This window comes from Lolium rigidum, chromosome 2 (assembly GCF_022539505.1).
Source record: "Lolium rigidum isolate FL_2022 chromosome 2, APGP_CSIRO_Lrig_0.1, whole genome shotgun sequence".
NCBI classification, from domain to species: Eukaryota; Viridiplantae; Streptophyta; class Magnoliopsida; order Poales; family Poaceae; genus Lolium; species Lolium rigidum.
Window position 1 is genome coordinate 253,802,957 of NC_061509.1, and position 70,734 is coordinate 253,873,690.

A 70,734-nucleotide genomic window follows, 5' to 3' on the forward strand; every position below is an offset into this window, starting at 1 on the left:
TTTTAACTTAGTTACAAAATTAATAAGGCTCATACTAAACTCAAACTATTTCGAGTTGTTCTCGAGAAGCTGACTAGCCCTGAGTACTTCTTGCAACCTAAGTACTCTATTTGCGTGTTAATGGAAGAATACACGGCTTCACCACTTTTGGAAAGTTGACTTCGATTCCCCACAAATGAACAACCAGGTCCTACACAAGCACATGCATGGACATCATCAGAACTCCAAACATAGAGACACAGAATCTTGATCAGGATTCGAAAATTGAAGATGCTATCATGCTTGGAACCCTCCCATACGGGTGTTTTTCAACATTAGTTCCATTTGACGAGATCATGTAATCCTAACAAAAGGGCATAGTCATCACTAGTGGAAAACGGGGCATTTGCACCAGTTTATAATGGCCATATTCACCGGATGGTCAACCAGTGCAACGCATTTCACCGGATGGCCAACGTGTCACGAACCGGTGCTAAAGGTACCGTACGAACCGGTGCTAATGCCGGCTAGTCCCCTGGACATCCAGACCGCACGAACCGGTGCTAATGACCCCTTTAGCATCGGTTCGTGCCAAATCCGGTGCTAAAACTCTTTGGAACAAAAAACCAAAGCTCTCTTTTCTACTAGTGCATAAAAAATTCGAAGATAAAAAGCTCCCTTCCGTTAACAGTGGGACACTTCCTCTGTCTACTTTTCAAGAAGTCAATTAGGGGAAAAAAACTTCTTTTAGTGTCACAACCAAGCAGAAGACCTTGGCTCTAGGCGCATTTGCACAGGTAATCTAGTATCGGCATTTCTTAATTTCCTTTCCCATCTGGGCTCTGCCCTTCACAGTTCACACGGTTCTTTCTCGTGTTATGTCCCCAGTACCAATAATGCAATAAGATGAAACAGTGATGTATCAGCTTCTGAATTTACCTCCATTTAGCCAGAGGACGAGGGGCTTGGTGGCCGGATCTACCTCGGCCTCGGCGAAGTAATAGAAGAGCGACCTCTTCTTCACGGCGTCCACCGCCACGTAGCCGGAGTACTGTGCGAAGCTGGCCGGCGGCTGCCCTGGCAACACGCTGATCTTGTCCTCAACCATTGTTGTGTGATTGTGTCACCTTTTCTCTTTCTTTTGCAACTCTATTTTATTTGCCAAGTATATATAGGATAATTAGATGAAGAGGAATAATAGTTGGTAAAATATTGTGTTCATCTGGATCTATGAGATAACACAACAGTTTAGCACTGGTGACCCTTAGACTGCAACCACCTATCGAGAATGGTCAATTTTCCTTTACAACTTGGTGCAGGGCCCTCCCCGCAGCCTTTAGGTCTCCCCACCCTATGCCATTTGAATTCTTACATGGGATTCAAGCGACTTGTGACATATATTTCAATCACTGGATTTGTTTTCCTACTTATTCTAGGCTATCTTATCTTGCCTCGTTCAATGCCCCCGACATGTTGTTAGCCCCATTCTACGGTCTCATCCAACTTCCATGGCTCGATAAAAGAAAAAGGTACCACTCAGTCACATATGTTCACCTCCACACCCTTCTCTCGTGTACATGTCGCTTCCCTTACTAACCCTAGCTCGCAACGGCCACCTTTCCCGCTCGGCGACTGCTTCTTCTCCAATCCTCCCTCCTAGGTCCGCCTTGCTGAACTTCCTAGTCATGTCACAGAACTGCATCCTTCACAGCTCCAGGTGTGGGCCCACCGTGGGCAGAAGCTACACATGGTGACGTCGAACTGGACGCCGACCACATGCGTAACAAAGGTATTCACATCTATTTCCTTTATTTTTTCCTTCGTTGTATGATTCCCAAGAAATTGGCATATGTATGTTTGATTCGTTGTCCAGTGTTTGCCTTACCAAAAATTTGTTCATCGCCAATTTGTGTAGCCTTGTTCAATCTCGATGGCTTGGTTTAATTTTCCATGCTTGTTAGGGCATGCACAATAATGAAATCTTAGGAGTGTCGTCGTAAGATAAACAATGAGGTAGAGAAAAGGGAAAGTTAAAAAAGATGCCTTCCTTTAATTAAGAGATGATCTCTTAGCAACAGTCTCTCTCACCATATATTTAGAGATGTTTAGTTATCAGAGATAAGATTAACAAATAACCCATTATATATTACGTATATTTTTATACGGAGTATTTTAATTACGTGGTAGGATTAAGATGAAATGGTCTCATCAACCATGCATATGCCCCTATGGCCTACTGTTTAATTTTACGGCAACAAAAACACCTGGCCGACCTGAATCCATTGCCATGATTTGCTCCCAGCCAAGACTAGATACGCGTTCTGCCATTTAAAGTTGGATGGATCATGTAGTGAACCAAGATTTTAATTAATCATTAATTGCATGATAAACACCTGACTTGTATCCTTATCCTATCCGGGTATGCATTAATGGCTAAAAGGAAAGAAAAAACATTCAAAATGTGTAGTTTGAAAAGATCCTAATCCTATCGGTATTTCCAACGGCTATATAGAAACATTCAATCACGACGCGGACGTTTGGGACTCGGGGTACGCGCGAGGTCGAAATCCAACGGCTATATAGAAAAATTAAATCACTGTAAATATATTCAAATCCTGGTAGGATTTTGACAATAAATGTAGCCGTATCGTATTTATGTTTCTTACCTTTTGTGTATCCAGATAAGTTTTCCTAATTAATAGGCATTTATGAAGTTCTAATTTTTCGAGAGGGCAGTACATACAGAGTTAATATGCACCAAAGTTTGAGGATTGTAATCTGGACACGTTCATAAAATATATTTGACATGTGCGAATTACAGAATTATATAAGCCTCATGTGCTGAGTGCTCATCCAACCATTCCATCAACTGAGCAAAATGTATTCCTTGTTACCATACAACAACCAATCTTCCAAATAACTTACAATCCCACACACTCGATTGTTTATGGAGGACGTTCTAGTTTTGATTGTTGGAGCAGGGCCAGCAGGTCTCGCGACAGCGGCATGTCTTAGTCAACTCTCCATCCCCTATGTCATCGTCGAGCGTGAGAATTGCAGCGCACCACTATGGCGTAAACACATGTATGACCGTCTCAAGCTACATCTTGCTAAGGAGTTCTGTGAGTTGCCACACATGTCTTACCCATTAGATACCCCAACATACATACCAAAAAGCACTTTTATCAAGTACTTAGATGACTACATTGAGTGTTTCCAAATCCAGCCGAGGTATCTCACTGTTGTTGAGTCATCCACATATGACATAGATAGGAAATATTGGTCTGTTGTAGCACGAGACATTGATAATTGCACAATAGTCAACTACATGGCTAAGTTTCTTGTTGTGGCAAGTGGTGAGAATAGTGCGAAGAATATTCCAGCGGTACCTGGACTAGAAAACTTTACGGGTGTGTCCATACACTCATCAAGTTACAAGTCAGGTATCACGTACTCTGGGAGAAACGTGTTGGTCGTCGGATCTGGCAACTCTGGGATGGAGATTGCATATGACCTTGCATCTCATGGTGCCAATACTTCTATAGTTATACGGAGTCCGGTATGTGTATTATATGTGATTTTCGCTACGTATCTTTTCATAATTTCACTCTTTTTATCACACATGTTGCAAGAGATGTGTGACCCATTTCATGGTTGCAGGTTCATGTAATGACGAAAGAAATAATCCGATTAGGAATGACACTTGTCCGTCGTCTTCCAATGAAGATGGTAGATGGTCTTGTTGTAATGATGGCAAATTTCAAATTTGGGGACCTATCTAGGTACGGAATCATGAGACCAAAAAAGGGTCCATTTGCCCTCAAGTCCGAAAATGGCCGATCTGCGGTGATCGATGTTGGCACCATTGATTTAATCAAGAAAGGCAATATTAAGGTGAGCATATTCTCGTTCATGACATAGATAGTATAAAAAAATCCATATGAAAAGTTATAATTTTTTGAATATGTTGTAGGTTCAGGGAGAGATTACTAAGATCAAAGGAAAAACGATTGAGTTTCAAGTTGGGAATGAAGGGTCTTTCGATGCAATTGTGTTTGCAACAGGCTACAAAAGCACAGCAAATATGTGGCTCAAGGTAATAGCATTATTGATATTTTAATTTCCCCAAGTAGATGCAACACTTGGTATATGTTCTAGAATGAGTAAGATATTTGTAAGTGCAGAATGGTGACGACTTGCTGAATACCGAGGGCTTGCCGAAGAAGGAATTCCCTGATCACTGGAAAGGTGAAACCATGCTCTATTGTGCTGGGTTTGCGAGGAGGGGATTGGCTGGTATTGCCATGGATGCCAAGAACATCGCCAATGACATTAAGCACAACATAGAATCTATGTCCGGCTAAGTTAGCTTTTGTGTTTCTTCTAGTAAGAGTAAGATTGTGTCAAGTGTTTGAATAAATTCTGGACCAGGCGAACGTTTTCTAGATGTTTTTATTTACTTATCCATATTAAATGATCTTGTGGATCAGCGTACTAATATATTGGGCTAGCAGCTGTTGTTCTAGGTGACAAATTATTCTCGTCGATTGACCCCGCAGGGGTTGTGCTTTTAAGGTGTTCTATATACCATAGACTATGGTCCATAGTGAATTGGTCCGGAACTGTACTTGAACATGCAAGTTGCATCCCAAATCTACTGAATTATCGTCTGTGCATTAGGTCTTGTCTTCAGAAGTTAAGTTGAGATTTTTTTTTCCGAACATAAGAAGTTAAGTTGAGATTGATGCCTGGTAGAGAATGCAAACTAGCACGAGCGTCTTCCGTCTGGTTCTATGAACCCTTGGTGCAGTGCAGTGCAGTTAAGTTGGTAGGTCGGTGTGTGCTCCTCCGGAGATGCTGACCTAACTTGCCATGAAGCACGACACCTAACTTCGTTGAGGTCAGTTCGCATGCCATGCAGAATATGCATCTGAAATTCAGAGTTGGCATGGTTTTGTGCCTTGTGAATCTCTCTCGCCAGTAGTCGTTTTTTTGTTTTGTTGCGAATTTCTCTCGCTAGAAGTCTGATCATTGGTCTTATAGTACATTCAGATCATGTTCTGGTACCAGGTTGACATCGAACTCTACGAGGAATTAAGAGAGGCTCCTGTCATCGGAGAGTCACTGCAGGTTAGGGTTGAGAAGCTGCCCGAATTAAGCTGGCGCCTTTTCATGTGGATTTCAAGAGCACACGTAAGCCGGAGGGTCAAGCTGCGGGCAACCGAGCCCTGATGATACCTTCAACTCCAGTATTTGCTTTATTTTGCACAGTGATGATGATACCTTCAACTCCAGTATTTGCTTTATTTTGCACAGTGATGATGATACCTTCAACTCAAATATTTGCCTTATTTTGCACAGTGAAAATAGACTTGCAAAGCTATATGGTGTTGTTATTTCTGTATTATGCCTTTTACGATCCCTTTGGAATAGTGGAATAATACATGATTTGCGATTTTTGTGGAGCTACACTTACTCCATTCTTTTCGCGGCCCGTCTTGATCTTTTTAGATGCCACAACAATAATAGATGCATGATTAGTTGAGTTGTGAATGCCTCCTTACTGCATAAAACACGTTGCATACATCATACAACACCTTTTTATTCGAGAATACACCATAGAGAGGTATATCAATCATATAGAAGGGTGCCAAGAAGGAAAAGTTGTACTGCCAACAAGAGGTGGTAGTCCTCTCAAAAAAAAAAAAGAGATGGCAGCTCCCACCTCACACGTACTCTCCCAACTGCCACAGGGTTACATTCGGTTCGGGAAATCCAAAATCTATGCCGCGGAAAAGCTTTGCCAGGCGCCATCTCTCCGACGGCACACCAAAATCCTCCACGACTACGGCACATGCCAACAAGTCCAGCTCAGTCGGGCGGATGAAAGTGAACACATCATCGGCGTACATGGATGTACAATGCTGGAAACCACTAGTAACCAGCTCGGTAAGCAGGACATCCACCGCGGCTCGCTCAAACATCAGTGGAGGATGTCCATAACCGCATCAAAGAGCAAAGGGGGGAGGGGGTCACCCTGCCTGAAGCCACGCCGATTGAAGATCAGGCCCCAGCCACACCATTAACCTGATAACAATCAGTTACAGTTCAGTTCTGAAACCCTCCTATGTTCCTAAGTAGCAAGCACGTCGGGCAGATAGCCCGGGTCTGCCATGAATTTTCCTCCTTGATGTACTTTAAGTTAAAATTTTCGAAATGGGACATCCCCAACCTCTGCATCAAGTGATGCATACGGCTTCTTTTATTAGACGTTTAACCAGCGAAAACAAGCAGTATCAGGTTCCCTTATTATAGTTCATGGATCACAAAGTGTCTCAACAAAAATTAACCATCTAAAAAAGAGTAACATGCAGCGCTTTTGCATCAACATGTCAATCATCGATCAGCACACCAGCCGCACCGGCTGTAGAAATCCCGTGCAGCCGTTGCCAGTTGGTTGCACCCAGTATCCACGCTTGGCGCTCCTCGTGCAGCTGGATATAAAACCACATATAGATCCAATGAGTAGCCAACGGGATAACTTGCAAAAATGATGGAAAGCTTTTTCTGTTAAAGATACAGAGTCATTACGCACATTCCAAACCGCTCAGAGCAAAGCACACACACCAACTCTAATGTTGACATTGTCTTTTCTTGCAATTCCATTTAATCAATTGCCAAACATATTCGTAATATTCGTATGTGGGGGTAAATTAAAAGCTAAAAAAACAATCCTCCATATCATCTTAGTAAAAGGACAAACTATAAACAAGTGTTGAATTGTCTCATGTTGATCACAAAAACAACATTTAGTATGACCTTACCAACATTTAACAAGTGTTAGAATCACTTTCTTATAAAGGAACCACATGAAGATCTTTATCTTAAGTGGAACTTTCATCTTCCAAATATATTTCTTAACGAATACAGAGCAGATACATAATTTTTCACATCAATTCAAAATATAGTGCACATTGAACGCATCCATGGGTACATGTTGTTCAAGTTAGTCTGTAGCTTAAACCATAGTCGTGTGGGTTGTGGTGAAAGCTGGGATCAGTACCCCAAGCTGCAGCGGCATCTCCAGTGCGGTGACCTATTTGAATTGTTTTAGTATGTTTGGATCGGCCTGCAGAAAAAGTTTGGGTTGTGGTCCGTTTAGATCGGGGTGCCTTAGCGGCCCGACGCCCGTTTCCCTCTCCCGTCCGCTATCAAGGATTGACGCTCTACCTCTAATGGTGATGGGACTTCAATGATGGTGGGACGTCGCCGGCTTGGCACGCGCGCCATGGATGATTCGCGTGCTTCCGATTGGTTTGCGCCCTCGGTGGCTCATGTTTCCCACCCTCAGCGACTCATGTTTCCTGCCTCGGCTGTAAAACACTGCGCGCCTGGCCGGCCGTCCCCGCTCAGGCCACGGTCTATAAAAATACCCTCTGGTGCGGCAAGGAACCCCACCCAATCGACACCGAATACCAAACCATCTATGCCTCGCCGGAAGATTGCGAACTGGACCGCCGTCGGGCAGATGTGCCTAGCATGTTTCCCGTCAAGGCCCGACGAGGAGGTCGACATGGTGGCCATGGAGTTGGCCCGCCAACACACGGAGGACAAGGTGGCCGCCTTCGAACGTGAAGGTGAGGTGGCACAGCAGGCGCTGACGGAGGTGGTCGAGGAGGCGGTGCAACATGCGCGTTGGCTCCGGCGGAGGAGGCAGTGGCCAAGGAGGCCGTCGCGGCCCTGCGTGAGATTCGCCACGAGGCGACCATGGCGACTTTGGAGTCGGTGGCGCGCGAGGCCACCACCATCGTTGTGCACGAGCTTCGACGCACCACCGCGGAGCGCAGGGATGCAGCGAAGGCGGCGTCAGAGGTGGCGGCGATCGCCGCCGCCGCCAACGTCGTGCGCGAGCAACGGGTCCAAGTGATAACGCACAGGGAGGCGGCAGTGCGCGAGAAGGCCAACCGCACTGCCGACGATGCAACGGAGGAAGACCACGTGGCGGAGGCAGCGGCCGTTGCTACGGCTTTGCATACATACACAATTAAAAGGGACAATGAATTAGAGGAAATAACAAACATATTGCCTCCCTTCATGATGTAGAGTCTACATAGAGCACAACAAAGTTACTACCTATGTATTCTACTATTTTGATAGAACAATAGAATGTTGTTTCAGATAAACGGCAGGGAACAAATGGGCAATTTCCTGAAACCACATCGTAAGCCTAACACATGGTGGATTTTATGTCGTGTGCAAGACAATACAAAGAACTGTACTAAACACTGTTACACCCTCCTCGAAAAAAAAACACTGTTACACTGACAGAACAAAATCTGATGCACTATCAATCAATTCTCCAGAGGATTCACAACTATTTGTATGCTACTGATTATGCACTCACCAACATGAGAGAAATTATTACATGGACTAGTCAAGATGATCATATTCGTCAGTTGATCATATGGCAAAAGTGTGCAATTTACCACCATCTACATGTACAGAGTACTAACAATATGGTTACAGAGTACCCAAAAAATGAATCTTGTTACTAATCAAACTGTACAAGTAGAATTTTGAGTTGCAAGATACTGATCATCAATTGGTACTTTAATCAATTAGTACATTCAAAGCTATTCTCCATAAACGAAACAGATAGGGCTAGGAGTACTTTCCCTTTTTAGGTGAGTAGGAGATCTGATTGAGTTTATCTTCTAAAACTTTTGGAGATCGCACACATATACCTTCCGTCTAGCTACCTGATCGGTCGGCTAAGAACATTCTAGCAGATCCCTTATATCCGCGGATTCCTCAAAATAACCGGCGGTTTACGGTTTTGACCGAAAAAAGGGATATGACCAAACACCGTATAACAGCGCGAACCTTAAATTGTTTTTACGGTGCTCAGTATCCTTGGCCTCCCAATCCGCAGATAAGTAGTTTGTAAGGGCTAACCGAACACGAACTCTATCATGTACACTGTGCAAGGCGTTGGCGCGGAGGAATTATCAGCGTAGTTGCTTCCCGCTTCCCCGCGGCCGCCGCAGATCTCCTTGCCCCTCGCCCTCCGGCCTCGTTGTGTCCCCCTAGCGCCGCCATAGCAGCTCCGAATCCACAGGTGGTCGCTGTCCAGGTCGCATCGCTCCAATCAACCCCGCCCGCACCTCCGGCCTCTCAATCCACAACCCTCACCGCCGCCGGCCAGCTCACATCCGCCCCCTTGGCCACCTCCTGCAGCAATTCCCTCAAACGGAAGTGACGAGGGGTAACCTCGGTAATGCCCATGAATCATGGACTTGGTTTTTAGGGAGAAGGAGACGGTGGAGATTCCGGGAGCGATAGTAGGCACACGACGTACGTAGGTTCACGTCCCCTCGGTGGAGGATCGATACGTCCTGCTAGCAATCCAATATAGTGTTACATGGAGACGCCGTAGGTGGATTTGTGTCTATCTTGTCGCCTATATCTTTTCATATGTCTAAGATGTGCCCCTGTCTGGCTTTATATGTGCAACCAGGTTAGGGTTTAAAAGAGTCCTAGTTGACTACGCATTCGAATTATTCAAATTCTCTCCTTTCCAAAGCTCCACAAGGCGGGCAAAAAGAGTATTAGGACAACAAGCAATATTGCTTTCATTTATTTGGAGTTTGGACCTTCTAAGAGTCCTCTTTCTTGTACTCAAATTTGATATTACATGTGGGTCCAGCTTGCTGAGTCCTTGTGTTGGTCCACCTCCATAATAGGCCGCACCGAGTAAACTAATAATGGGTACCCGAAAGGGTATGCCCATGACAGCAAGCGATAGGGCACCCACGTCATCCTTGTCGATACTAGAGCTGCTCCTGATGCGTCGATGATCCCACCGGGAGGCGCGTCCAAGGATGCTGCCGCACCGTGCATCAGGAAGAAGCCGACCTTGAAGACACCGCCTAAGAAGGCGCCCATGGTGGCTCTTACTGTCCCGCCATGTTCGCTCTGGCCTCCGACTCCGCCTTCCTAGTGTTCGTCTAATCGCCAACAAGGTATGAAATCTCCCATTTTGGCTGTTAAAACTATTGTATTGTCAGAATTTGTCGAAACATTGCAAAAACCCGTGTTTATGTTTTTGTTGACTGCCAAAACCCACCGGCGGGCAGCGGCCTTGTCAACACCGTAGAGCCGGGAAGAGCCTAGAGCTGCGGCTGGCTGAGACCCCTCCGAGCGACGGCCTGCAATGCTCTTCTGGTCACACGCGGCGTTGCGGAGTGCAAGGGCGTGCCACCCGACCTATACCCGGTCGGAAGGTGATGGGGATGCCTCGCTTAGTTTCCTGCGAGGGCATACATGTAAACATTAAATACGAGCCTCGATCGGCTCTCAGGTTATCCCGTGAATCGGCTCAAAGAGCCGATCCACCCATGATTCGTACGGGGTGCACGAATACTTGGTGGTCCTGCTTGATCAAGATGAAGCTAATGAGATCTACGACGATTTAGGATTTTCACCGCATAATCGGATCATCCTACTCCAGGTTGGGCCTCGCGGCCACGCACGGTGCTCGTAAGCCGATCCTAAACAAGGCCTAAAAACCAACATGAAGTTGATCCTCGGAACATCCCGTTTAGGACTTGCGAACGCCACCCTACGTGACACTCGGATCCTCCCCCTTTGTAAGGCCTAACTATTGCGGATATTAAACTAATCCTTGTAGAACAAGGAGCAATCGTAACGGATCAGATCTACTAAATAATGATCAAGCGGGGTGCCGCCCCCACACCTGAGATAGGCGTGAGGGCGGCTAGATATGCAAGGGTTGCACTACGTAAGCATGCTTAAACGAAGAACAAAGCTAACCCTAACACATCTAATGATAACTACGTTGCTCGCCATCAAAAGCGCTTCAGTACGAGCAACGCATGAACAACGTGGAGCTTGTGCTGCCTAGATCGCAAGATGCGATCTAGGCAGCATGTCGCTTACCTGATAGAAACCCTCGAGACGAAGGAGTTGGCGATGCGCCGAGATTGGTTTGTTTTGGGGTTGAACGTGAGTTGTTGTTTATTCCATAAACCCTAGGTACATATTTATAGTCCAGCAGACTTTCTAATGTGGGCGTGCACTAAACCGTGCACGAGATAAACTCTAACTTCTAAATCGATACACAATCTATTATACTAAGATACACGGGCTAACTAGCCCAAATTCTCCGTGCAAGGCCGCTTCATAGATCTTCCATATGTAATCTTCCAAGCCCATCTTGATCGCGGCCCACCTCCTCGATTTAGCCAAAATCTGGTGATAACACATGCCCCCTGGTTTTGGTAATGATAATTTCAAAACCACTCGTTTTTCCCTCGGAGGGGTCGTGTCACGGCAGAGCGGAACCGTCGCAAAGCATGCCTCATCATGACGACTTGCCTTCCCAACTTCTCTGCACGATTTGACAGTTTTGGCACCATGTCCTCGAGAACTGCCCGGAAATTAAAAACCCCCACCTCCTTTTACTTAGTCGCATCGAACAGTTCTCCTCTTTACCCCTTCCGCAGTAGCACTCCAAAAAATCCTCCCCTGCAACCATGTCCTCTTCCTCTTCCTCTTCTTCTTCGTCGGATCTTTCCCACGTGTCCTCTCCCATCCGAGAGTCGACGCCCTCGTGGGGTACGCAAGCGGCGTACGACATCCTCGCCCCAACGAAGTGGGATAAAGAGGACCATGACTCCTCCGTCGGGTCCGAGGATGACAAATCCCACACCGACGGGGAGAGCGACCTCCGCTTCCTTGCCGACGAGGAAGTGGTGGAGGAGAGCGAAGACGACCGCCTCTCCCGGGCGGACTTCACCACCTCCGAGGAGGTGAAGGAGGAGGAAGAGGAGGAGGAGGATGAAGACAGCTCCTCCGACGAGCCGCCGGCCAAACGCCGCCACCTCCGGCCCGGGAACTTCAGCCGACGTCGACAGCGGACGACGCCGACGAAGAGGATGAAGACGACGAGGGTCCTGTCGGCGGCCGCCGGGAGCGAGTGATGACGAGCCGGCAGGGAGCAGCGCGCAGCGGTGGCGACGACGGCGACGACGACGACGAGGGCGGCAGCGGCCCCTAGATAGGGTCTTAGCATAGGGCTAGCGAGAGCGGACGGGGCAATGTATCCCCCGGTATTCCCTTTTGAGAGCAATCAGCTCTTCTATGTAAGAAATCTGGCTTATCAATGAAGAAATTCCCCAACTCAATTTTGCCGATTCCCTTTATGATAATTTAGCCGATTGTCTTTCGTTCTGATTCTGCCGATTGCCAAACTGGACAATGCCCAACAAGCCGATGGCATCGCATCGGTCTCTCACGATAGATTTCGAGATAGATCCACCCACACCCAAACTCCTTGCCAAACAAGGCCAAGCCTTAATCGCGCAAATCCGCAGATCTCTCAAGATGGCATGTTGAACTTAGCGGCAAAACTCCCGAAATAATGTCGGTCTCTTTTAAACTATCCCCTCCGAATTCTGCTCGCTCAGCTCCGGCAGCTTCCTTCTACAATCACTGTCTTTTGAACGAGCCGTCACGAAGAGTGCCCACTTCGACGGAGTTGGTTAAACCTCGAGGGCGAGCTGCCCCCCGAGTCTCAGCCAAGGCGAGGATAAAGAATGGATCATCACCGTTGAGATTTCGGGGCGGGCTCAACCTTGTCCAAGAGAGCTATCCTGCAGGGCCACCAGCCGATCACCTCCCTTCCGTCGAGGGTCCATACAGCCGATCCAGCAGGCTTATGATAATTTTGCAACATAAGCACCATTCTTCAGGTAACTTGTGGTGCAGAGTTTAGCCGATTCCAACGAAATCGGCTCCCCGGAGCAGAGAACCTTCAAGGTGAGCTGCCCCCCGGGCCTTAGTCGGGTGCGAATAGCAGCGAGCTGATCACGTCGATCATCCTTGGTTTCCAACTCGCAACGCCGTATCAACCGATTCAACAAAATCGGCTCTTTAAAGTGAGGGAATTTCAGGGCGAGCCGCCCTCCCCCGAGCTTCTTCAGTCCAAACCTTGCGCCTTGCTGATCAGATCAGCTCATCATCTTTGGCAGGCTGAAGCAACTTCCGGTGAGAACGTCTTTACATTTCTGACGCCCTCCAGATTCTGGGCGCAATATCTCTTGGAGGGAACTAGCCCCCTGCTCTTAAGTCGATGTCTGTGCATCGGCTATGCTTGAAAATTTTCGAATTTTTTTTCGGCCGACTTGTGTATCGGCCCCCATATTCCAATACCCATCAACAGAAGATGAGATGCTTCCGTTGCATATCCTCGTATTTTATCTACCTGGGTGCCCCCCGAGCCGATTCTGTCAAGAGAATTGATGGTATCGGCTCGTTGGATAACATGTTGAACCCAGTGCAGAATGGTGGGTGAGGATCTTCACGGCCGATCATCGGAATCGGCCTCCACGTTGTTTGCTCGGTGAAGGTTTTGTAATGCTCCTTCATAGACCCTTGGGGCCGATCACAAGGATCAGCCTCGCCAACTTGCACATCGCTTGGCTTCAACTACATGGTCAGGCCGGTGGATAAAACTAGCTTAACCCTTCCCTTTGTCACATCGATGCGCTCGCAGTCGTCCAATTTGATGCCTCGAGAGGGGTTCTTGGCCTGCTGCTTCCCATGCGTTCATGCCAGCCGTTGAGACTTCAGCCGAGTCGTCGGCTTGGACGACCTCTACCTCATCACCATCCCATTGTATTATGCATTGGTGCATCGTGGAGGGAATGCAGCAGTTGGCGTGGATCCAATCTCTTCCCAGCAAAACAAAGCATAACTCGCTCGTGCTATCAACGATAAAGAACGCCGTAGGGATGGTTTTTCTTCCTACGGTCAGATCCACGTTCAGAACTCCTTGTGCCTCAGACGCTTGGCCGTTGAAGTCGCTCAACGTTACGTTGGTCTTGATTAGATCCGAACTCGAGCGTCCCAGCCGACGTAGCATAGAGTACGGCATGATGTTAACTGCCGCTCCGGTGTCCACCAGCATCCTGTTTACAGAGCCTCCCATCGATATACCCTCGTAAGTACGGGGCCTTCGGATGCTCGTAGCTCCCGTCTCGTGGCTTCTCAAAGATAACCGGCCGTGGGCCGCAGATCAAGTTGTGCCACGGATGTCTCATCTAATCCTCGGAGCACCGAACTCCGAAGGGAGGATAAACACCATATTTGTGCCAGCCCGATGTTTCATCATCGGCTTTTCTCTGTTCGGGGCGCCACTCTTTTCTTTGTGGCTGACCTTCCTCGTCCGGGGTTCGCAGAATTTTGGCGGCCGGATCAGGCCGTGCCTTCCTTAGCGTGCGCAGTATAATCTTTCGGTTTCTTCCAACCCACGCGGACACCTGGACTCTTTGCTTCGGGAACGGCCGAGCCCATCAGGGCACCATCTGGGCTGATGATATTTGTATTCTTCACCACCGTCCTCTAGCTCCTCGAGATCTTCCATCTGAGGGGACTCAGCACGCTTGTTCCGATGCGGGAAAGGCCCTAGCCGGCTGAACACGTACACGTTAGCGGCACCCTTCTTCCTTTGTTTGCATTCTGGCGCGTCCTCGATTGTTGGCAATCGGCTCATCCCCGAGTCCCGAAGCAATGTTTGAAGAACGGGCAGTCCCGGTGCTTATCCATGTCACTCTGCCCCCTTGGCCTCCCTTCGGCGCGACGATCGTACCCGTTGTTGCTTCTGCCATGTTGGCGGTGCCTTCCGATCTCGGCATCAGACCGGAAATTCCTTTCATCGTCCGCGTCGTAGTGCCGACGTCGGTCGTGGTGTTGCCCGTATTTGTTGAGAGGGTGCTTGGAGCGTGGGCGCTGATACCGCATGCTTCTTATTCCTCCCTTGCCGTGTACCGCCCGTCTTCACCTCGGGGTTGGTCGCGCGGATCGGCTCCCTCTTCATCCTTGCCACGGGAGTGGCTGCTTTCTGTTTCCTCTTTGTCATGGCGGCTTGCAGATCCTGCCATATTGACACCAAAGGAAAACTTTGGTTGATCTATGGGGTGGCTGAGATCCACCGTGTCGACACCGGGCCCCGGACGTGGGTTTCTACCGAGCTTGATATCGTGCGGCCGGGTCTTCTCCGCGGAGCCGATGAGTTCGGTCCCAAGGGTTGCCTTGATCCCGTCATGTTTCCTTCCGAGCTCCTTGGGCAGATCCCCATGCTTCGGAGACCCGGTGCGCTCCTCCGATGGGGTGGAGAGATCTATCCCATCGAGTGCGCCTTCGGGCGTGGAACCCCTCCCCCTGACGCCATGGGAGCGGGTTCGGTGGGAAGAGCCGAAGAGTTCGGCTTCAAGGATGGCTTTGATCTCATCGCACGTGACTGGCGTGCCGCCCGCCATCTCAGATGTAGATGGCGATGCGGTTGGTGTTGACGTTGGTCCCACCGGGCGTGCCGAATGTGTTGGATCGCCAAAACCCACCGGCGGGCAGCGGCCTTGTCAACACCGTAGAGCCGGGAAGAGCCTAGAGCTGCGGCTGGCCGAGACCCCTCCGAGCGACGGCCCGCAATGCTCTTCTGGTCACACGCGGCGCTGCGGAGTGCAAGGGCGTGCCACCTGACCTATACCTGGTCGGGAAGGTGATGGGGATGCCTCGCTTAGTTTCTGCGGGGCATACATGTAAACATTAAATACGAGCCTCGATCGGCTCTCGAGGTTATCCCGTGAATCGGCTCAAAGAGCCGATCCACCCATGATTCGTACGGGGTGCACGAATACTTGGTGGTCCTGCTTGATCAAGATGAAGCTAATGAGATCTACGACGATTTAGGGTTTTCACCGCATAATCGGATCATCCTACTCCGAGTTGGGCCTCGCGGCCACGCACGGTGCTCGTAAGCCGATCCTAAACAAGGCCTAAAAACCAACATGAAGTTGATCCTCGGAACATCCCGTTTAGGACTTGCGAACGCCACCCTACGTGCCACTGGATCCTCCCCCTTTGTAAGGCCTAACTATTGCGAGATATTAAACTAATCCTTGTAGAACAAGGAGCAATCGTAACGGATCGGATCTACTAAATAATGATCAAGCGGGGTGCCGCCCCCACACCTGAGATAGGCGTGAGGGCGGCTAGATATGCAAGGGTTGCACTACGTAAGCATGCTTAAACGAAGAACAAAGCTAACCCTAACACATCTAATGATAACTACGTTGCTCGCCATCAAAAGCGCTTCGAGTACGAGCAACGCATGAACAACGTGGGGCTTGTGCTGCCTAGATCGCAAGATGCGATCTAGGCAGCATGTCGCTTACCCGATAGAAACCCTCGAGACGAAGGAGTTGGCGATGCGCCGAGATTGGTTTGTTTTGGGGTTGAACGTGAGTTGTTGTTTATTCCATAAACCCTAGGTACATATTTATAGTCCAGCGGACTTTCTAATGTGGGCGTGCACTAAACCGTGCACGAGATAAACTCTAACTTCTAAATCGATACACAATCTATTATACTAAGATACACGGGCTAACTAGCCCAAATTCTCCGTGCAAGGCCGCTTCATAGATCTTCCATATGTAATCTTCCAAGCCCATCTTGATCGCGGCCCACCTCCTGATTTAGCCAAAATCTGGTGATAACAGTTTTACATTTGAGGTTTCGTGAGGGTTTTGGCAAACCAGACCCCGCAAAAGAAGACGGTATAACAACAACCGAATCTGTGTCCACCTATACCCTGCCATGCTTGCCTATATTATCCTGTAATTCAATATGGTGATGATACTCTGGTGGTGATGAAAACAAATTCTAGTCAACTGATTTTTCTAAAGTCCTTGCTCAATATCTTTGTTGATTCCACTGGTTTGAAAGTAAACTATCACAGGTCTAGCATGATTCCAATCAATATGGATGAGGAAAGACTTCTACATTTCACAAGAACTTTAAAGTGCAAGAAAGGAAATTTCACATTCACATATTTAGGACTTCCCTTGGGAATCACCAAGCCCTCCATTGAGCACTTCTTGCCAATGGTTACCAGAGTGGAAAGAAGAATTTGTGGTATTGCAGATTTTTTGAATTGTCGAGGGAAACTGCAAATGGTTAAATCTGTTCTGGCATCTCTTCCAATTTTCTTCATGGGTTGCTTGGATTTTTGAGTCAGAATAACTGATCAAGTTGTTAAACATGAGATATTGCTTATGGAGGAAAAAAATGCTGAAGTGCAAGCTAAAGGACCAGCCCTTGTCGCCTGGAAAAAGATTTGCAAGCCTAAGAATCAAGGAGGTCTGGGTGTCCTTAATTTGAGGATACAAAATAAAGCTATGTTGATGAAGAACCTGCGCAAATTCTATAACAACCTTGATATCCCTTGGGTGCAACTGGTAAGAAACACATACTACAACTCTAGTAATCTTCCTGGTAAAAGCGTGGAAGGCTCTTTTTGGTGGAAGGCACATATAAAGCTTATTGATAATTATAAAGCCATTGCCAGATGTAATTTGGGGTTTGGGAAAATAACTAGGTTCTGGTCTGACCTTTGGTTTGATGAATTCTTGTGTCACAAATTGGCACACTTGCTCTCTTTTGCCAAGAGAACTGATTTGACTACTTTTGATGTGCTAAATTCTGAATATCTTGAGATTTGTTTCCTCCCCCTTTGTCCCAGGAGGTTTTCTTGGAATATGGAAAATTTGAAGAAATTTGCAATGATGCTTGTCTCATTATAGAAGCAGAAAATCAGGATTCTTGGAGTTATATTTGGGGTTCTGACTCCTTCTCTACAAAGCAGGCACATATGAAATTCCTTTTTTTAATCGAACCACAAACTCTTTTTCTGGCTTCTGCTCCAAGATAGACTGAACACAAGAAATCTCTTAGGTCGAAAGAACTTTTCCCTACCTTCTTATTTATGTGCAACCAATAATTGCAATGAGGAGGAGACTTTGATCCATCTGTTCTGGAAATGCCCTTTTGCACAACAATGTTGGGATTACATTTGTCCTTAGAGATCTCAAAATCTATCTCTTTTGGAGGTTTTTCATATATCAAGGATAGACTCAAGCTGCCTTTCTTCATGGAAATTTCAATCCTTGCTTTTTGGGCAATCTGGATGGTGCGCAATAATAAGATCTTCACATTTTGTATGGAAAAACAACTAGATCTAAGAATGTATAGTGGGCAATCTAGATGATGCATGCAATTCTTGTATGGGCACTGAAACTTCACATTTTGTTCCTTTGCATCAATGATAGCACGTGTAGTTCTAAGAAAAGGTCTTCCAAGTATTATATGCCATGAGATTTGACTCTCCATGTACATGCTAGTAAAATCAACGCCAACCAAGATTTTTATCGCCAATTAATTGCATGTTGAGAAACCTTACTCATATCCTTATCCTTTGGAAATTGAATCGAGGCTATAATCAAAGGAAAGAAAAGTGTTTAAAAATATCTATTTTGAGAAGATTCTGATCCCATTAGGATTTCCAACGGTCAGATAGAAAGAACGGAATGGTACAAGAAAGTCCTAACATGTCATCATTAGAATTTATGGTCATGATGATAATAAACATTCAATAAAGTATAGCCTAAATATACATGAATCCTATTTTGTTTCATACCAATTATGTGCATAATTAACATTTCCCAAAAAACTTGGCATTATAATGATCTAAATTTGGGAGATGATAGTACATACAAAATCAATATGCACCAAAGTTTACGAAAGTTAATATGTGCAAGACTTTACATTTCATAATCTGGCAATATCCCTAAAATAGACCACACCTTGAAAATTACAAGTATATATGAGCCTCATGTGTGAGAGATCGATCATCCAAACATTCCATGATCAAGTGGGAGAATATATATCTCAAGTTACCACAAAGCAATAGCCTACCTCCGTAAAACGCACACCTTCACAAACTCGATTGTTGTTGAGATGGAGGAGGCCATAGTTATGATTGTTGGCGCAGGTCCAGCGGGCCTTGCGACGGCAGCCTGTCTTAGCAAATTCTCCATCCCCTATGTCCTTGTTGAGCGTGAGAATTGCAGCGCACCAGTATGGCGCAAGCACACATATGATCGTCTCAAACTACATCTTGCTAAGGAGTTTTGTGAGTTGCCACACATGTCTTACCCAATAGATGCCCCAACATACATACCGAAAAATGCTTTTGTGAGATACTTGGATGGCTACATTGAATGTTTTAATATTCAACCAAGATATCTCACTGTTGTTGAGTCATCCACCTATGACATGGATGAAAAATGTTGGACCGTTATAGCGCGTGACATGGCAAAATCAACAATAGTCCATTACATGGCAAAATTTCTTGTTGTGGCAAGTGGTGCAAATAGTGCAGAGAATATTCCAATGGTATCTGGACTAGAAAGCTTTCCAGGTGTGATCATGCACTCATCAAGTTACAAGTCAGGTGTCGTCTACTCTGGAAGGAACATGTTGGTCGTTGGATCTGGCAATTCCGGGATGGAGATTGCTTACGACCTTGCGTCTCATGGTGCCAATACTTCTATAGTTATACGGAGTCCGGTATGTGTACCATGTGTGACTTTCACTAGATTTTTTTTTTTTTTGATTATTCATTTTGTCTCCTGTGATGCAAAAGATGTTTGACCTATTTTGTGGACGCAGATTCATGTAATGACAAAAGAATTAATCCGTTTAGGGATGTCATTGGTTCATCATTTCCCACTAATGATGGTAGATGTTCTCATTGTAATGATGGCCAATTTCATATTCGGGGACCTATCTAGCTATGGTATCAAAAGGCCAAAAAAGGGTCCATTTGTCCTCAAGTCGGAAACCGGCCGATCTCCGGTGATTGATGTTGGCACAGTTGGTTTAATCAAGAAAGGAAATATTAAGGTGATCATATTGTCGATCATGCCATAGATAATTTAAGTAAATTAATTCCATGTGCCTTACTATGAATTGGTATGTTGTAGGTTCGGGAAAGGATTACTGAGATCAAAGGCAAAATTATTGAATTTCAAGGTGGGGACAAAGGCTCCTTCGATGGAATCGTGTTTGCAACAGGATACAAAAGCACAGCAAACATGTGGCTTAAGGTAATAGCAATATTGAGATCTGAATGTATCCAAGTGTAATTTCGATTGATGCAACACTTATTATAGGTTATAACATGATGAGTAAGATAATTATAAGTGCAGAATGGCGAGGACATGTTGAATAGCGAGGGATTGCCAAAGAATGAATTCCCTAATCACTGGAAAGGTGGAAACACGCTCTATTGTGCTGGCTTAGGAAGGATGGGATTAGCTGGTATTTCCATGGATGCCAAGAACATCGCCAAGGACATTAAATGTAAGATAGACTCTATGTCTATCTAAGTTTGCTCTTGTATTTGTTCTAGTAGGAGAAGAGCATTATCTTCTACTAGGTGAAGAGCGTTACATGTTGATATTCTTAATAAAACATCAAAATGAGGTCCGATCAGATGATGTACAAATTTAGGTCATATGAGGCTATGTGATAGAGCAAACACTGTACACCCTCGCGTTTGATTTTCTTCTATTGCGTGAGATTTACTAGTTCCATTGGCGATTCATGGGCGAATTTTGGAACCATGGCAACACAGTAGGCATTGCCATTTAAATTACCAACCATCGTGTTTAGCTTATGCAAATTAATGGTCCTTCAGAAAAGCTATGCAAAAAAGTTGTGCAGTTCAAGCATAGAGAAGGTTGCCAGCAACCTGATGCTCATGATCCTGCACCAGGTTAACATCGGACTCTCTGAGGATGTGAGGCCAAGAGAGGCTCAAGCCATCGGGTAGTCGCTAAATTAGTTAGCACAGGTGAGCAGGTTGCCAGCAACCCAGTCCTTGGTAATACCTCCAACTCCAACAGTTGCTTGTTCTTGTAAAGTGAAAATATACTGGCAAAGCTAAACGTTGTTGTATCATTCCATTTTTTTGTACTGGAAGTTATACGGTTTTGTATTGTTTCCTTTTTGGCTGACAGACAGGCAATACTTGTAAAGTTGTACTTATCGTATTGTTATTGTTCTTTTTTTATATTATTGTGTTTATCTACTATTTCCACATGTTCTAGGCAAACAGGGATCAATTTCGGCATGTCTGGTCAAATTCTAGCTTTGCCACAAGTAGACTAAAGCAAAGTGTAGCTAAAAGAATATCAGAACTGCACCACAGCCAATAAAAATGACAGATAAAATCTTTGTCTACAACTGTAGCAACTAACAAAATGTCGGACTAAAGAATTATGACACACTTCGCCATAAAGTTGTACACATCTTGATTTTAGAGCCGAGGCAATGGTTCTGGGCGCCAAGATTAGTTGAGTTGTCAATAGACCCCTACTGCATAAAATGTTACATGCATCATACATCTCCTAAACCTGACAACATTCACTTACAGTTCAATAAACATAAAGCACTACCAAATTTCCCCAACAAGCTAGCACTCAATGGCAGACAGACATCAAATCTACATGAAAATTCCTCCACGACATGATTTAAGCTTACTGCTAAATACATACTAGATAAATTGCTGCCACATCATTTGCAGATCAGAGTGGGCATCCATGGGCAACAAAATCATCACCATGTTCAAATTAGTCAGCAGAAGCAACAAGAGCTGTGCGAGCAGTTGTGAAAGTTGATATCAGTGCCCCAAGCTGCAGTTTGTCATTGCAGGCGAAGGTTAGTCGATACCTGCACAGGAAAGAACAGAGAGTGGTATCAGTAACATTCTGACGTTTTATTATCCTACTTTCACCAGCAGATCAAGACTCAATACTTGGCAAATATTACCATTCAAGAAGAAATGCAAAAGAAAATTTTGTTCATCATACTTTTCTCAGCAAAATCATAGCTCAAACACATGGGGAGTATTTCTGAGGATCATTTTGGCCTTTAGGTCACTATCTAGTATCTACTACCTCTGGACGTTTTTAATCGACGCAATCCAACCTATGTTTCTGAACGATGCTAGCTGAAAACGACATCTACTTGCGTCCATTAAATCCGGACGGAGGGAGTAGTATTCTATAAGTAATTGCCTTGAAGTTAATTAAAGTCAAGAGGCATCACAATGCCCGCCTAAGACACATTACAGTTACTCAGCAGCAGTAACCACATATGTAAACTAGAATGACTATCCTGGACAACATAATATGCATAAATCCTCAAAACACATATGGCAATTTGACTTCCAAGTGAGAATACTGTTACATTTAGCTGTCAATCTGAACAGAGTCATCAGCAAAACACAACTAACTGATGATAACAGAATTAAAATTCAACTTCAAAAGTATAAACAGGACATACTCAATATCTGCCAAATCATTAATCAACTTTACTCGTACATCGGATGGCATTTTTATTTTGAACACAAACCTGCAAGAAATTAATTGAAATAATTAAAAGGAGGATTAGAAGGATTTAGAGAATAGGGAAGTTCAGAAGGAACAAAAGGCAGACAGGAGCACTTACATAGTGACCTCCCGTATGATATCAATCAAGGCAAGACCTTTTCTCATCTTCATATCAGATATATCTGAAAAGATTAGGAGACAGATTGCATTAGACACACACTTAGACAATAATTCATGAATGATAGTAATGGTATGGTTACATTTATAGCTTGATGAAAATGGTTCGTTCAGTAACCAAAATGCTATCTGCTCGATATCTTTAGGCATGGGGTTTCCCGTGCAAAGGTAGACAGCTTCTTCTGTTATTTGCTGGGATGCCATGTGTGTTGACTGTGCATAAGAAGGCAATGTATGTGTCAAACCAAAGGCACATCAGCTCATTAGAAAGAAAAATGGATATCAGGACAGAAGACTTATAGTTCTGTAAAGTACTTGAGATTACTCAGACGTAACCTGCAATATATTCAAAGCCTTCCTCATGTCACCATTACTTAACCGCACCAGGGCTGTCAAACCACCCTCATCTACATCAAGCCTGCAAGGATAAGATAAATTAAGTGCTTTCATATACAAAAAATACTGACTTAGTCCCGACATAGTAAAGAAAGTCAATCATAGAAACTGAGGAACATAACAACAGTTCTAGAATACTAAGAGAATCTTACAAGAAAACAAGTGCTTACCCCTCAGACTTTATTATATGTTGAAGACGCTCAGTAACATGAGAGCCATCAAGTGGGGCAAATCTAAACCTAGTGCACCTAGATTGTAGTGCTGGGATGATTTTATTCACATGATTGCATATGAGTGCAAACCTTGTGCTCCTTGTATACTTCTCAATAACTGCAAGGAGCAGAGTGAATAGATTTGATGAAAATAATAATAGAATATGGGTCAAAAAGAAAAAAAAATTGAACAGCAGAAAGAACCTCTCCGCAGTGCAAATTGTGCATCCTTAGTCATGGCATCTGCTTCATCCAACAGGACCAATTTAACAGCAGGCTTCGCTCTACATAAATTAACAGCATTATTAAGAAGTGATAAAACAATATCATATTTGCTTGATACTGCAATAGACTTTCATTCTTCAACAGTTCATTCAACTATGCTGCGCCCCAAACGCATGCACATAAGCTTAAACTCTAGGCAAGTAGTATTTAATTCAGATGATGATTGCATACTACAAGATTACTTATAAGAAGATACAACCTCATTTTAAAACCACGGATTCCTTTCTCAGCATGCAACTGCAGCTCCACATTAGAACAAGTATAGAGCTCACGAAAATAGCAAAATATCAACTAAGCTTTGGCACTATACAGGGAAATGGACACCCCCGCCAGTCCCACACACGGAACAAAGAAACGAAAGATTATTCACAATTTTTGCAAAAAATGTAAATCTGAATCTTAGGAGTCATAGTGCATACCCAAAAGAGAGGCTGTGTGCACTAGCGAAGTCCTGTATCTGCTGCCTTACAACACCAATCCCACGTTCATCTGACGCATTGAGCTCCAGAATCATGTTGCCATACTGTGACCCATAAATCTTCCTCGCGACAGCCAGTATCGTCGACGTCTTTCCAGTGCCAGGTGGACCGTAGAGCAACAGATGTGGAAGCCTGTTCTCATCTGTAAGCCTATCAACTACAATAAATAAAATGAAAAAAAAAAAGCATTAGATTATCTCAACGAGTCAAGGTCTGGAAATTACAGAACCATGCGTTATGGGTAGATAAGAAAAAAAAATGTCAAGTTAGTACTAGGTAATAATAATGAGATGTTACAGCTAAACAGCCCCAAAATTTAGTGACAGGCTGACTGTTCACATATAGCTAGATTTTGGGGCGGAATGCCATGTGACAACAAATAAACACGAAATCACTTGGGAAACCGGTTCTCACTTGAAATCACAGGTAGCATTAACCATGCACATCACAAATTGCTAGTCACTAAAGGAAACAGTGTCGAGCCTACCCTGAAGCATCAAATAAATATTAAATGGCCGGCTGCTATAGTGGAGAAGCCCAAATCCCTAACCATATGGAACAACAGGATTTCATCAAATCGGTTAGTAAAGCCATAGCGCATGACTATTTCACGCCGACCACAAAACCAATGTTCTAAATAGGGGAACATAATCCCTCCCGCGAACACTGAAACGCGGCACCGAGTCACCCAACTAAGCAGAGCAGTTCGCAGTCGAGAAGAGGCGGTGCCCGGAGGAAATGGGGCAGCGGGGCACTTACTGGTGTCGACGATGTCGCGGTGGGCGGCGACGTCGGCGAGGGACTGGGGGCGGTACTTCTCGACCCAGGGCGAGGACTTGACGGCGGAGGCGGGGAGCGGGCCCTTGCCCTTGAAGGCCGGGGGCGCGTCGATGTCCATCGGGGCGGCGGCGGTGGCGCCCGCCATGGCGGAGGAAACCCTAGAGTTTTGGGGAGGGAATTGGGGGGAATGATTGGCGCCAATTCCAAAGCTTGGCGAGATCCCTCGGCCGCACTCGGAAGTCGGAATGGTGGTGGACTGGTGCGGGGCGCCGCTCGAAGAGGAGGGTTAGCTCAAGTCCAGTCCTGGGCCTGGGCCTGGGCCGAAGCCTATGTGCGCAAATGTCTGTCAATGGGTTTCGTTAGATGGACTTCGGTGACTTTGGCGAGTGCAAGACGTGTGTGTTCACTTCAAACAAGGTGATCTTCTTCGGGAGTAATGTTTTGGCACATGGGAGCGTATGCTCCCTTTATTTTGAACTACATGTTAGACACATTTTAAAATGTTAAAAAAATTGGAACAAAAATTTCGCACGTACATCTTCATGTGCTACGCGCTCACAAAGTCGTTTCATGAAAAATCAACATGTCATGTGGCGTGTGTAAAAAAGACAAAATTCTATGCTAAAACAAAGACTTGTCACAAGATAAATTTTCTCTTTTTCGCTTAGACTACAAAAAATATCATTTTTTCGTGAAACTTGACGAATACACATATATTATGGAGATGTATATGTAAATTTTTTTGTCAAATTTTTTTAACACTTGGAAATATGTTTTTATGGTAGAGGGATCATACGCACCCGGGAGCCGAATTGAGTTTCTGATCTTCTTCCCCATAGTAATGTTGCTCTAATGCTCAACGTCATTGAAGAGGTGGCTCGGTCCTCTCGATGCTCTTCATATCCCAAGATTTAGTTTCTCGATGTGTCGCCAATGCGTGTCGTCTTGTGTGGTGGCCGAGGTGAGGTGGATATTGTGGAGCGATAATGTTGTTTCAAAGGTGGTGAATATGTCGTTCGTGAATATGTCGTTCTTCACCGACATCATCGGTGGAGTGCGGTGGATTTGGGTCAACGACAGCACGAGGGGATGTTCATCGTCTCTGAAATCCTCTCCGGTGATGGTGCTTCTTCAGATTTGGCAATGGTGAAGACTCTCGACATCCCTCCCGTCAGTACTTGAAGGAATACAAACCGACGTGCGATTTCACAATACAAGCTATCTAGGGTTTACCTAACATAAGCAGTTTAGCTTATCTTTAAGCGAGTGAACAAGAACCCAAGAAATGTCGTAATACATAGTGATACAGCCCAACCCTACTATCATGACCATGCTAATCACCAAGGTGAACTATATTCTCTTGACGGGTCTAGTTCCTACCTGTTGGAATGGTATATTACTTTATACTCCATCCTATGACAATGATGATAGGTCCACATCGCCAAACATGGAAGCCATGGGAGCTCGAGGACTCAAGCACGACAAGGCAGAATCATGAAAAAGAAGGAGCAATAAGAGGAAATTGGAGGGGAAGTAGTACTACCCCCAAGAGCAGTGTTGTCGCCCGAGTAGTACTACCGCCCAAGTCTCAGGGGCAATATTACCAACCTACTACCCTACCACTACCACCCTAGGGTCTGGTGCTATCGGTACACCACCCGGTACGAGGCCAACATGTTCCACCAAAAAGACTATTTGCAGTCCTCTCGGGTTTTTCGCACAAGGCTGTTTAGCGAGAAGGTTGAAAATACAGTGGAGAACCTGATTTTAAAAATCAAAGTATGGTACTATTTAATTGTTCCAAAAAAATTAAAATAATTCAAGCACTTACTGCGCAAATTTTCGAAAGAAATACGACCATATCTTACCTACACAAAAAAGTGAACCTTTTGTTATACTCTGAATAGTACACATCTACTCCTTATATTGTGAACAGTACAAATTGTCATTTTTCTATAGATTATATACTGATATATGTTAGCTTCAAACTTGACATGTACATACTTGCATACATTCTCCGCACACATGATTTATGGCACATTTTTTTTAATTAATTTTAATATTTTCCATTTTATTGTTCAAACGAGTTTTGGCGCACCCGAGAGCCAAAAATTTGCATACGTCTCAAATAGCCCCGCCTTCACGTACTGTATCCCCAATCCAGCTGTAAAATATGATTTTTTAAAGAATTATTGCGATGCTTTTGTTCATAACAAAATTACGTTATCCCTATGTCAGTCTACTAGAAATTTACAATCCGGCTACAGTTGGGGTTATGTCGTGGCTGTTGGATCTTGATCCAACAATATAGATTGGTCGACCATTATGGAAAATTATGAAAAGAGAAGAAAATGATTTTATAAATCACTTTCTAAAATCATAGCAAATCTCTAGGCTTTAGTTAGGTGCATTAAACATTTATGAAAAAATATAATCAATAAATTAATAAATATATAGGGACTAAGAAATATGTTTCTGTCCCATTGATAAATCATTTTAAGTTTCTAAAAAACCTTATGGTTTATTATTAAATGCACAATGATTTAATAAATTCATGTATTATTTGTTTAAGATGGAACTATGCAATATTGACCCAACGTAGATGATCTCTATCTTCACAGGTTTTCTAGCGAAGTCATTTTTTTCTCTCTCAATATTTAGAAATCTAGAAGTTCAAAAACATTGATGAATATTCAAAACTGCTAAATATGGATATAGTTTTGTTTGATACTCCAATGTGTGAATTTGGTGTGTGACACTTGAGCATTTATTCGTCCGAGCTGACCTAGGTTAGGGATTGAACTAGTTTCAACCCAAGAAAGAAGCTACTCCCTCCGATCCATAGTAAGTATCAGAATTTTAATTCAAATTATCTTAAGTTTGAAATAAAACTCCCAACACTTATTATGTATCGAAGGGAGTATTACCAAAACCACGATGAGACATGGCACATGCAGCTAACGACGGGATCCACCTAACAGAGTGCTTTGTCTATATTATGTTAGAACGGGTAGTAAGAAGGTGAGCCGATCACTAAATATGGCAAACTAGAATTCACTGAAAATAGTAATTATATTAAGTGAAACTACTTGAAAGCGTACGAACACGTGGTTCTGTCATCCTAAAGAAAAAGCATGTGGTGGTCAGTCCCTAAAGAAAATCTGGTTTCACATTCGAGCTGCGTGTCGTTTGGCAACTTGAGCAGATGAGCTTTTCTTTAAGTGAGTCAACATTAAGCAAAGAAATGCCGATACAGAGGTGACAAGAATCTAGAATACCTGGGGTCTTTTGCTTTCCTGTGCCACGTGTACGGTATCTACAGCGCACTTGCACCCACAAGTTCATCAACTAGCGCAGAAAGGCGTTTTAGTCGACGAAAAACGACCGAAAGAGGAGATGGACAACGCCAGGATCTATCTCTGAATATTGGAGAAAAGATAGGATGAGATTCCCATCTGGTCATATCGTGTTTCTTTCTTTCAGCGTTCCCGTCCCGTTCTTCACTAATTTTGGTCAGTTAACTAGTCGCACAAAGGAAAGCTAGGCTTGATCGGTGTTAACATATTGTACTTTCACTAATCCTTTATTCTCTAATCTGTGATTACTTTTGCGCTTTCAAGCTAGGCAAATATTTGTCTGTTTAATAGACTCGCCGCATGTTTGTAACGCGGGGTTTTGCTCCAAATTTCTGTTGGGCTGGCCCTGAATTGGACGACGTTCTCTTGTATAATGCTCTCGGTATTCATGTCAACTTCAAACGCTTGTAATATTGTTGTAAGTGAAAATAAGTAGACTTTTTTTTGAGCAGACAGTTTGATCTAAATAATAAACAGACGGGTCATGCATTGCAGTTGCAGGGCCAAATTGATATGCATATCTTGGCATTTCTCAGTGTCATCTAAGACTGCAAGAGCTGATGCAAAATGCAAGAGAACTGTTCTTTATTTATATCACAGCAGCCAACTCCAGTTACATCGAATAATATCATCTATAGTTTCTGACGGCCTAAGGGCATACTGCAACAAAACCCTGCTATGCTAATGATATTCACCTCCATTAGCAACGATCCGATCCGACAGAGCTCAGCGTCGGCTGCGGCGGCTGACGGCCGGGAACCACAGGTCCTGGAAGCACGACTGGTAGGAGACGAGCAGCAGCACGAGTGCCAGCGCCAGCGCCACGCCCCACGGCGACGACCCGGCGCCGCCGCTGTCCCGCCGCTGCTGCTCGTACCACGGCGGGTGCTCCCCCGATACCACCATCGGCGACACGAGCAGCGATGGCGAGGACGAGGACCGCCAGCTCCGCCCTGAGGCGGTCCAGTACTGCGCCGCGAGCAGGAGGACGAGCGGGGACAGGACGACGGCGACCCGGAGCTGGTCGAACAGGCCCTCCACCGCCGACTCGCAGTGCGAGTAGAGCGACGCGGCGCCGAGGAGCGACGCCGTGGCCAGGAACAGGCAGAGGTGGAGCGACGTCGCCGGCGACTGCGACGAGGCGGGCTGCTGCCGCGAGAATGAGTAGCCGTTGCCGTATGCGCCGTAGCGGTCGCCGTAGTAGTAGCCCGCGCCGCCGCTCGCCATGCTCGATCGTGTGTCGCGTCACATGAATTCTCAAGAAACCCGCGCGTGCTTCTTGGCGGCGTATGCCTCTCTCCTCTTGCTGTTCTTCTCTCGATCCGTGATGCGTACGGGGAGGTGCGAAGGGAGGAGGGTTTATATAGGCGGGAGAATGGAATAACGACGAGACGGGAAAGGGACGCTTGCGCACTGAGCTTTGCTTTGCGCTGCTTTACTTGGCGCGAGGGGATTCCGGCCGGCGCGCGGATGCCTTGACGATGGGGGTGAAGGCGACGGCGGGCGAGCCGGACGGCCACGTCGTGCCGTGCGCCGCCGACCAGGCTGGCCGACGTCCTGTCGTGGATGGGATGGAATGGAATGGAATGGAGGAGTGAGGATGGCTTGGAAAGCGTCCATGCCCACGTCGGCGTCGATGAGATGGACGTCCTCGCTTTTCAGCTCTTTGTGCAACATTGACACCAGAGGAGAGAATATACGTGGATCGCCGCACCACCTTTGCCGTGCATATGCGAGAAGATATTTGCTTGTTTGTTTCAACTTTTTGAACCAGCTAGCTGTGATGAGATGGAATATAGAACCTTCGCACGTCTTTGTCTACAGAGCACCGAAAGCAGAGAGAGCATATCTATCTGCCCGTACCACACAAAAAGAACGATCCCCAGACCTCTCTCGTTTAGTCCCACACGGCTTGATTAGTCAGAAAAGCCACGTTTAATATTATCCAGTTCTTTTCAGTTTCGAGGGCGACTTCCAGATGAAAAAACAGCTTAAAACGAAAAGGAATCGTTTCTAAGCCATTCGCTTTTCCTGGGAGTATGGCATCGTTTACATACTTCAGCGCCGTAGCGCCTGGTATGAGCCTCGTAGAGAAGCAATCGCTAGTCCATGGGGCTCATACTTCAGCGCTGCAGCGCTTGGTACTCGGACCTCGGCTCGAGGCATTTTCTCTACCCCTTCTTACCCTGGCAAAGCAGGGTCACCTTGTGTCCTTAAACCTACAACCATCTTTCGGAACCTAGCCTCCTCCGTCCCTCCGTACCAACAAGGGGTAGTACAGGAATATTGACCTGTTGTCCATCGACTACGCCTTTCGGCCTGATCTTAGGCCCTGACTCACCCTCCGTGGTTTTTGCCGGCCACAGGGAGTGGACCAAAGGAGAAACCAGGGAGTGGACCAAAGGAGAAACTGCCGGTGATGACTTTTAGATCACATATATTTCTCACTTTATAAAAAATCTCACTTATATCTTTTTTCGAAAAGAGTTAAATATTTTTTTAGAAAATATGTAAATCATTATTCCAAAAGAATGTTTGGGACCTCTAGATAGTAGATACACATGATCTTTATTTAAATTCTATTCAACAAAGATATGTCTAAAACATACATAAAAATCCAAAGCCATTACTCAACTCCTACAAACCCGATAGTGGATGAAAAGCATGCCATCAGAGCAAGGACATCACCTATGTATAAGATGAACTTTTATCATAAGCAGGTCCCATTTATTATTATGAAATCTTACACTATGTAAACTTTAGCATTAACATGAGATTCACATATCCTATTGATGTACCCTCATGCAAGAGAGAGGGAAAAGGGAGAAATTGTATTTTTGCTTATGAACACCCCACAAGCTTAAGGTCATCCATAGCTTATGAAAAATTCTTATTTCCTCCACTGTGTATAAGGGTAGACCACAAGCATTGCTACATACGGCAATACTATAAGTATGACTTATGGTGTGTTTTTTCAAACAAAGTGGATGCCCTTATTTCCTAAACATGCTTGTGGTCTACCCTTATTGGGCAGTTGTCCCAGATCCGGTGGCACCCCTGTGAGGGAGATGGCGGCACGTTCAATAGTGTCAAAGAAAAGAGATCCAAAAGTAAGGGAAATTCTATTTTTTTAGTGTGTGCATATTTTGAAGTTAGGACTACAAACTACCTAAATTTTTGGTTGTGACTAGTTTTCAGTCGACTGAGAATTAGATTGGTTCTAAGTCAAGTGATGTCATCCGACAATTTTGTAGTGTGTAAAACATTTATTTAGGTACAAGCTTTAAAATTTTAAGTTGCAATCCGACTTGCAATTAGAAAAGTTCCAGTTACAACTGGATTTGCGACTCAAAAATTATAACTGAAACGCATTTGCAATTGAAAAAAAAAATCTTAATTGCAAAACTGAAATCTTGATTGGAGCTCCACCTACTACTCATGGAGCACACGAATTGCGATGCAAATCAGTTGATTGGAGCACATTCCGTGATTTTTTAGCCTCAATATTTTCTGAAGTTGGGCACTAGATCAAGTCCCTCTTAAGAATTCCAAGGATACATGAATTCAGCACTCTGGTGGACGCTTCTACTGCACCTGCAACCCACGCACGCATGTCCATGGCCGAAACCATCGTCAGCGATGCGCCCATGCCGGGGACTGGGGACTCGGCTTCCGCCAAACGCTCTCCCACTCTCCACCACGCGCGCGCACATCTCTTCCACTCGATCCATCTTCTCGCCCGATCGAAGAACAACCATGCCGTAATTCATCGCCGATCTCCCTCTGGCTTCTGCACTGTCGCACCGAGGCCGACGCACGCCCAAGATGCATTTGTTGGCAACGGCAATGGGCGCCGCCGCCGCCGCCGTCCGTTTGGTCTGCCAGAAGAAGAAGAAGAGAGATCACAAGAAGAATAAGAGCATGAAGAAGAGGGATCTCAGCAACGGCGAGTGGCTGCCTGCACATCAATCTGCCGCCGCCGACGGCGGCATGTCGTTCTCGTTGGAAGAGATCATGGCGGCGACTCGAAACTTCGGCGAGACGCGGGTAATCGGCTTCGGCGGGCAGGGGAAGGTGTTCCGCGGCGTCATCGTTGACGCCGACGGCAATAACAGCACCGAGGTCGCCATCAAGCGTGCCACCCCGTCGTCGCCGCGGCAGAATGCCTGCGAGTTCGGGGCGGAGGTCGAGGCGCTGCGCAAGCTGCGGCACCGGCACCTCGTCCCCTCGTCGGCTCCTCGCTCCCGCAGTAAGGAGGGCGAGACGATCCTCGTGTACCGGTACATGCCGCGCGGCACGCTGCGGGAGCACCTGATGACCAAGCCGGTGATGCCGTGGCGGCGGCGTCTAGACGCGTGCATGGGCGCCGCGAGGGGCCTGCACTGCCTCCACGCCGCCGGCGTTGTCCACGGCGCCGTCAAGGCCAGTAACGTCCTCTTCGACGAGAGCTGGGTCGCCAAGCTCTCGGACTACGGCCTCTCCAAGGGCGCCACCATGGAGTCCGACATCCACTCCTTCGGCGTCGTGCTCTTCGAGGTGCTCACCGTGGCGCGGCCTGGGGATATGGCCGGTGGCTTCGTCGACTACGCGCTGGCGTGCCACCGTAACGGCAACCTGCAGGACGCCATTGACCCGGCGATCAAGGACCAGGTCGCGCCGGAATGCCTCGAGAAGTTCGCCGAGACGGCGGTGGAGTGCCTCGCCGGCAATGGCATAGAGCGGCCGGTCATCGGCCACGTGCTGAGGAACCTGGAATTGGCTATGCAGCTGAGCTGCTTATAATTCCAAGAGGACGTAACACGGTTTCAAATAAATTTCAGTGAGATTTCATCAAAATTCACTGAATTTCAGTAATTTCGGTAGATACTGAAATATATATGTTTCGGTCAAAATATTTCACTAAATTCAGTAGACACATGGTTTCAAATAAATTTTAAATATTTTGGAAAAATATGAATATTTTGATGAATTTTAGGAAAATATTTCAGCCTTTTTTGCCGAAAGGAAATCCCAAAAATTTGAAATTCACTGAAATTCAGTGATTTCGGTAGCGACTGAAATATTTCCGAAACCAAAAATTAAAACCAAGCACGTACCACAAGCCGTCAATACATCACCCGCAAAAAAAAGTAAATACAACAAAATTAAATGTTCGCTGGCTCGCGGTTTTGGAGGCCGTCAATTGTCACCTCTGGTCACCATTCCGTTAGGTATCATTGCGTTTTAACGTATCCAGCAAAACCGAAACAAGAGTGAAATGCATTGGCAGTCCCACAAGTTACCGGCAATGTCTAAAATGGTCCTGGAACTCAGACAATGCATCAAAACAGTCCTGGAACTTGTCCTCGATGTCTATATACGGTCCTAGATACGTAAAGAGGTAACGTGGCAATGTCAGTGAACCCACTGAGGTGGTCCTGGATGGCCCACGATGGCTGCAGAGATGCTTGAATCAAAATTTTATGTTAAATCTAGCAACCATTAAAAATTCTGAAATCGATCGTTCCCAGTCTACGAGTCTACGTCCCCTCCACCCCTCTCGCTGCCGCTCTCCAGATGCTCACTCCGTTTTTATTTTTATTTGAAATCGAGGCAAAAGTTTTGCCTCATTTATTAATTAAGATGATGGTGCTTAGTATTTTGGAGAAAACTGGACAAAAACCAATATCTGCCAAATCATTAATCAACTTTACTCGTACATCGGATGGCATTTTTATTTTGAACACAAACCTGCAAGAAATTAATGGAAATAATTAAAAGGAGGATTAGAAGGATTTAGAGAATAGGGAAGTTCAGAAGGAACAAAAGGCAGGCAGGAGCACTTACATAGTGACCTCCCGTATGATATCAATCAAGGCAAGACCTTTTCTCATCTTCATATCAGATATATCTGAAAAGATTAGGAGACAGATTGCATTAGACACACACTCAGACAATAATTCATGAATGATAGTAATGGTATGGTTACATTTATAGCTTGATGAAAATGGTTCGTTCAGTAACCAAAATGCTATCTGCTCGATATCTTTAGGCATGGGGTTTCCCGTGCAAAGGTAGACAGCTTCTTCTGTTATTTGCTGGGATGCCATGTGTGTTGACTGTGCATACGAAGGCAATGTATGTGTCAAACCAAAGGCACATCAGCTCATTAGCAAGAAAATGGATATCAGGACAGAAGACTTATAGTTCTGTAAAGTACTTGAGATTACTCAGACGTAACCTGCAATATATTCAAAGCCTTCCTCATGTCACCATTACTTAACCGCACCAGGGCTGTCAAACCACCCTCATCTACATCAAGCCTGCAAGGATAAGATAAATTAAGTGCTTTCATATACAAAAAATACTGACTTAGTCCCGACATAGTAAAGAAAGTCAATCATAGAAACTGAGGAACATAACAACAGTTCTAGAATACTAATAGAATCTTACAAGAAAACAAGTGCTTACCCCTCAGACTTTATTATATGTTGAAGACGCTCAGTAACATGAGAGCCATCAAGTGGGGCAAATCTAAACCTAGTGCACCTAGATTGTAGTGCTGGGATGATTTTATTCACATGATTGCATATGAGTGCAAACCTTGTGCTCCTTGTATACTTCTCAATAACTGCAAGGAGCAGAGTGAATAGATTTGATGAAAATAATAATAGAATATGGGTCAAAAAGAAAAAAAAATGAACAGCAGAAAGAACCTCTCCGCAGTGCAAATTGTGCATCCTTAGTCATGGCATCTGCTTCATCCAACAGGACCAATTTAACAGCAGGCTTCGCTCTACATAAATTAACAGCATTATTAAGAAGTGATAAAACAATATCATATTTGCTTGATACTGCAATAGACTTTCATTCTTCAACAGTTCATTCAACTATGCCGCGCCCCAAATGCAGCTAAGGAATCAACTGTGGTTACAATGAAACGCATGCACATAAGCAACTCTAGGCAAGTAGTATTTAGTTCAAATGATGATTGCATAGTACAAGATTACTTATAATAAGATACAACCTCATTTTAAAACCACGGATCCCTTTCTCAGCATGCAACTGCAGTTCCACATTAGAACAAGGATAGTAAATAGCAAAATATCAATTAAGCTTGGCACTATGCAGGGACATGGACACCCCCGCCACCCCCACACACGCAACAAAGAAACGAAAGATTATTCACAATTTTTGCAAAAAATGTAAATCTGAATCTTAGGACTCATAGTGCATACCCAAAAGAGAGGCTGTGTGCACTAGCGAAGTCCTGTATCTGCTGCCTTACAACACCAATCCCACGTTCGTCTGACGCATTGAGCTCCAGAATCATGTTGCCATACTGTGACCCATAAATCTTCCTCGCGACAGCCAGTATCGTCGATGTTTTTCCAGTGCCAGGTGGACCGTAGAGCAACAGATGCGGAAGCCTGTTCTCATCTGTAAGTCTATCAACTACGATAAATACAATGAAAAAAAAAGCATTAGATTATCTCAAAGGGTCAAGGTCTGGAAATTACAGAACCATGCATTATAGGTAGAAGAAAAAAAAATGTCAAGTTAGTACTAGGTAATAATGAGATGTTACAGCTAAACAGGCCCAACATGTAGTGACAGGCTGACGGTTTGCATATAGCTAGATTTTGGGGCGGAATGCCATGTGACAACAAGTAAACACGAAATCACTCGAGAAACCAGTTCGAAATCACAGATAGCATTAAACATGCACATCACAAATTGCTAGTCACTAAAGCAAGCAGTGTCGAGCACTCGAGCCTACCCTGAAGCATCAAATAAATATAAAATGGATGGCTGCTACAGTAGAGAAGCCCAAATCCCCAACCATATGGAGCAACAGGATTTCATCAGTAAAGCCATAGGGCGTGACTATTTCACCGAATCCATGCGACATAAGTCCAAATCTCAGTCTCATGCGGTAGAACCAACCCACACGCCGACCACAAGACCAATGTTCTAGATAGGGGATCATAATCGCTCCCGCGAACACTGAAACGCTGCGCCGAGTCACCGAACTAAGCAGAGCAGTCGAGTTTAGGCGGTGCCCGGAGGAAATGGGGGCAGCGGGGCACTTACTGGTGTCGACGATGTCGCGGTGGGCGGCGACGTCGGCGAGGGACTGGGGGCGGTACTTCTCGACCCAGGGCGAGGACTTGACGGCGGAGGCGGGGAGCGGCCCCTTGCCCTTGAAGGCCGGGGGCGGGGGCGCGGCGGCGTCGATGTCCATCGGGGCGGCGGCGGTGGCGCCCGCCATGGCGGAGGAAACCCTAGAGTTTTGGGGAGGGGATTGGGGGGAATGGTTGGCGCCAATTCCAAAGCTTTGCGAGATCCCTCGGCCGCACTCGGAAGTCGGAATGGTGGTGGACTGGTGCGGGGCGCCGCTCGAAGAGGAGGGTTAGCTCGAGTCCAGTCCTGGGCCTGGGCCGAGGCCTATGTGCGCAATGTCTGTCAGGGTGCAAGCGGGAGCGGGCCGTCTGTGGCGTAATCCGATTTAGGCCCATCTAAGTATTTATGCGGGTACCCACGGAATGTTAAAGGAAAGAAGCGGAATCTGCGGGCCGGCCCGCAGTTGCCGCACAGACCCGCGTGTCAACAAAAATACGAGCGACCAAGGCTTCGCTGAAAAAAGAACAGAGCGACTAAGACGATAGGACACAGGATGCACCGCCACCGGAGCGCCGCCATGGCTGCCCTTCCTCCTCCGGCTCAGGCGGAAGGACCGCTCTCTCCTCCGCCTCTCCCTCTCCCTCTTCCTCCTGGATCGGTTTGCTCGCCTCCTCCCTCAGATTCCCTGCCTCGATTCAACAGCCCCAAGGCCGGCGGCGGGCAGCAGACGGCTAGGCCGGCAATGGCCGCAATCAATCTACGGATATTACCGTCGGCGGCTGGCACGGGCGGCATGGGGAGAGCTCCCTCGCCCCACCGTTGTCAAATTAGCTGAATTTTGGGTGTGGTATGCAGGCGAGACTGCGCTGCTTTGACTCGATTTGCGCATACACAAGATGAAGACTATGCGGGCCGTGCGGCGCCGCAAAAACGCATCTGTACTTAGCAGGCCGCCGCGTCATTCCTGCTTAATCGTCGTGGGCCCATGCGTTTTATATGCGGGCTCCCGCAGAATGTCCCACTTGCACCCTGAAATGTCTGTCAATGGGTTTCATTAGATGGACCTTGTGTTCTAAAAAAAATGATGGGCCTTGTAAAGATTAATAAGGTGCAAGTGAGATCCTAAAAACTTATAGCACATTTTTAAGTTCTTCAAAAAAACTTATAGCGCATTTTTTAGCTTTTCAAGTATAATTGAAACTAAAATGCACTATAAATAGGACTGAGGTGACACCCTAAAGATTAACATAGTATTAGGGTATCTCCAGCGGCGCGACGCAAACGGACGTTGAGCGACCGTTTTCGTCCGCCGTGACCGGAAATGCGTCTGGGACCTGTTCCAGCGGGGCTTGATGTCTACGGGTGCTTCTATTCTTGTAGACAGTGTTGGGCCTCCAAGAGCAGAGGTTTGTAGAACAGCAGCAAGTTTCCCTTAAGTGGATCACCCAAGGTTTATCGAACTCAGGGAGAAAGAGGTCAAAGATATCCCTCTCATGCAACTCTGCAACCACAAAGCAAGAAGTCTCTTGTGTCCCCAACACACCTAATAGGTGCACTAGTTCGGCGAAGAGATAGTGAAATACAGGTGGTATGAATATATATGAACAGTAGTAACGGCGCCGTAAAAGTGCTTGTCGGCGTGCGATTGATGGTGGTAATATTGCAGGAAGTACGGATGCGAGAAAACAATAAACAAGCAGCGATAGCGATATTTAGGAACAAGGCCTAGGGATCATACTTTCACTAGTGGACACTCTCAACATTGATCACATAACAGAATAAATAGATAGATGCTAGACTCTACACTCTCTTGTTGGATGATGAACACCACTAATCGTGTAGGATTACACGAACCCTCAATGCCGGAGTTAACAAGCTCCACAATATTCAATGTTCATATTTAAATAACCTTAGAGTGCATAACGGATCAACATAACCAAACCAAGTACTAACATAGCATGCACACTCGTCACATTCACACTACGAAAGGAGGAATAGATCACATCAATACTATCATAGCAATAGTTAACTTCATAATCTACAAGAGATCACAATCATAGCCTACGCCAAGTACTACACGATGCACACACTCGTCACCATTACACCGTGCGGGAGGAATAAACTACTTTAATAACATCACTAGAGTAGCACACGGATAAATTGTGATACAAAACACATTGCAATCATAAAGGGATATAAATAAGCACTTCACTATGCCATTCATAACGATGAATAAGTATTCTGTGAAATATAGCCTAAGAGACCCACACGGTGCACACACTGTCACCTTTACACACGTGGAACAAGGAGTCTCCGGAGATCACATAAGTAAAACCCACTTGACTAGCACAATGACATCTAGATTACAAGCATCATCATATGAATCTCAATCATGTAAGGCAGCTCATGAGATTATTGTATTGAAGTACATAGGAGAGAGATTAACCACATAGCTACCGGTACAGCCCTTAGCCTCGATGGAGAACTACTCCTCCTCATGGGAGACAAGCAGCGTTGATGAAGATGGCGGTGGTGTCGATGGAGGAGCCTTCCGGGCACTTCCCCGTCCCGCGGCGTGCCGCAACGGAGACTCCTATCCCCCACATCTTGGCTTCGCGATGGCGGCGGCTCTGGAAGGTTTTCTCTGGTTTCGTCGAACGTAATAGGGTTTTCGCGACGGAGACCTTAAGTAGGCGGAAGGGCAGCCTCGGAGGGGTCCTGGTGGGACCACACAATAGGCCGGCGCGGCCAGGGCTTGGGCCGCGCCGCCCTACTGTGTCCCCACCTCGTGGCCCCACTTCGTTTCCCCTTCGGACTTCTGTAAGCTTCGTGGAAAAATAGGACCATGGGCGTTGATTTCGTCCAATTCCGAGAATATTTCCTTACTAGGATTTCTGAAACCAAAAACAGCAGAAAACGTGAACCGGCACTTCGGCATCTCGTCAATAGGTTAGTTCCGGAAAACGCATAAATATGACATAAAGTATGCATAAAACATGTAGATATCATCAATAATGTGGCATGGAACATAAGAAATTATCGATACGTCGGAGACGTATCAGGGCGACACAAAGTGACCGGGCCGTCCGCGGAGACGCAAACCTGGCCCAAATATGCGCCAGGTTTGCGTCTCCGCGGACGCTCGGCGGTCGCGCGGAGCGTCCTCCATTTTTTACCCGGTCCCGCATGTCAGGGACAGCGAAATCGACCGCTTCGATTTGCTTCTTGTTCCCCTTCTTTCCTGCCCTAGTGCGACGGCACCACCCCCACCCCTAGCGCCGCCGTACGGCCGTAGCGCCGCAGTAGTCGGCGTCGGCTCCATTCTTGCCGCGCGGGAGAGCAGGAGCATGCTCCGCCGCGTACGTGCCGGCTGTTTTCGGCAGAAACGCTCCCGCTTGCGCCGCCCTTCTGCACCGCCCACGACCTGTTCGGTCAGTTGCGCCGGTACATTTCTACTCGTGTTTTCGGCGCTATTGTGCGCGGCCATTGATCCGCAGTTTGCACCCACGCAAATGGACATGTGGCAGATGTTGGACAAGTTCCGCGCGGAGGTTGTCGACTCCTCTTCCGACGAGGAGTTCGATGAGTCCACGCAGACATTGGCAACTACTGCGGCCTCCATGATCCACGAGTTCACCTCTAACCCGGGCCGCAACACCGGGGCTCCGTGAAGGGGCACTCCAAAACCTCGCCGCGCAACGAGTGGAATGGCAGGCCCGCCTCCACAAGGACTACTTCCACCTCACCAATCCGATCTTCCCGGAAAAAATGTTCCGGCGCCGATACGGGATGTCAAGGGACCTGTTCTTGGTCATTCTACGGGGGTCGAAACTACGACCCCTACTTTCAATGCAGGCGCGATGCAACAGGTGCGTTAGGCTTCACCTCGTACCAAAAATGCTCCGCGGCTATTCGCATGCTCTCATATGGAATGGCTGCGGATATATTCGATGAGTATCTTCGAATGGGTGAGAGCACCTGTCTTGAGGCCATGTACAGGTTTTGCCGAGCCGTGATTGTCGTGTTCGGAGAGTATTACTGTAGGGATCCAACTGTTGAGGATACAAGGCGCCTCCTGTCTATCAACGAGTCTAGAGGCTTCCCAGGAATGATTGGCAGCATAGATTGCATGCACTGGCAGTGGAAAAACTGTCCATTTGGATGGCAGGGTGCGTACAGCGGGCATGCGGAGGGAACAACTGTCATTCTTGAAGCTGTCATATCTCAAGATTTATGGATTTGGCATTCATTCTTTGGCATGGCCGGTTCCAACAATGACATCAATGTGTTGCACCGATCACCGGTTTTCAACCGGCTCATGCAAGGCAAAGCTCCCCGGGTGAGCTATGAGATCAATGGAACTACATATGACAAGCCATATTATCTTGCTGATGGCATCTACCCTGACTGGGCCACATTGGTGAAGACTGTCCGTAATCCAAACTCCGAGAAGACGAGAAGGTTTGCGAAGATGCAAGAGGCTTGCAGGAAAGATGTGGAGCGCGGGTTTGGTGTGTGATGACCCACAAGTATAGGGAGTGTATCGTAGTACTTTCGATAAATAAGAGTGTCGAACCCAACGAGGAGCAGAAGGTGTTGACAAACAGTTTCGATGAAGGATTCACTGTAAATGCTCACAGACAAGTATTCGTGGGGTTTTGATGTAACAGATGAATAAAGTACGAGTAAGTAAAATGCGAGAGAAATAATTGCAGCGAGTGGCCCAATCCTTTTTAGCACAAAGGACAAGCCGGTTTGTTTACTTATAATGACCAAACGTTCTCGAGGACACACGAGATTTTAGTCTAGTGCTTTCGCTACATACAGCTGATTAATCTTCATTGTTTTGATAAGTGTTGTGTGGGTGAACCTATGCTAATGTACCGCCCTTCCTAGGACTAATACATACTTGTGATTATACCCCTTGCAAGCATCCGCAACTACAAGAAAGTAATTAAGATAAATCTAACCACAGCCTTAAACTCGAGATCCCGCGATCCCTCCCGCATCGATATACCAACGGGGGTTTAGGTTTCTGTCACTCCGGCAACCCCGCAATTGGCAAACGAGTACAGGATGCATTCCCCTAGGCCCATAAATGGTGAAGTGTCGTGTAGTCGACGTTCACACGACACCACTAGAAGAATAACACCACAACTTAAATATCATAACATTGAATATTACTCAACCATAGTTCACTACTAACAATTAGACTTCACCCATGTCCTCAAGAACTAAACGAACTACTCACGAGACATCATATGGAACATGATCGGAGGTGATATGATGATGAATAACAATCTGAACATAGACCTTGGTTCAATGGTTTCACTCAATAGCATAAACAACAAGTAGAAATCAGTATCGGGAGAGTTTCCCCTATCAAACAATCAAGATCAAACCCAAATTGCTACAGCGGTGACGATGTCCAGCGGTGGAGATGGCGGTGATGATGGTGGAGATGATGATGATGGTGATGGAGATGATGTCCAGCTCGATGGCGGTGACGATGGCGTCGATTTCCCCTCCGGGAGGGAATTTCCCCGCGGATTCCTCGCCCGCCGGAGAGCTCTTTTCTCTCTGGTGTTCTCCGCCCCGCGAGAGGCGGCCGTAACCCTTCGTGAGGATTCCTCCGTGGCTTAGGTCTTCGGGACGAAGGGTTTCGCGAAGAAAAGGAGGCGAAAGAGGCCGAGGGGGCTCCACACCACATGGTGGCGCAGCCGTGCCATGGGCCGCGCCACCCTATGGTGTGGGCCCACCCCGGGTCCAGCTGGCTCCCCCTTCCGGCTTCCTCCGTCATCCGGAAAAATAGGATTTTCTCGTAAAACTTCCTTCCACAGCTTGATCTTCCGAAATATTGCATCCTGACGGTGCTTTTTCCAGCAGAATCCTGGCTCCGGTGCTCGATCTCCAAATAATCATGAAACATGCAAAATAGATGAAATAACATAAGTATTGTGTCCCAATATGAAATATATCAATGGATAACAGCAAATTATGATATAAAATAGTGATGCAAATTGGACGTATCAACTCCCCCCAAGCTTAGACTTTGCTTGTCCCCAAGCGAAACTGAACTCGCAAACGAGACCACATGTTTATGGAGTGAAGAGTCGATAAATAAAATACGGACGAGAAGCATCATATTCACTCACACAAGACATTATAGTAAACAACTTCCTCATATAACTCAACTTGAAACAAGTATAAGGTAATCACAAATAAAGGTGCATAACAAATCATAATTGGTGATGGCAAACTTTGTTCTTGGTCGAGAACAAGTTAACAGATTATACTTATCTATTGAGCAGCGCTCTCATATTAAAACTTATGGTAAACTTGCATACTCAATCATATTAATCATTGATGACTTTCAAAGCTATATTCATTTAGGTAAAACTTGTACTAAATAAGAAAGAGTAAAGACATGATGAAGCAAATCACAATATAATAGTTTAATCACAACAACTAAAATGCTTGCTTGAGATGGAGGGAAATAGGTTTACTGACTCAACATAAAGTAAAAGACAGAGCCCTTCGCAGAGGGAAGCAGAGATTAAATCATGTGCTAGAGCTTTTTCAGTTTTGAAATCATATAAAGAGAATAAAAGTAAAGTTTTGAGAGGTGTTTGTCGTTGTCAACGACTGGTAGCGGGTACTCTAACCCCCTTGCCAAACAAACCCCCAAAGAGCGGCTCCCATGAAGGACGTTACCTCTACCAGCAAGGTAGATCATCCCTCTTCTCTTTTGTTTACACATGTACTTTAGTTTATTTTAAGGATGACACTCCCCCCAACCTTTGCTTACACAAGCCATGGCTAACCGAATCCTCGGGTGCCTTCCAACAATCTCATACCATGGAGGAGTGTCTATTGCAAAATTAAGTTGCTTACTGATGAATCAGGGCAAAACATGTGAAGAGAATTATTAATGAAAGTTGATTAATTGGGGCTGGGAACCCCGTTGCCGCCTCTTATTGCAAAATTATAGGATAAGTGGATGAAGCCACTAGTCCTTTAGTGGAGGCTGCCTAACAAGACCGAAAGATAAAACACCACATACTTCCTCATGAGCTATAAAACATTGACACAAATAAGAAGTAATAAGTTTTGAATTGTTTAAAGGTAGCACATGAAGTATTTACTTGGAATGGCGAGACAATACCATGCAGTAGGTAGGTATGGTGGACACAAATGGCATAGGTTTGGGTTCAAGTTTGGATGCACGAGAAGTATTCCCTCTCAAGCACAGGTCTTTGGCTAGCAAGGTTAATTAGCAAGCATAAGAGTTGAGGGAAACAAACAAATATACATGTGATAGAAACAATCATGCATCTTACTTGTAAGCACAAACAGTTTTAACTTTTAGAATACTAAGCTAAGAACCGATAAGAAAGATAATAATATCTTCTACATTTGTTTCCTCTATTCTTTTTAAACTCAAAGTGTTGTTGCTATTGACCATTGCTAAGTTTGCCAAAACCAAATAGATTTACTCAATGCTCCCAAAGTGTTACCAATACTAAAATCAAGATCAATCATATAGTAGAAATTGCAAACTAAAATAAGGTGTGCAATATGTAAATGATAAGACTTCTCATTAATATTCCATAACGATAACTCACACCAAGGGATACATAGACAAACTAAAGGAGAGATACTTCCACACTGCAACCCATCTTATACGATAACTTCCCTACTCATGATATGACACAACTTGATAGTAAAAAGTAAAAGGTAGTGATAATGTGATACCGCGGCACTCCCCCAAGCTTGGAACAAACCAAGGGGATGCCAATACCGATGATGGATTACTCCTTTGGTGATGGTGGTGATGAATCCCTCATGCGCTTCTTACAAAACTCCTTCAACTTCAATTTCTCAGCTTGGCAATTCTGCACTAAGACTCGAAGAGATTCATTGTTATCTGAAGTTGGCGGTGATGACCTTGTGATGTGAATCGAATGGTATTCCAGCATTCTTCGGAGGCGACAATTCTCCTCCCGGAGTATCTCCACTTCTCTTCTTAGAGCCCGATATTGATCACAAAATTCATCGGTAGTTCGTAGAGCTTCTTCCAACACGAGGAAGGAGTCGAGGCTAAGAGCGGGTGGTAAAGGTCCCCGCAAGTTATGAGAAAAAGAACGTCGAGTGTCAACAGATCCCACCAAGATTTGCTTGCTCCCAACAGCTTGCTGCTCTTGTCTTGATGGCACCCTCTTCACTTCTTCCTCCGAAAGCCCCTTGCCCTTGTTGTTGGAGGCCATGGTGCTTCTAGACCGAAAACAGATTCTGGCAGAAACAGCTCGAAACAAAACACGTCGAGAAAATGATATACGGACCTCCAGGGGTCCGGGGGATTTTATAATAAAAATTTTCAGAACGAACGGAAAGTACCAGATCGAACCAGAGTCGGAAAGGGGCGACGAGGCGGCCAGACCATAGGTCGGCGCGGGCCCGGGTCAGGCCGCGCCGGCCTATGGTGGCACGCCCTCGTGCGTCCTTTCCACTCCGTTTCGAACTCGTAATTTTTCATATTTTCCAAAAACAACAAAAATAATGTTCGGAAAGTAAATCGCGAACTTTTCATTACCAAGCATCGTTACCTATTCAAAGTCGAGTTCGGCGGACTCGTCAATTTGTCCTTTGATGAAAGCCTCCGGTATTTCCACTCGAATAATATCAACATCAACATTATAAGAATCACCCGAGATATAATGCTTGAGTCTTTGTCCATTCACCACTTGCGTAGCATTGCCTTGGAGAGAGCTAATTTTAATTGCTCCCGAACGATACACCTCCTCAACAACATATGGTCCTTCCCATTTCGAGAGTAATTTCCCTGCAAAGAATCCGAGACGAGACCGATACAATAGGACTTTATCCCCAATATTAAACTCTCTTTTGATGATCCTTCTATCATGCCATTTTTTAACTTTTTCTTTAAAGAGTTTAGCATTTTCATAAGCTTCACTTCTCCATTCATCTAGAGAACTTAATTGTAGCAACCTCTTATCACCAGCAAGTTTAGGATCTTTATTTAATTCTCTAACAGCCCGATAAGCTTTGTGTTCTAGTTCTAAAGGTAAATGACAAGCCTTTCCGTAAACCATTTTATAAGGTGACATTCCCATGGGGTTTTTATAAGCAGTTCTATAAGCCCATAGTGCGTCTTTCAATTTACTAGCCCAATTCTTTCTAGATTTATTAACGGTTTTCTGCAAGATAGATTTAATTTCTCTATTTGAAAGTTCTACTTGACCACTACTTTGAGGGTGATAAGCAGAAGCAATTCTATGATTAATACCATACTTAGCAAGAGTTTTTCTAAAACCTCCATGAATAAAATGAGAACCTCCATCAGTCATAATATATCTAGGTACTCCAAATCTAGGAAAGATAATATCTAAAAGCATTTTTAAAGAGGTCTCACCATCAGCACTTTTTGTAGGTATGGCTTCCACCCATTTAGTAACATAATCAACGAAGAATAAGTATATGAGTGTTACCTTTTGAAGAGGGAAAAGGTCCCATGAAGTCAAATCCCCAACAATCAAACGGTTCAATAACAAGAGTATAATTCATAGGCATTTCATTGCGTCCGGAGATATTACCAACCCTTTGACATTCATCACAAGATAAAATAAACTTCCTTGCATCTTTAAAGAGAGTTGGCCAATAAAAACCTGATTGTAGAACCTTTTGCGCGGTTCTATCTCCGGCGTGATGTCCTCCATAAGCACTGCCATGACATTTACTCAGTATCTCTTGTTGTTCATATTCGGGAACACACCTTCGCAGAATACCATCCACTCCTTCTTTATATAAGTGTGGGTCATCCCGTAAATAATGCCTCAAGTCATAAAAGAATTTCCTCCTTCCGCTGAGCTGAAAAGGTTGGAGGCAAGTACTTGGAAACAATAAAGTTAGCATAATCAAGCATACCAAGGACCTGCTCTCGCGAGCTCACCTTTATTACAGCCAATTGTTCATTTGGAAAACTATCATTAACAGGAACAGGATCATAAGCAATATTTTCCAATCTAGACAAATTATCGACAACAGGATTATCAAGCACCTTTCCTATCTACAATATGTAAATCAAATTCTTGCAAAAGAAGTACCCATCTAATAAGCCTCGGCTTAGCATCTTTCTTTGTCATAAGGTATCTAATTGCAAGCATGATCAGTATGAATTGTAACTTTTGAATCAACAATATAAGATCTAAATTTATCACAAGCAAAGACTACAACTAACAATTCTTTTTCAGTAGTAGCATAATTTCTTTGAGCAGCATCAAGAGTCTTGCTAGCATAATGAATAACATTTAATTTTTTATCTACTCGCTGTCCAAGAACAAGCGCCTACAAGTAAAATCACTAGCATCGCACATAATTTCAAATGGTAAATTCCAATCGGAGGTTCAACTATAGGAGCAAGTTGTTAAGGCTTTCTTTAGAGTTTCAAAAGCTTCCTTACAATCATCATCAAAAACAAAAGGTACATCTTTTGAAGAAGATTAGTAAGAGGTTTTGAAATCTTGGAGAAATCTTTAATAAATCTCCTATAAAACCCAAGCATGACCAAGAACACTACGAATACCTTTAACATCCCTTGGATAGGGCATCTTCTCAATAGCTTCAACTTTAGCTCTATCAACTTCGATACCTCTCTCGGAAATTTTATGTCCCAATACAATTCCTTCATTAACCATAAAGTGGCATTTCTCCCAATTAAGAACAAGGTTAGTTTCTTCACATCTCTCGCAAAACTTTATCAAGGTTTCGCAAGCAACTATCAAAAGAATTCCCATAGACAGAAAAATCATCCATGAATACTTCCACAATACTCTCACAAAAGCCATGAAAAATAGCAGACATGCATCTTTGAAAAGTAGCAGGAGCATTACATAAACCAAAAGGCATACGCCTATAAGCATAAGTTCCATAGGGACAAGTAAAAGTGGTTTTCTCTTGATCTTTAGCTTTAACGAAGAATTTGTGAAAACCTGAATAACCATCAAGAAAACAAAAATGAGTATTTGTAGATAACCTTTCTAGCATTTGATCAATAAATGGTAAAGGGTAATGATCTTTTTTAGTAACCTTATTAACTTTTCGATAATCAATGCACATTCTATACCCTACAACTACTCTTTGAGGTATGAGCTCATCATTATCATTAGGCACAACTGTCATTCCTCCTTTCTTAGGAACGCAATGCACAGGACTAACCCATCTACTATCAGCAATAGGATATATAATACCAGCTTCAAGAAGTCGTAATACCTCATTTCTTACCACATCCTTCATCTTGGGAATTAGACGACGCTGAGGTTCAACAACAGGCTTCGCATCATCTTCCATATTAATGGCGTGTTGCCAAATAGAGGGAGAAATCCCTTCAAGTCATCAAGAGTATAGCCAATAGCACCTCGGTGTTTCTTCAATATTTGCAATAATCTTTCTTCTTCAAACTCGTAAGCTTAGAACTAATAATAACAGGATATATTTTCTTATCATCAATATGAGCATATTTAAGATTATCGAGCAAAGGCTTTAAATCAAAAACAGGATCTTCCTTTGGTGGCGGTGTTGTACCCAAGTCTTCCACCGGTAAATCATGCTTGAGAATAGGTTGGCGAAGAAAAATCTCCTCAAGCTCATCTCTTTCTTTCCTAAAAACTTCACTCTCGCTATCCTCCAAATGTTGCTGCAAAGGATTATTAGGAACAAGAACAATAGATGCACACTGCTCCATTTTAAAATCATTACTAGGCAAATCAGCTTTATAAGGAGTTTTAGTAAATTTGGAAAAATTAAACTCATAAGATTCACCAGCAAATTTAGTCAAAATTTTCTCTTTCTTGCAATCTATAATAGCTCCACAAGTATTTAGAAAAGGTCTACCAAAAATAATAGGACAATAATCACTAGCAGCAGAACCAAGTACCAAAAAGTCAGCAGGATATTTAATCTTACCACATAGAACTTCCACATCTCGAACAATACCAATTGGTGAAATAGTTTCTCTATTAGCCAGCTGAATAACCACATCAATATCTTCAAGTTCACAAGAATCAATTTCGTGCACAATCTCCGTGTAAAGCTCATAAGGTATAGCACTAACACTTGCACCAATATCACATAAACCATAATAGCAATGATCACCAATTCTAACAGATAGCATAGGAACACTAGCTTGTTTGGGTTTATTAGGATGTGAAACAATATTAGAAGCATCTTCACGTAAAATAATATGACCATCCTCTACATTTTCAGTCACAAGATCTTTAACTATGGCAACAAGCAGGTTCAACTTTTATTTGTTCTTCGAGTTCTCTAGGTTTCTTTTCACTTTTATGAACCGCACTATTTATAACAGAGTACTCCTCATTTTAGCAGGAAAGGGAGTTTTTTCAATATAAGCTTCAGTGAATAATACGATCAGCAGCTTCAACTACAACACATTTATTAATAGATGAATCAATTTTATCTTTATACGGTTCATGATACTTATCAAAATTCTTCTTAGGCAATTCATAATGAGAGGCAAAAGCTTTATAAAGGTTTGCAGCAACTTGAGAATCAAGACCATATGTAGCACTCATATTACGAAATGTATCAGTATCCATAAAAGCTTCAATGCATTTATAATCATAAATTATACCGACTCTCTATCTTTGTCGTTCTCCCAACCTTCAGTATTTTCTTGGATCCGATCAAGAAGGTCCCTTTTAAACTCTTCTTTATTGCGCGTAAATGATCCAAAACAAGAAGTATCCAGCAAGGTCTTGTCTTGAAAAGAAAGTCTTGCATAGAAATTATCAATAATAACATTACCAGTGAAGCTCATGAATGGGGCATTTGAGCATTAAAGACTTCAATCTCCCCCAAGCTTGGGCAATACTCTCTCCATCATGAGGCCAGAAATTATATATGCGGTTCCGATCTTTGTGAATTTCACTTGGAGGATAAAATTTGGAATAAAATAAAGGCACAATATCCTCCCAATCAAGAGAATCACCATTCTTCAAACAATTTATACCAATGCGCCGCTTACCGTACAACGATATAGAGAATAGCTTCTTCCTAACTTCATTCATAGCAATACCTGCACATTTGAATAACCCGCATAATTCATGCAAAAACAGTAAATGATCACCATGATGGACAGTTCCATCCCCTTCATAGCGGTTATCCAAAACATGTTCAATAATTTTCGTAGGTATTTTATATGGTATCACTTCCTCACCTGGCGCCTCATCCACTACCGTTGCAGTAGTAGTAGATTTCCCAAATAGAAATTGAAGAGAAGATCTCTCCATAATGACTTATAGCAAGCAGGCAGTAAATAAAATCAGCACAAACAAGAAGGTTTTCCTTACCAATTCCGCTTACCAATAGCGCTTCACTCCCCGGCAACGGCGCCGTAAAATAGTCTTGATGACCCACAAGTATAGGGGGTGTATCGTAGTACTTTCGATAAATAAGAGTGTCGAACCCAACGAGGAGCAGAAGGTGTTGACAAACAGTTTCGATGAAGGATTCACTGTAAATGCTCACAGACAAGTATTCAGGGGGTTTTGATGTAACAGATGAATAAAGTACGAGTAAGTAAAATGCGAGAGAAATAATTGCAGCGAGTGACCCAATCCTTTTTAGCACAAAGGACAAGCCGGTTTGTTTACTTATAATGACCAAACGTTCTCGAGGACACACGGGATTTTAGTCTAGTGCTTTCGCTACATACGACTGATTAATCTTCATTGTTTTGATAAGTGTTGTGTGGGTGAACCTATGCTAATGTACCGCCCTTCCTAGGACTAATACATACTTGTGATTATACCCCTTGCAAGCATCCGCAACTACAAGAAAGTAATTAAGATAAATCTAACCACAGCCTTAAACTCCGAGATCCTCGCGATCCCTCCCCGCATCGATATACCAACGGGGGTTTAGGTTTCGTCACTCCGGCAACCCCGCAATTGGCAAACGAGTACAAGATGCATTCCCCTAGGCCCATAAATGGTGAAGTGTCGTGTAGTCGACGTTCACACGACACCACTAGAAGAATAACACCACAACTTAAATATCATAACATTGAATATTACTCAACCATAGTTCACTACTAACAATTAGACTTCACCCATGTCCTCAAGAACTAAACGAACTACTCATGAGACATCATATGGAACATGATCAGAGGTGATATGATGATGAATAACAATCTGAACATAGACCTTGGTTCAATGGTTTCACTCAATAGCATAAACAACAAGTAGAAATCAGTATTGGGAGAGTTTCCCCTATCAAACAATCAAGATCAAACCCAAATTGCTACAGCGGTGACGATGTCCAGCGGTGGAGATGGCGGTGATGATGGTGGAGATGATGATGATGGTGATGGAGATGATGTCCAGCTCGATGGCGGTGACGATGGCGTCGATTTCCCCCTCCGGGAGGGAATTTCCCCGGCGGATTCCTGCCCGCCGGAGAGCTCTTTTCTCTCTCGGTGTTCTCCGCCCCGCGAGGCGGCCGTAACCCTTCGTGAGGATTCCTCTCGTGGCTTAGGTCTTCGGGACGAAGGGTTTCGCGAAAAAAAGGAGGCGAAAGAGGCCGAGGGGGCTCCACACCACATGGTGGCGCGGCCGAGCCATGGGCCGCGCCACCCTATGGTGTGGGCCCACCCCGGGTCCAGCCTGGCTCCCCTTCCGGCTTCCTCCGTCATCCGGAAAAATAGGATTTTCTCGTAAAACTTCCTTCCACAGCTGATCTTCCGAAATATTGCATCCCGACGGTGCTTTTTCCAGCAGAATCCCGGCTCCGGTGCTCGATCTCCAAATAATCATGAAACATGCAAAATAGATGAAATAACATAAGTATTGTGTCCCAATATGAAATATATCAATGAATAACAGCAAATTATGATATAAAATAGTGATGCAAATTGGACGTATTGGTGTGCTCCAAGCTCGGTGGGCAATTTTCCATCACTCGGCAAGAACCTGGTCACTGAAGACCATGCATGAGGTGATGACATGCTGCGTGATCATGCACAACATGATCGTTGAGAACGAGCGTCCTGATGGCCGCAATGAGAACCAATGGGATTTTCAAGGTGAGCTGGTTGCGCCACTTCCTGGAGCTTCATCTTGGCAGGACTATCTACATAGGAATGTAGAAGTCACTGATGAGAACGTCTCCAAACAGCTTGTTGACGTCAGAAACCCACTGGCGGGCAGAGACAGGCAACACCGTAGAGCCGGGAACAACTAGGGCTGCGGCTGGCCCTAGTCCCTCTGAGCGACGGCCCGCAAAGCCTCCTGGTCGCACGCGCCGATGTTTATCACAAGGGCGTGCCACCTGACCTATACCCGGTCGGAAGGTGTGGATGATGCCTCGCTTAGTTTCCTGCAGGGCACACACGTAAACGTTAAATACGAGCCTCGATCGGCTCTCGGGTTATCCCGTGAATCGGCTCAAAGAGCCGATCCACCCATGATTCAGACGGGGTGTCCGAATATATGGTGGTCCCGCTTGATCAATGTAAAGCCGATGAGATCTACGACGATTTAGGGTTTTCACCGCATAATCGGATCATCCTACTCGTTTCGGGCCTCGCGCTCGCGCACGGTGACCGTAAGCCGATCCTATACGAGGCCTAAAAACCAACACGAGGTTGATCCCCGGAACATCCGTTCTAGGACTAGCAAACGCCACCCTACACGCCGCCGGATCCTCCGACCCCTTGTAAGGCCTAACTATTGCGGATATTAAACTAATCCTTGTAGAACAAGGAGCAATCGTAACGGATCAGATCTACTATACTATGATCAAGCGGGTGCCGCCCCTACGCCTAAGATAGGCGTAAGGGCGGCTAGACATGCAAGGGTTGCACTACGAGAGCATGCAGCATGAAGAACAATGCTAACCCTAACATGTCTAAGATAACTACGTTGCTCGCCATCAAAAAGGCTTCAAAGACGAGCAACGCATGAACAACGGGGCAGGCTTAGTGCTGCCTAGATCGCAAGATGCGATCTAGGCAACATGATGCTTACCGGTAGAAACCCTCGAGACGAAGGAGTTGGCGATGCGCCGAGATTTGTTTGTGGTTGAACGTTGGTTGTTGTTTATTCCATAAACCCTAGATACATATTTATAGTCCAGCGGACTTTCTAATGTGGGCGTGCACTAAACCGTGCACGAGATAAACTCTAACTTCTAAATCGATACACAATCTACTATATTTAAGATACACGGGCTAACTAGCCCAAACTTCTAGCACAGAGCCGCTTCAAAGATGCTCCATATGTAGTCTTTCAAAGCCCATCTTCACTTACGGCCCATCTCCTGATTTGGCCAAAATCGGGTGATAACACATGCCCCCCTGGTTTTGATAATGATAATTGCAAAACCATCCTGCTTTTCTCGAAGGGTCATGTCGTGGCGAGTAGAACTGCTTGCAGTATTCTTCATCATGACGCCTTGCCTTCACAACTTCTCTGCATGATTCGACAACTCTGGCACCACATCCTTGGAAACTGTCCGAGCATTAAATCTCCACTACATCTTTTGTTACTTAATCACATCGAACAGTCCACCTCCTCACCCCCTTTTGCTCCAAACCAGTCGCCCGTCGGAAAACCCTCCTCCTCTACAGCCATGTCTTCTTCTTCCTCCACTCAATCCTCCTCCTCTAGCGAATCGGAGCCAGAGGTCAATCAAATGGCCATCCACGATGCTCCCGCGCCAGAGTGGGACGCGAGAGAATGGGATTTCTCTATCGAGTCGAAGCCGACGAACCCCGCACCATTGGGGAGGAAGACCTCCGGTTCCTCGTTGACGGGAGCCGGAAGCGGCGTGCGCGGACGACCTCCTCTCATGGGAGATAGACCCTTCCTCCGACGAAGAGGAAGGAGAAGGAGAAGAACCCGAAGAAGAAGACTCTTCCGACACCGGGTACCCACCGGCCAAGCGCCTTTGAGGCTGGGCTTGGTCAGATGATGATGACGACGAGGAGGATGAAGACGCCACCGATGGCTTCATCAGCAGCGACGAGGAGCTCGGCTGTAGCAGCGCCGATGATGGCGGCGACGAGGGCGGTGACAGCCCTTAGATAGGATCCCTAGGATAGGACCCGTAGTAGTATAGGGCACTGTATCCCCTAGAACTTCCTTTTGAGAATACCCTCAGCTCTTTGTGTAAGAAATCTGGCTATTAATGAAGAATTCTCCTTAATTTGACTTTGCCGATTCCTTGTATGCTAATTTGGCCGATTTTTCCCCATCCTGGCTTTGCCGACCGTTAGCCTGATCAATGATCAATGAGCCGATGGCAACGCATCGGCCTCCTATTCGAGACAGATCAATTCAGATCTCCTGAGCTTGATGTTAGTTCTAATCGGCAAAGCTCCAGAATTGATGTCTTCCAGAGAACTTCAGGATCATTGCTGAAAATCTTGATCGCCTACAACTTCCCTTGCGATACTCGCTTCTTTGCAGCAACAAACTGGCCCAAAACCTATCAATTATGCTGGCTTCCTCTTCAAATTGGTGGCTCTATTCTCGCAAGAATTATCCACCTCTCAAACGAGTTGTGACACAGAGCCAGCCGACTCCAACGAAATTGGCTTCTCAAAACGAAGGACCTTTGGGGCGAGCTGCCCCCCGAGCTTCTTCAGACCGCCTCTAACGCCTTGATGACTTGTTCTTCGTGGTCTGTTTACACCTCTTGAGTCGATGGCCATGTATCGGCTTTTATATTCTGAAGTCGATGTCTGTGCATCGGCTTTTCAAAGTATGTTTTGTATACTGAAGTCGATGTCTGGTCATCGGCTGTGACGATTTTTTCTATCGGCCGATTTAAAATCGGCCTCCAAGACCTCATCGCCCATCATCCCACATGCTTGGGAAATACTTCTTGAGGTGTTGACCATTGACGGCCACTCGGGAACTTCCGCCCGTCTAACTCTTCCAAGCATGTATGCATTACCCTTCAAGGCCTCGGACGACCTTGTACGGTCCGTGCCAATTAGGAGACCACTTGCCATATGCCTTGTCCCCGGTTCCTAACGGCAACACAGCCTTCCCATACTAGATCGCCAACTTGAAACTCCTTTGGTCTAACCTTTTTATTGTAGGCACGCGCTACCCCGGCTTTGTTCTCCTTAATCTTCTCCAATGACCAAAGCCTCGCTCCGTTGCGTCCTCAATAGTGTCACTCATCAAAGCTGCGTATTCTTCCGCCGTCGGATCATTCGAAACGTGACACGTCTTGATCCAGCCGTAATTTCCCAAGGTAATACGGCTTCCTGTCCATAGACAAGCTGGTATGGCGAAGTTTTTATAGCTCCATGGCACGACATGCGGTAGGCCCACAATGCTTCTGATAACTTCTCATGCCAATCCCTAGGGTTCTCGTCAATCTTTCTCTTGATCAGTTTGATTAAGCTCTGATTGGATGCCTCAGCTTGCCCATTAGCCTGAGCATAGTACGGAGATGATCGGATCAGCTTAATCCCCATGTCATCACAGAATTTCCTGAATTCTTTAGAAACAAAGACCGAACCTCCATCGGTCGTGATAGTTTGGGGAATCCCGAACCTATGAATCACGTGTTCTTTCACAAATTTAATCACATCTTCTGATTTCACCTTCTTCATAGGGACGGCTTCTACCCACTTGGTGAAGTAATCTGTGATGGCCAAAATCCATTCATGTTTTTTACTCGAGGCCGGATGGATTTTGCCGATCATGTCCATGCCCCACCCTCGGAACGGCCAAGGTTTGATGATAGGGTTCATTGCTGATGCTGGTACCATCTGAATCTTCCCGAACATCTGGCATGCTTGGCACCCGTTGTAGAAATTGAAGCAATCCTCCAGCATGGTGGGCCAATAAAACCCTGAGCGCCTGATTAGCCACTTCATCTTATGAGCTGATTGATGAGTTCCACAGGCACCTTCGTGCACCTCATGTAAGAGCCGATTAGACTCAGTTGGTCCCAGGCTCTTGAGTAGTAACCCTTCCAACGTCCTGTAGAACATATCGTCTCCTATGAGGACATACTTCATGGCTTTGTATCTTATCCGTTTGGGTGCCCCCCGAGCCGAATCTTTTAAGTAATTGAAGATTTCGGCTCTCCAATCATCCTCGCTCTAGGAATTGTATCCGGACCTCTCGACCCGTCGGGGTATCTATATAGCCTGACGCCATTTGCGCGAGATTGTTGGCCTCGGTGTTTTGGGCTCTTGGGACCCAATTAAAGTTGATGTACCGAAACTGTGTCATCAACTCACGGCATTCCATCCAATATGGGAAAAGCAGTTCACTTTCGCACTTGTATTCATCCGTGAGCTGGTTAATCACCAACTTAGAGTCTCCAAAAAGCTCTACCGCTTCGCCCCGGCTTCCAATAGCAACTCCATCCCCTTACGTACTGCCTCGTACTCTGCCACATTGTTAGTGCAAGGGGTAGATAACCTGATGGAGAAAGAGTACTCTGCCCCCCGAGGCGACACGAGCAGGATACCGATGCCACAACCCTCGTCGCAGGCCGATCCATCGAAGAACATAGCCCATGCCCGTATGGATAGTGTTGCTATATTGGTACTGATTCGCTCAGCTATGAGATCGGCCAACGCTTGCCCTTTGACTGCTTTCGCAGGCTGGTACCGGAGATCGACTTCGACAACGCAAACATCCACTTACCCGGCCGGCCTTTCAACACAGGGGCCGACAGCATGTGCTTGACGACATCCGACTTGCATATGACGAAGATCTCTCGCCGTCAGAAGGATGTGATGCAGCTTGGTGCAGGTAAAGAACAAGCAGAGGCACAGCTTCTCGACCTCAGGATATCTTGTCTCCGCGTCTAACATCCTTCTGCTGAGGTAGAAAACGACTCTCTCGACGCCCTCGTGGAGTTGCACCACCACCGAGGCGATGGACGTGTCAGCTACTGATAGGTAGATGTAGAACGGCTTATCTTGCCGGGGCGGAACTAGCACAGGCGGCGTCGTCAGATACCTTTTAATTTCGTCGAACGCCTGCTGCTGTTCTGCCCCCAGTGAAATTCGTCGTCGATTTGGTCTTCACCAACGCCATAAACGGCTCGATTCGTCCCGACAGATTGGAGATGAATCGTCGGACAAAATTGATCTTGCCAATCGACGCCTGGAGCTCTTTCTTCGTGGTGGGCGGCTGCATGGTGCGCACCGCCTCTTGACTCTTCGAGCCGATTTCGATTCCCCGTTCATGAACCGAAAACCTAGGAACCGACCAGCCGTCACACCGAAGGCACACTTCTTCGGGTTCATTCTCGGTCCGAACTTCCGAGTTCGGTCTAGGACGCGCCGTAAATCATCCAAGTGTCCCTCCATGGAAACAGACTTGACTACGACGTCATCGATGTAGATTTCTACCAACTTGCCGATCAAATCGTGAAATATATAGTTCATAGCTCGTTGGTACGTTGCGCCGACATTCTTCAATCCGAAGGTCATTACTACATATTCAAACAAGCCTACCGCCCCTGGTACTCTGAATGCGGTCTTGTGTATGTCTTCGGGAGCCATAAAAATTTGATTGTAGCCGGCGTTGCCATCCATGAAGCTCAACACCTTGTGGCCAGCAGCTGCATTGATCAGTGTCTCTGCCACAGGCATCGGATATTCGTCCTTGGGGGTGGCTCTGTTGAGATCTTCGAAATCGATGGCCACACGCCATCGGCCATCCTTCTTCTCTATAGGCACGATATCGGAGATCCACTCAAGCATACCCGCATGGCCTCGATGAACCCGGCGGCCAACATCTTCTCGATTTCTTTCTTGACCTCCTCCGAATTTCGGCTCTCATCCGACGTGCTCGTTGCTGGAACGGCCGAAATCCTTTCTTAAGAGGGAGCCGATGTTCGATGATGCTTCTGTCTAAACCAGGCATCTCTATATAGTCCCATGCGAAGCAATCTGGGTACTCCTTCAGCAGAGCAATCATCTGGCTCCTGAGCTGTGGATCCAACTTCCTGCTGATAAAAGTTGGTCGTGGCTTGTCCCCATGGCCGATGTCGACTTCCTCCAGCTCATCGGCTGATGTGAATCCATACCCCAGCTTCCCGTCCCCTGTGAGGTCGACGCCAAATACTGGGAGAGCGGGTGGCGCGGATAACACGGTCCGATCGCTAGAATCGGCCTCCATCTTGATCATCACTAGGACTTGGTGGCAGTGTCGGAGCCGATTGCGTGAGTCGGCTCCTTCTTCATTCTTTCTATGAGAGCAGCTGCCCTCATCGTTATCCTTACCAGGGCGGTACCCAAGTTCTACCATGTTGATACTGAACAAGTGTCCTGGTCGACCCTGGGAACGGGTTCTGTGGAAAGAGCCGATGAGTTCGGCTCCGAGGACTGCCTTGATTTCGTCGTTTTTCTTCTTTAACTCATCAGGCAGATCCTCGTACTTGACCGGAGTGCTTTCCGCCATCTCGGATGTAGATGGCGATATCGTCGATGTCGAAGGTCGTCCCACCGGGCGTGCCAGAATGTGTTGACGTCAGAAACCCACTGGCGGGCAGAGACGGGCAACACCGTAGAGCCGGGAACAACTAGGGCTGCGGCTGGCCCTAGTCCCTCTGAGCGACGGCCCGCAAAGCCTCCTGGTCGCACGCGCCGATGTTTATCACAAGGGCGTGCCACCCGACCTATACCTGGTCGAGAAGGTGTGGATGATGCCTCGCTTAGTTTCCTGCAGGGCACACACGTAAACGTTAAATACGAGCCTCGATCGGCTCTCGAGTTATCCCGTGAATCGGCTCAAAGAGCCGATCCACCCATGATTCAGACGGGGTGTCCGAATATATGGTGGTCCTGCTTGATCAATGTAAAGCTGATGAGATCTACGACGATTTAGGGTTTTCACCGCATAATCGGATCATCCTACTCAGTTTCGGGCCTCGCGCTCGCGCACGGTGACCGTAAGCCGATCCTAGACAGGGCCTAAAAACCAACACGAGGTTGATCCCCGGAACATCCGTTTTAGGACTAGCAAACGCCACCCTACACGCCGCTGGATCCTCCGACCCCTTGTAAGGCCTAACTATTGCAGATATTAAACTAATCCTTGTAGAACAAGGAGCAATCGTAACGGATCAGATCTACTATACTATGATCAAGCGGGGTGCCGCCCCTACGCCTAAGATAGGCGTAAGGGCGGCTAGACATGCAAGGGTTGCACTACGAGAGCATGCAGCATGAAGAACAATGCTAACCCTAACATGTCTAAGATAACTACGTTGCTCGCCATCAAAAAGGCTTCAAGCACGAGCAACGCATGAACAACGGGGCAGGCTTGTGCTGCCTAGATCGCAAGATGCGATCTAGGCAGCATGATGCTTACCGGTAGAAACCCTCGAGACGAAGGAGTTGGCGATGCGCCGAGATTTGTTTGTGGTTGAACGTTGGTTGTTGTTTATTCCATAAACCCTAGATACATATTTATAGTCCAGCGGACTTTCTAATGTGGGCGTGCACTAAACCGTGCACGAGATAAACTCTAACTTCTAAATCGATACACAATCTACTATATTTAAGATACACGGGCTAACTAGCCCAAACTTCTAGCACAGAGCCGCTTCAAAGATGCTCCATATGTAGTCTTTCAAAGCCCATCTTCACTTACGGCCCATCTCCTGATTTGGCCAAAATCGGGTGATAACACAGCTGCAAACGGATCTGATTGAGCATCAATGGACATTGGCTGGCCATGCAGATCATGCCTAGAGGAGTACTATCTTATTTGCATGCAGACTTTTTAAAATTTAAATGTAATAACTATGACTTCGTTGAATATTATTTTGTTATTTCGAAACTTCATATTTCATGCAAACGCGGAAATGCGTCGCGCCGCTGGAGCCACCCCAAGGTGCAAACGGACGCGCGGACAAAAACGGTCAGTCTCGCGTCCGCCGCGCGACGCAAACGGACATTTCGGACGTCCGAAATGCGTCGCGCCGCTAGAGATGCCCTTAACCCGAAAAACAGGGCGGTGATATCTTTGCTCTCTCATGGTAGTGGGTCCTAGCTCCCATGTTCATCGTTCCAGCAACGGGAAGGAGTGGGTGGGGACTTCGGTGACTTTGGCGAGTTGAAGACGTGCGTTTTCAAACAAGATGATCTTCTTCCCCATAATAATGTTGTTCTAATGCTCAACGTCATTGAAGAGGTGGCTCGGTCCTCTCGATGTTCTTCATATCCCAAGATTTAGTTTCTCAGTGTGTCGTCCTGTGTGGTCGCCGAGGTGAGGTGGATATTGTGGAGCGACAATGTTGTTTCAAAGGTGATGAATATGTCATTCTTCCCGACATCGTCGATGTGAGTGCGGCGGATTTGGGTCAACGGTAACATTGATGAAAATTCAAAATTTCATGAATATGCATATAGTTTTGTTTGACATTCCAAATCGGGAATTTGGTATGTTACACTTGAGCATTTATTCGTTTGGGCCGATCTGGGTTAGGGATTGGACTAGTTTCGACCCGAGAAAGAAGCTACTTCCTCCGACCCATAATTAGCTTAAGTTCGAATTAAACCCCCCCCCTCCCCCCGATCGAAGAGAGTATTAAAAAACCACGACAGCGACATGGCACGTGCAGTTAACGACCGGGATCCACCTGACACTATATTATATTAGCACGGGTACGAACGTGAACTTATCACTAAATAGGGCAATCCGAAGAAAATCCGATAAAGATGTGGTAATTTTTTTAAAAATGTGCAAAATAGTGGTATAAACTATCACTAAAAATATTAAATATATTAAGTGTAACTAGTTGAAAGCGTACAAACACGTGGATTTTGTCATCCTAAAGAAAAACCATGTAGTGGTCAGTGCCTAAAGAAAATGTGGTTTGACATTATCGAGTCGGTAGATGAGCTTTTCTTTAAGTGAGTCAACATTAAGGAAAGAAATGCCGACACAGAGGTGACAAGAATCTAGAATACCTGGGGTCTTTTGCTTTAGTGTGACACGTGTACGGTATCTATAGCGCACTTGCACCCACAAGTTCATCAACTAGCGCAGAAAGGCGTTTTAGTCGACGAAAAACGACCGAAAGAGGAGATGGACAACGCCAGGATCTATCTCTGAATATTGGAGAAAAGATAGGATGAGATTCCCATCTGGTCATATCGTGTTTCTTTCTTTCAGCGTTCCCGTCACTTTCTTCATCACTAATTTTGGTCAGTTAACTAGTCGCACAAAGGAAAGCTAGGCTTGATCGGTGTTAACATATTGTACTTTCACTAATCCTTTATTCTCTAATCTGTGATTACTTTTGCGCTTTCAAGCTAGGCAAATATGTGTCTGTTTAATAGACTCGCCGCATGTTTGTAACGCGGGGTTTTGCTCCAAATTTCTGTTGGGCTGGCCCTGAATTGGACGACGTTCTCTTGTATAATGCTCTCGGTATTCATGTCAACTTCAAACGCTTGTAATATAGTTGTAAGTGAAAATAAGTAGACAGTTAATTTTTTTTTTTAGCAGACAGTTTGATCTAAATAATAAACAGACGGGCCATGCCTTGCAGTTGCAGGGCCAAATTGATATGCATATCTTGGCATTTCTCAGTGTCATCTAAGACTGCAAGAGCTGATGCAAAATGCAAGAGAACTGTTCTTTATTTATATCACAGCAGCCAACTCCAGTTACATCGAATAATATCATCTATAGTTTCTGACGGCCTAAGGGCATTATGCAACAAAACCCTGCTATGCTAATGATATCTCGTCCATTAGCAACGATCCGATCCGAGGGAGCTCAGCGGCGGTAGCGACGGCTGACGGCCGGGAACCACAAGTCCTGGAAGCACGACTGGTAGGAGACGAGCAGCAGCACGAGCGCGAGCGCGAGCGCCACGCCCCACGGCGACGACCCGGCGCCACCGCTGTCCCGCCGCTGCTGCTCGTACCACGGCGGGTGCTCCCCCGACACCACCATGGGCGACACGAGCAGCGAAGACGAGGACGAGGACCGCCAGCTCCGCCCCGAGGCGGTCCAGTACTGCACCGCGAGCAGGAGGAGGAGCGGTGAGAGGACGACGGCGAACCGGAACTGGTCGAACAGGCCCTCCAACGCCGACTCGCAGTGGGAGTAGAGGGACGCGGCGCCGAGGAGCGAAGCCGTGGCCAGGAACAGGCAGAGGTGGAGCGATGTTGAGGCGGACGACGCCGGCTGCTGCCGCGAGAATGGGTAGCCGTTGCCGTATGCGCCGTAGCGGTCGCCGTAGTAGTAGCCCGCGCCGCCGCTCGCCATGCTCGATCGTGTTGCGTCACATGAATTGCCAAGAAACCCGCGCCTGCTTCTTAGCGGCGTATGCCTCTCTCCTCTAGCTGTTCTTCTCTCGATCCGTGATGCGTACGGGGAGGTGCGAGGGGAGGAGGTTTATATAGGCGGGAGAATGGAATAACGACGAGACGGGGAAGGGACGCTTGCGCACTGAGCTTTGCGCTGCTTTACTTGGCGCGAGGGGATTCCGGCCGGCGCGCGGATGCCTTGACGAGGGGGGTGAAGGCGACGGCGGGCGAGCCGGACGGCCACGTCGTGCCGTGCGCCGCCGACCAGGCTGGCCGACCTGCCGTGGATGGGATGGAATGGAATGGATGGCTTGGAAAGCGTCCATGCCCACGTCGGAGTCGATGAGATGGACGTCCTCGCTTTTCAGCCCTTTGTGCAACATTGACACCAGAGGAGAGAATATACGTGGATCGCCGCACGACCTTTGCCGTGCATATGCGCGAAGATATTTGCTTGTTCGTTTCAACTTTTTGAACCATGCAGCTAGCTGTGATGAGAAGGAATATAGAACCTTCGCACGTCTTTGTCTACAGAGCACCGAAAGCAGAGAGAGCATATCTATCTGCCTGTACCACACAAAAAGAACGATCCCCAGACCTCTCTCGTTTAGTCCCACACGTGACACGGCTAGTGCATCGAAGAGATGCATATTAACTTCTTTAAATTCTATTCAATAAAGATTTGGCTACAACATACATTCAAAAAATCCCAAACCTACCACTCAACACCTACAAACCTTCAAACAAATTGAGAGCCAGATTATATAGGTCACGGCCCGTCTGGCTAATCTAGCGCTAGGTCGGGTCCACCTGACCACGTCGCAGACACCCACCGCAGGACATCCGGCAAGCCAACGCCCCACGACACCGTCGTAGAAGAGGCCGGTGTGAGCGCCACTGCCGCCGCAAAGATCCATGCCGCCATACCAATTCGTCAATTGAAGAGAAGATCCTCAGTTGCAGTACCACTAGGGCTTTGCCCGGTGACGTTTCCGGCAGGAGGCGAGGTGGATGTGGACGACGGCTCGCACAGGAGGAGGAGGTGTCAGCGGATGCCCTTCTTACTTAAATATGGACTACCGCACACTATATCAGAGATGTAAAAAAGAAGAGTCAAATTTGGTTTGATCATTTCTTTTGCGAATAGAAACCTAGCATTAGGTGAATCATTGAACAGTATGAAGCAACCAAGTAAAAAATAATTACAACAAAATTCTTGAGATGCCCTTCGTCTTCAACCTCCAGACTGTGTCAACGACACGCTGCCGCTCCGACTCCTTCCTGAGTCGGACTAATATTGTTGGTTGCGAACGGGAAGTCGCCAAATGGGTCTAGAAAACCACATCCACCCTGGAGATGATGGAGAAGGAATAACCACTGATGAAGCTCCATGGAGGTTTGAAGATTCCCCCAAGGCAGAAGAAATCCTCGAGAGCCACACCACTCCCACAAGCTTCTCGAAGTCCCCATCGAGATGGAGCTGAAGCTGAGGAGACTTTATTGGAAAAAATGTCGCCGCCACCACCTGAACGCCATCCCACCAAATCTTAACCCTAAAATCGAAAAAAAACAGAGCCCTCCCGCCAACGGGGACCGAGATCCACCCCGCCTCTATGTCCCGAAGGCCACATAGTTTGGGTAAGTTGGTGGCGCCGACATGAAGTGTCCAGGAACCGTGATCGCCTATCTGGAAATGTACCAATTCAGGACAATTTCGTTTGATCATTTTATCCCTGAAATATCCACTTATAGTCCCGGAAGTCGTCACCGGTCACCGTGGAAGGTCCAAGTGTCCAACTACGTGATGGGTGATACGATGGTCCAGTTATTAGATTTTGTAATTTCATTTAAAAACAACTAGCGTGCTTTACTTGTGCAAAAAAGTGCTCAAAATGACAATAAAATATTATCAACCAAAAAATGAGTAGTTTTACTCCCTCCAATCAATATTAATTGTGGATGTATTTAGATACATTTTAATTTTAGATATACCTATATTAGCGACATGTATTGCACGCCACGTAGCCATTTTTTCAGATGAAAGGTACATGACCATGCTTTATATGAAGCAAAGATTGTCTCACAAGTCAGAAGTCGCAACCTGCTGGGATCAGCACCTTAGAAGAGAGCAACAACCGAGATGCTAAACGAGAGTTCTTCCACGAGGTCAAAACATTCAAAGAACAACAAATACATCCTCTAGATCAGAGCTCACTGTCAGGATCCACAACACACCTGGCAGCTCAACTCTCAAGTATACTTATTTCGGTCCCTCTTAATTAACTCAAATTTACTATAAAATTATATTAAATCCAAATCAATTAAAGGGAAACGAAGGGAGTCGAAACCAAATTAAGCAAAACAAAACAAAACAGAAAAAAACAAAAAACTACAAGAGATATACTTAAGACTCGTCGCCTCCTAGTGTATGGTTCAGAGAGGTCAAATCGCAGCAGCCACTCGCACAAAGTTGGCTACCCTCTGATGATTTTTTTGTCAAAAAGTACCACCTGCCCCAGTGAACTGGCAAAAAGGACCCCCTCTCAGTGAAAATGGCAAAACTGTTGTGGCGGCACGCTCGCCAGCCGACACGTGGCGGGTGCCGCCGCCGGTTGTGGCGGCAGGCCTTGCCTCCGTTAGCTATCGCGGCACGTCCGCTCGCCATGGTTGCCGTCCGTCCGCCGTTAGAGCCGTCGACCCTGGTGGGCCCTGCCGCCATAGAGCGCGTCAGCACGCCGACGTGGCTCCTGCCTCCACCGGCAGTGGCGGCAAGTCTCCTGCCTGGGGGACAAAGGCAGCAGGCCTGCGCACTGATACCCACGAGCACTCAATCCCACGCTTCGCTTTTTGATGATTGATGCGATCGCCAACAGGAGTGTGCCCTTGTACTTTCTAGTGAGGAAGGTACCATCTTGATATCACCGAACGACAGTGTTGGAATGCCTGTATAGCCTGGGGGAATGCCCAGAATAAACGGTCAAGTATTTCTTCATTTGGCTCCCTGGGGTGTTGACGTTGTCTCCTGAATACTTGAGTCCCGGGGTTACTTGACGATATCTGATGGAGCATTCTGGGGGCTAGGTCATATGCTTGCTCATATGTGCCATACAGCCTCTGGAAGATCTCCTCCTTCGCACGCCTTGCCTTTCCGGAGCTGACATGGAAACCAATCTAATCTTGTGCAGTCTCTTGCAGCGTCTTCACACTGACATTGATGTCTTTTTCCACCAACACTTGCATGATATGTGACTGATACGTCTCCGACGTATCGATAATTTCTTATGTTCCATGCCACATTATTGATGATATCTACATGTTTTATGCACACTTTATGTCATATTTGTGCATTTTCTGGAACTAATCTATTAACAAGATGCCGAAGTGGCAGTTGCTGTTTTCTGCTGTTTTTGGTTTCAGAAATCCTAGTAAGGAAATATTCTCGAAATTGGACGAAATCAACGCCCAGGGTCCTATTTTGCCACGAAGCTTCCAGAAGACCGGAGAGTCAACGAAGTGGGGCCACGAGGCAGCCAGGAGGTAAGGCGGCGCGGCCCAAGCCTTGGCCGCGCCAGCCTGTCTCCTGGGCCCCTCGCGACGCCCCCTGACCTACCCTTCCGCCTACAAATAGCCTTCGTCGCGAAACCCCCAGTACCGAGAGCCACGATACGGAAAACCTTCCAGAGACGCCGCCGCCGCCAATCCCATCTCGGGGGATTCAGGAGATCGCCTCCGGCACCCTGCCGGAGAGGGTAATCATCTCCCGGAGGACTCTACGCCGCCATGGTCGCCTCCGGAGTGATGTGTGAGTAGTCTACCCCTGGACTATGGGTCCATAGCAGTAGCTAGATGGTTGTCTTCTCCTCATTGTGCTTAATTGTCGGGTCTTGTGAGCTGCCGAACATGATCAAGATCATCTATCCGTAATTCTATATGTTGTGTTTGTTGGGATCCGATGAATAGAGAATACCATGTTATGTTGATTATCAATTTATATCTATGTGTTGTTTATGATCTTGCATGCTCTCCGTTATTAGTAGATGCTCTGGCCAAGTTGATGCTAGTAACTCCAAGAGGGAGTATTTATGCTCGATAGTGGGTTCATGTCTCCGTGAATCTGGAGGAGTGAGAGAAACCTCTAAGATTATGGATGTGTTGTTGCCACTAGGGATAAAACATTGATGCTATGTCCGAGGATGTAGTTATTGATTACATTACGCGCAATACTTAATGCAATTGTCTGTTGTTAGCAACTTAATACTTGAAGGGGTTCGGATGATAACCCGATGGTGGACTTTTTAGGCATAGATGCATGCTTGGATAGCGGTCTATGTACTTTGTCGTAATGCCCAATTAAATCTCACAATACTCATCATAATATGTATGTGCATGGTCATGCCCTCTCTATTTGTCAATTGCCCAACTGTAATTTGTTCACCCAACATGCTGTTTATCTTATGGGAGAGACACCTCTAGTGAACTGTGGACCCCGGTCCAATTCTCTATACTGAAATACAATCTACTGCAATACTTGTTCTACTGTTTTCTCGCAAACAATCATCATCCACACTATACATCTAATCCTTTGTTACAGCAAGCCGGTGAGATTGACAACCTCACCTGTTTCGTTGGGGCAAAGTACTTGGTTTGTGTTGTGCAGGTTCCACGTTGGCGCCGGAATCCCTGGTGTTGCGCCGCACTACATCTCGCCGCCATCAACCTTCAACGTGCTTCTTGGCTCCTACTGGTTCGATAAACCTTGGTTTCATACTGAGGGAAAACTTGCCGCTGTATGCATCACACCTTCCTCTTGGGGTTCCCAACGGACGCGTGCTGTACGCGTATCAAGCTCTTTTTCTGGCGCCGTTACCGGGGAGATCAAGACACGTTGCAAGGGGAGTCTCCACATCCCAATCTCTTTACTTTGTTTTTGTCTTGCTTAGTTTTATTTACTACTTTGTTTGCTGCACTAAATCAAAATACAAAAAAATAGTTGCTAGTTTTACTTTATTTGCTATCTTGTTTGCTATATCAAAAACACAAAAAAATTAGTTACTTGCATTTACTTTATCTAGTTTGCTTTATTTACTATTGCTAAAATGGGTACTCATGAAAATACTAAGTTGTGTGACTTCACAACCACAAATAATAATGATTTCTTATGCACACCTATTGCTCCACCCGCTACTACAGCGGAATTCTTTGAAATTAAACCTGCTTTACTAAATCTTGTTATGCGAGAGTAATTTTCTGGTGTTAGTTCTGATGATGCTGCTGCCCATCTCAATAATTTTGTTGAATTGTGTGAAATGCAAAAGTATAAAGATGTAGATGGTGACATTATAAAATTAAAATTGTTCCCTTTCTCATTAAGAGGAAGAGCTAAAGATTGGTTGCTATCTCTGCCTAAGAATAGTATTGATTCATGGACTAAATGCAAGGATGCTTTTATTGGTAGATATTATCCCCCTGCTAAAATTATATCTTTGAGGAGTAGCATAATGAATTTTAAACAATTGGATACTGAGCATGTTGCACAAGCATGGGAAAGAATGAAATCTCTGGTTAAAAATTGCCCAACCCATGGATCGACTACTTGGATGATCATCCAAACCTTTTATGCGGGACTGAATTTTTCTTCGAGGAACCTATTGGATTCAGCTGCTGGAGGTACCTTTATGTCCATCACTCTTGGTGAAGCAACAAAGCTTCTTGATAATATGATGATCAATTACTCTGAATGGCACACGGAAAGAGCTCCACAAGGTAAGAAGGTAAATTCTGTCGAAGAAACCTCTTCCTTAAGTGATAAGATTGATGCTATTATGTCTATGCTTGTGAATGATAGGACTAATGTTGATCCTAATAATGTTCCATTAGCTTCATTGGTTGCCCAAGAAGAACATGTTGATGTAAACTTCATTAAAAATAATAATTTCAACAACAATGTTTAGCGGAACAATTCTAGTAACAACTATAGGCCATATCCTTATAATAATGGCAACAGCTATGGTAATTCTTATGGGAATTCTTACAACAATAATAGGAACACACCCCCTAGACTTGAAGCCAGCTTAAAGAATTTATTAGTACACAAACTGCTTTTAACAAATCTGTTGAAGAAAAGCTTGGGAAAATTGATATACTTGCTTCTAAAGTCGATAGTCTTGTTGCTGATGTTGATCTTTTGAAATCGAAAGTTATGCCTAATGAAAATCATCATAATAAAATTACTACTACAGCAAATGCCATCCAAGTTAGAATTAATGAGAATATAAGATTGATGGCCGAATTGCGTGCTAGGTGGGAAAGAGAAGAAAATGAAAAAGAAGATAATATAGCTAAAGTTTGGACTATTACCACCACTAGTAATGCTAATGCTACACATGTTGTTGCACCTCCTACTATTACTAATAAAAGAATTGGTGTTAGCAATGTTTCCACTTCTAATGCAAAGCGCGAAAAACTGCCCGAAACTGCTAAAACTGCTGAAACTGCCTGTGATAAAACTGCTGAAATTTTTTCCAACATTGGGGATGATGATCCCATTGCTTTAGATTATAATGGTTTGAATTTTGATGATTGCCACATCTCTGAAGTTATAAAGTTCTTGCAAAAACTCGCTAAAAGTCCTAATGCTAGTGCTATAAATTTGGCTTTCACGAAACATATTACAAATGCTCTCATAAAAGCTAGGGAAGAGAAACTAGAGCGCGAAGCCTCTATTCCTAGAAAGCTAGAGGATGGTTGGGAGCCCATCATTAAGATGAAGGTCAAAATTTTTGATTGTAATGCTTTATGTGATCTTGGTGCAAGTATTTCTGTTATGCCTAAGAAAATTTATAATATGACTTGCCACCGTTGAAAAATTGTTATTTGGATGTTAATCTTGCTGATCATTCTACAAAGAAACCTTTGGGGAAAGTTGATAATGTTCGCATTACCATTAACAATAACCTTGTCCCCGTTGATTTTGTTGTCTTGGATATTGAATGCAATGCATCTTGTCCCATTATATTGGGAAGACCTTTTCTTCGAACCGTTGGTGCTATCATTGATATGAAGGAAGGGAATATTAAATATCAATTTCCTCTCAAAAAAGGTATGGAACACTTCCCTAGAAAGAGAATGAAGTTACCTTTTGATTCTATTATTAAAACAAATTATGATGTTGACACTTCGTCTCTCGATAATACTTGATACACACTTTCTGCGCCTAGGCGAAAGGCGTTAAAAAAAGCGCTTATGGGAGACAACCCATGTTTTTACTACAGTACTTTGTTTTATATTTGTGTCTTGGAAGTTTTTTACTACTGTAGCAACCTCTCCTTATCTTAGTTTAGTGTTTTGTTGTGCCAAGTAAAGTCGTTGATAGTAAAGTTCATACTAGATTTGGATTACTGCGCAGAAACAGATTTCTTTCCTGTCACGAATATGGGTAAAATTCTCTGTAGGTAACTCAGAAAATTATGCCAATTTACGTGAGTGATCCACAGATATGTACGCAACTTTCATTCAATTTGAGCATTTTCATTTGAGTAAGTATGGTGCCTCAATAAAATTCGTCAATACGAACTGTTCTGTTTTGACAGATTCTGCCTTTTATTTCGCATTGCCTGTTTTGTTATGTTCGATGGATATTTTGATTCCATTGACTTTCAGTAGCTTTGTGCAATGTCCAGAAGTGTTAAGAATGATTATGTCACCTCTGAACATGTATATTTTGATTGTGCACTAATCCTCTAATAAGTTGTTCTAAGTTTGGTGTGGAGGAAGTTTTCAAGGATCAAGAGAGGGAGATGATACAACATGATCAAGGAGAGTGAAAGCTCTAAGCTTGGAGATGCCCCGGTGGTTCACCCCTGCATATATCAAGAAGACTCAAGCGTCTAAGCTTGGGGATGCCCAAGGCATCCCCTTCTTCATCGACAACATTATCAGGTTCCTCCCCTGAAACTATATTTTTATTCCATCACATCTTATGTGCTTTGCTTGGAGCGTCGGTTTGTTTTTGTTTTTGTTTTGTTTTAATAAAATAGATCCTAGCATTCATTGTGTGGGAGAGAGACACGCTCCGCTGTTGCATATGGACAAATATGTCCTTAGGCTCTACTCATAGTATTCATGGCAAAGTTTCTTCTTCGTTAAATTGTTATATGGTTGGAATTGGAAAATGATACATGTAATAATTGCTAAAATGTCTTGGATAATGTGATACTTGGCAATTGTTGTGCTCATGTTTAAGCTCTTGCATCATATGCTTTGCACCCATTAATGAAGAAATACATAGAGCATGCTAAAATTTGGTTTGCATATTTGGTCTCTCTAAGGTCTAGATAATTTCTAGTATTGAGTTTGAACAACAAGGAAGATGGTGTAGAGTCTTATAATGTTTTCAATATGTCTTTTATGTGAGTTTTGCTGCACCGGTTCATCCTTGTGTTTGTTTCAAATAGCCTTGCTAGCCTAAACCTTGTATCGAGAGGGAATACTTCTCATGCATCCAAAATACTTGAGCCAACCACTATGCCATTTGTGTCCACCATACCTACCTACTTTATGGTATTTCTCCGCCATTCCAAAGTAAATTGCTTGAGTGCTACCTTTAAATTTCCATTCTTCACCTTTACAATATATAGCTCATGGGACAAATAGCTTAAAAACTATTGTGGTATTGAATATGTACTTATGCACTTTATCTCTTATTAAGTTGCTTGTTGTGCGATAACCATGTTCCTGGGGACGCCATCAACTACTCTTTGTTGAATATCATGTGAGTTGCTATGCATGTTCGTCTTGTCTGAAGTAAGGGCGATCTACCACCTTATGGTTAGAGCATGCATATTGTTAGAGAAGAACATTGGGCCGCTAACTAAAGTCATGATCCATGGTGGAAGTTTCAGTTTTTGACATATATCCTCAATCTCATATGAGAAAATTAATTGTTGCTACATGCTTATGCATAAAAGAGGAGTCCATTATCTGTTGTCTATGTTGTCCCGGTATGGATGTCTAAGTTGAGAATAATCAATAGCGAGAAATCCAATGCGAGCTTTCTCCTTAGACCTTTGTACAGGCGGCATAGAGGTACCCCTTTGTGATACTTGGTTAAAACATGTGCATTGCGATAATCCCGGTAGTCCAAGCTAATTAGGACAAGGTGCGGGCACTATTAGTATACTATGCATGAGGCTTGCAACTTGTAAGATATAATTTACATGATACATATGCTTTATTACTACCGTTGATAAAATTGTTTCTTGTTTTCAAAATCAAAGCTCTAGCACAAATATAGCAATCGATGCT

At 45.3% G+C, this 70,734-nt stretch overlaps 7 protein-coding genes across 8 annotated transcripts; 3 read left to right on the forward strand and 4 right to left on the reverse strand.

The window, feature by feature from the left end:
- The first annotated feature begins 2,926 nt into the window (after positions 1–2,926).
- On the forward strand, positions 2,927–4,343 carry LOC124688572 (probable indole-3-pyruvate monooxygenase YUCCA11). The gene is made up of 4 exons (XM_047222232.1): positions 2,927–3,538; positions 3,640–3,873; positions 3,953–4,075; positions 4,164–4,343. Exons 1-4 carry the CDS (start codon positions 2,927–2,929, stop codon positions 4,341–4,343), a joined length of 1,149 nt encoding a protein of 382 aa, XP_047078188.1.
- Positions 4,344–18,855: 14,512 nt separating this feature from the next.
- On the forward strand, positions 18,856–20,288 carry LOC124690784 (probable indole-3-pyruvate monooxygenase YUCCA10). Its single transcript, XM_047224120.1, has 4 exons — positions 18,856–19,467; positions 19,570–19,803; positions 19,884–20,006; positions 20,109–20,288. The coding sequence occupies exons 1-4, from the start codon at positions 18,856–18,858 to the stop codon at positions 20,286–20,288; spliced, it is 1,149 nt and encodes a 382-aa protein (XP_047080076.1).
- A 903-nt stretch (positions 20,289–21,191) lies between these two features.
- LOC124688573 (replication factor C subunit 3) lies at positions 21,192–24,844 on the reverse strand. 2 transcript variants are annotated; one of them, XM_047222234.1, is made up of 9 exons: positions 24,604–24,838; positions 23,785–24,001; positions 23,285–23,364; positions 23,039–23,198; positions 22,809–22,890; positions 22,556–22,685; positions 22,414–22,477; positions 22,249–22,317; positions 21,192–21,633 (listed from the first exon to the last, which is right to left on the reverse strand). In XM_047222234.1, exons 1-9 carry the CDS (start codon positions 24,767–24,769, stop codon positions 21,534–21,536), a joined length of 1,068 nt encoding a protein of 355 aa, XP_047078190.1. In that variant the 5' UTR covers positions 24,770–24,838; the 3' UTR covers positions 21,192–21,533. The 2 variants fall into 2 exon arrangements, with proteins under 2 accessions (XP_047078190.1, XP_047078189.1); XM_047222233.1 differs by having other exon boundaries at positions 22,414–22,685; positions 24,604–24,844.
- A 3,704-nt stretch (positions 24,845–28,548) lies between these two features.
- On the reverse strand, positions 28,549–29,301 carry LOC124688574. The gene has a single exon (XM_047222235.1). It carries the CDS (start codon positions 29,205–29,207, stop codon positions 28,707–28,709), a length of 501 nt encoding a protein of 166 aa, XP_047078191.1. The 5' UTR covers positions 29,208–29,301; the 3' UTR covers positions 28,549–28,706.
- A 3,008-nt stretch (positions 29,302–32,309) lies between these two features.
- Positions 32,310–32,762, forward strand: LOC124690785 (receptor-like protein kinase ANXUR2). The gene has a single exon (XM_047224122.1). The coding sequence runs from the start codon at positions 32,310–32,312 to the stop codon at positions 32,760–32,762; it is 453 nt and encodes a 150-aa protein (XP_047080078.1).
- An 824-nt stretch (positions 32,763–33,586) lies between these two features.
- LOC124690786 (replication factor C subunit 3-like) lies at positions 33,587–36,260 on the reverse strand. The gene is made up of 8 exons (XM_047224123.1): positions 36,054–36,260; positions 35,198–35,414; positions 34,676–34,755; positions 34,431–34,590; positions 34,201–34,282; positions 33,949–34,078; positions 33,807–33,870; positions 33,587–33,710 (listed from the first exon to the last, which is right to left on the reverse strand). Exons 1-8 carry the CDS (start codon positions 36,229–36,231, stop codon positions 33,587–33,589), a joined length of 1,035 nt encoding a protein of 344 aa, XP_047080079.1. The 5' UTR covers positions 36,232–36,260.
- A 24,478-nt stretch (positions 36,261–60,738) lies between these two features.
- On the reverse strand, positions 60,739–61,477 carry LOC124688575. The gene has a single exon (XM_047222236.1). The coding sequence runs from the start codon at positions 61,388–61,390 to the stop codon at positions 60,896–60,898; it is 495 nt and encodes a 164-aa protein (XP_047078192.1). The 5' UTR covers positions 61,391–61,477; the 3' UTR covers positions 60,739–60,895.
- Between the last annotated feature and the right edge of the window lie 9,257 nt (positions 61,478–70,734).

Excerpts from the sequence above, each read along its gene's own strand:
- LOC124688575 (XM_047222236.1), bottom strand. The coding sequence starts at position 61,390 with ATGGCGAGCGGCGGCGCGGGCTACTACTACGGCGACCGCTACGGCGCA.
- LOC124690786 (XM_047224123.1), bottom strand. The coding sequence starts at position 36,231 with ATGGCGGGCGCCACCGCCGCCGCCCCGATGGACATCGACGCCGCCGCG. Across the intron at positions 35,415-36,053 it reads CCGCGACATCGTCGACACCA|TTGATAGACTTACAGATGAG; the intron begins GTAAGTGCCCCG and ends TATTTATCGTAG. Across the intron at positions 34,591-34,675 it reads ACAATTTGCACTGCGGAGAG|TTATTGAGAAGTATACAAGG; the intron begins GTTCTTTCTGCT and ends TGCTCCTTGCAG.
- LOC124688574 (XM_047222235.1), bottom strand. The coding sequence starts at position 29,207 with ATGGCGAGCGGCGGCGCGGGCTACTACTACGGCGACCGCTACGGCGCA.
- LOC124688572 (XM_047222232.1), top strand. The coding sequence starts at position 2,927 with ATGGAGGACGTTCTAGTTTTGATTGTTGGAGCAGGGCCAGCAGGTCTC. Across the intron at positions 3,539-3,639 it reads CTATAGTTATACGGAGTCCG|GTTCATGTAATGACGAAAGA; the intron begins GTATGTGTATTA and ends TCATGGTTGCAG. Across the intron at positions 3,874-3,952 it reads TCAAGAAAGGCAATATTAAG|GTTCAGGGAGAGATTACTAA; the intron begins GTGAGCATATTC and ends AATATGTTGTAG.
- LOC124688573 (XM_047222233.1), bottom strand. The coding sequence starts at position 24,769 with ATGGCGGGCGCCACCGCCGCCGCCCCGATGGACATCGACGCGCCCCCG. Across the intron at positions 24,002-24,603 it reads CCGCGACATCGTCGACACCA|TTGATAGGCTTACAGATGAG; the intron begins GTAAGTGCCCCG and ends TATTTATTGTAG. Across the intron at positions 22,318-22,413 it reads ATCATACGGGAGGTCACTAT|GTTTGTGTTCAAAATAAAAA; the intron begins GTAAGTGCTCCT and ends AATTTCTTGCAG.
- LOC124690785 (XM_047224122.1), top strand. The coding sequence starts at position 32,310 with ATGCCGTGGCGGCGGCGTCTAGACGCGTGCATGGGCGCCGCGAGGGGC.
- LOC124690784 (XM_047224120.1), top strand. The coding sequence starts at position 18,856 with ATGGAGGAGGCCATAGTTATGATTGTTGGCGCAGGTCCAGCGGGCCTT. Across the intron at positions 19,468-19,569 it reads CTATAGTTATACGGAGTCCG|ATTCATGTAATGACAAAAGA; the intron begins GTATGTGTACCA and ends TTGTGGACGCAG. Across the intron at positions 19,804-19,883 it reads TCAAGAAAGGAAATATTAAG|GTTCGGGAAAGGATTACTGA; the intron begins GTGATCATATTG and ends GGTATGTTGTAG.